The sequence below is a fragment of the Lipophrys pholis genome (genome assembly GCF_963383615.2).
Source record: "Lipophrys pholis genome assembly, chromosome: 15".
NCBI lineage: Eukaryota > Metazoa > Chordata > Actinopteri > Blenniiformes > Blenniidae > Lipophrys > Lipophrys pholis.
Window position 1 is genome coordinate 18,819,296 of NC_137642.1, and position 72,089 is coordinate 18,891,384.

At 40.0% G+C, this 72,089-nt stretch overlaps 1 protein-coding gene across 1 annotated transcript; it reads right to left on the bottom strand.

Annotated features, from left to right (window-relative positions):
- Nucleotides 1-1,169: 1,169 nt before the first annotated feature.
- On the bottom strand, nucleotides 1,170-57,932 carry plpp4 (phospholipid phosphatase 4; the record flags this gene model as incomplete). Its single annotated transcript, XM_080481249.1, has 7 exons — nucleotides 57,589-57,932; nucleotides 21,006-21,114; nucleotides 15,184-15,274; nucleotides 11,719-11,782; nucleotides 11,488-11,612; nucleotides 2,936-3,106; nucleotides 1,170-1,378 (listed from the first exon to the last, which is right to left on the bottom strand). Exons 1-7 carry the CDS (start codon nucleotides 57,675-57,677, stop codon nucleotides 1,170-1,172), a joined length of 858 nt encoding a protein of 285 aa, XP_080337375.1. The 5' UTR covers nucleotides 57,678-57,932.
- Between the last annotated feature and the right edge of the window lie 14,157 nt (nucleotides 57,933-72,089).

A 72,089-nucleotide genomic window follows, 5' to 3' on the forward strand; every position in this document is an offset into this window, starting at 1 on the left:
AAATAATGGAAGTTAAATGGATGAATAATAGATCGAAATCACCGTCCTCTGTTACAATCTGTTGCTTGCTGAATTCTAGATTGTCTATTTGTAGGGCTACAGTTTCGCTGAAAGGCTATTTGCAATGCTTGAGCAGTCCGTGGGGCACTGCCTATAGTCCTAATGTCCTCATAAGTAGTAGTGGCTGACTTTGCTTAATAAGGATTAATGCAGGATCAGATTGGAGTTTGTGCCTGTCGGGACACACTTGTGCCATGCTATCTTCACCTGCATGTTATTTATTATGTAAGTGATGGTCTGTGTCCCGTCGCAACCTCTGGGTAGCCCAGGTAAAATGCAGGGCTTGTGAGGAATAGCGCTGGGTGCAGACAGTGAGGAGGATGGAGGCGAGAGTGGAGATCTGAGAAGAATGAGGAGAGGTGGAGCAATCAGAGGAGAGTAGCAAATGGAAAAGGTTCAGTAAAAGAAAAAGTACAAATGTTTTGATGTTGATCAGTGTTTACCCAAGAAGGTGTCCTATATTCTTCATTGCATTGCCATGGACAACAGAGAAATAAGGGTGTTCTGAATCTAGAGTATTTCCTCCTGAAAACACAACAAATATCGAAAGCTTTATTTGTTGTATGTATCGGATGTAACACATACCATACTCCTAAATGTATTTTGATGTCATGGTTTCATTGCTGTCACATTTCCTTGGATTTCTTTAGATCTCTGCATCTGTCGGTCCAAATCCTTCAAACAGCTGAACAAATGGACACAGCCCATTATAAAACAATCTGCCAGCCATGTTTCTCGTTAACAAAAGTTCCAGTAAACCTGCAAGTATTTGTGTTTTCCTTCACAGCTTTCCAGGACATTTCTGCAGGGTTTCCAGCATGTGTTTCAATCTTTCCTCTCAGTGGTGATGTCCCATATTCATAGGTTCCTTCTTTAACACCGCATCTAAAAATAGGCTTCGATGGCTGCTGAACAGCGAACTGGATCAAAATGAATATGAACACAAATAGGTGTAGGTGTCACCGAGACGGGGTCTGACGGTATGGAGGTGGGTGAAGTGCTTTGCCGTCCACTGGAATGTATAGAAGAGCCCGTCAATCACTGGGAATGGGAGGCGGGCTCGGCGGCTTGGTGATGGTGTTGGGGGAAGTCTCGGTGGTGGCCACTAGTCATACTGGCCCTTCAGTTAAGCCCTCCAGGGGAAGGGTGGTGGCATTGTCGGTCGGCTGCGGGTCGTCCAGAGGCTGCACGGGCATGTGGGTGGCAGCAGCCAGACTGGCATAAGGCAGGTGGCAGTCTGTGTGCAGAAAGGGTGGGTAGTGCTGGCGGTAGCAGATGTATGCAAACAGCAACCCAATCACTCCCCCAACGAAGGCGTCTGCAAAGTCACAAAAAACACATATATTTAAAAGTATGCACATTCAGCTAATTTTACCCACTGTGGAGGAAGATGAATAGCACCTGTTCTTAGAATGGACTCAGTCAGCTGCCTGTGTTATGTTTAAACGAGCATTAGTCTTGGCAGGATAGTTTAGAGGTTGATGAAGGTAACATGAAAGACGAAGCAATGAATCTGTTGTACTGAGAGTACAGGGCTCACTAGCCTCTGGACAGCCCGCTTCTGTCATTTTGTCATATGCTTGTAATATACCTGCCCCCTTTAAGATACAATAGATCACATAATATCACCCTGTCATGGTGAATATTAAGCTTATATTTCTGAGTATAGATCAAAATGACACCAGCAGCTGGTGGCTGGAAGCAGCTGAAGTGGAGGTTTCCATTATATCAAAATCATATTTTTCCATAGGTCTCCCTTTATTTTCTCTTCATGGCTGAGATGAAAAATAATCTGACATCGATTCCCACAATTCATGAGATATACAATGAATGAGCTTGCTCTGTGAATGTCTCATCGACTCCTGTCGGCTGAATTTAATAGACTGTGACTTGATGCAATATATTAGTGCAGTGGCCTCATTGAGATGGTGATTGGAAGCCCAGGCCTTTTCCCCTACCAGAAGCTGGGGCACACCTCCAAAGAACAAAAAGGGGATGGTGACAATATTAACGTCTATCAAGCATAGCACAGCTGCCATGCTAATGGCAGCTACCAGCTTGTGTTTACACTGAGAGGAAATTGAGCCCCCTCAAGTTTGGTGGGTCGCACCATTGCTGCTTATTTTCAGTCTGCTGAGGAGAGGGAACAAAGAAGATTCAGAGAGTGATCATCGTGGTAATAATTGCTGCATGTGTTGCCCTTTTGATGAAAATAAATCCTGGTTGCTAAAAGAGTTGTCTGATACTTAGGAACATATGGCTTCATAAAACTAATTAACACCATATGACTGAGCTGTCATCGCATTCTCACATATTCTTTCCCACTCCCCACCCACATATTTTTTCCCTTCCCTCCATCTCTCCAAGTCTGCCTCCAATTCCCTCGGAGATGATAAAAATAGCTGACACTTGTAATTATACGCTTAAATTTTATTTTTTTTCAAATCCCATACTGCTGAAAGAAATGCTACTTCACGGACATCTGACTGAGTTCTTGGTCGATCAAACGCTGTTATTATGTAATAACAGAAAAGAAAGCAGCCTTTCAAGCCTGTTGGATAAATAAGCAAGCTGTTTGCCCAACAGGTGTTGGAGCTCTCCTTTAACATGTCACTCATACTGATTTGGTTAAAACAGTTTTGTGTTATTGTGCAGCTATTCATTCACAGTCCCTTTAGAGTTTTTTAGTGTCATAATTGCACAAGTAGCCAGAGCCAAGTTTGATTGAAATATACAGGCGAACATCAAGTTCTTTGCCAGCTGACACAAGCACGTATAATGATAAACCAGGTCAAGATGGGACTCTTTTTGTTTGATAATAGGTTTTGATTATTGCAATTAATCCACATTCAGAAATGTGAAGAGTTCGGCAGACCTTGCCAGTGGTGCTTGTAGTCGCAGGTGCGGGACAACGCAATCATCATGGCACTGTAAAGAGGCAGCACCATGGCACAAAGGCGCCAGCTACGTCCTCGACCTTGATCCGTGAAACACTGCAGTTTTCCCGCCAGGTAGAAAGATGTGAAACCAAGCCCGGAGAAGGCAACTATTGCAAATAAAGAACAGAGAAGAGAAGCATGGACATAAACTACTGCATTCACTTCATAGACTGTGGCCTCTGCTGTGAATTGTTCAAGTAAACCAGCGAAAGTCATCATCTTTGGAAATAGACGTACAGTTAATATACATAGTGATAAATTAGCACACGTGAAGAATTTTCAAGTCTCTACACCAATGCATACAAGAGAAAACATAGACATGAAATTGGCATTTTGTAGTTACTATGATGTGCATAAACTATAAATACACATTTAAAAACCATTACATTCAAATGCATGGTGGTGTAGTGGTTAGAGTGGTTTGATGATTTGCTATGGATGGATGGATGATGGATGGATGGATGGATGGATGGATGGATGGATGGATGGATGGATGGATGGATGGTAACATGCCATGTTAGAGTAAAGGATGACATAATGTTTTTAAACCCCTAACACATCATTGTTGAAGTGTGTGTTGTCATAATACAAAGATCCATAGCGCTCTCTAAGACGACTATTACACTGTGTGATTAATGTCCCTATAACTAACCAATCTAGTAAACGCAGAACAACTGACATGTTGGAATAAAAACAAATGGCACTTCATGTAAATATGTCTATCAGTAGATCCTAAACAGATAGGGTCCATTTCAAAAGAAATCCCATTCTGGAGAGGTGGTTTAGTATTAAAGGAAAATGAGGTGATAACACAGACAAATATATATTTATTGCAAAGAAATCGACACACTGATGTCATCACTTTATTTGGTTTAATGTAAGCAGAAGAATCCGGCCTCTTAATCAGGAAGAATTCAATGAAATTGACAAAAAAAAACATAGACATATAAAGTCAGCTCATGTTTGTTGCAAAGAGAAGCCACTATACTATCATGTTTTTAACTCTGTTATCTTCAAAAAACATTCTTTTCCAAGAGATCTGATGTATATTCACAGCCTGCCAGTCTTTTTCTGATGGGTAAACCAGAAGTCCCCATAATGCAGATAATTCATTTTGAATATGAGAACATGTTTTAGAATATAAGTTACTCATATACAGTTGTGCTCATGATTACACTTTTCAAAGAAACTACGGCATGTCGATGTCCCCTAACGCATGTGAAGACGCAACAGCAAGTGTGCGCAATGAACATACATATGTATGTGTGTGCATGTTTGTGTAGGTGTGACAACAAATGTATTGGAGAAACCTTAATAAGGAAAGCTGATGGGACTTTTGCAGCTTGTCCACTACCACCCACTTGCAAATAAACTCACAGAGCGAAGAAACTGCAGTCTGTAAGGCGAAAACCTTGCTGCTAAATCACTGCTGCGGGTGCCCGAGAGCAGGCCAAAGCAGGGAGACAACTACATTCAAAAAAGCTATACTGAGCACAACCCACACACGGAGGGATTTAACAATGTGTATAGTCTATTATTGCAAATAGAAGAGCGTGACATCAGTGTGCATCCCACAACACATAATTAGATTCCGAATGAGTCATTTACTATGTAAAAGCTGCCCCCCCCAACCGATGCAATGATCAGTTCAAAAATAAAACTCACTCCCTGCACAAGAAATGTTATGTGCAGGTGGCTTTCCTAGAGGTATGATGAAATACCCCAACAGATATCCACTCCACCAGCACTTTTCCCCAAAGCCTAAGCTGATCACAGTCAGAAGAGAAGAAGCAACTTTGGTCGAATTGGATGACTTAAAGGATTTGCCATCGAGCGATATGAGGCTATGCAAAAACAAGGCTATTATTTCAGCTACAGCAGGCCGAACAGCTTCCATCAGTACCTATCAGCTGCCCATTTGTCACTCAACCCACAAACTGGACCACTCAGGATGTGAGGACATGTGTGCTGCCTGTAGAGAGGAAGGGTGGTGGGAAAAGGAGGCAGACACAGAAGGTCCAGCTGTCTCAGTGTTTGTCCTGCTGTTTAACTCAAATGTGAGTTAAAATATTACAATTGCCCCCCTTGGTGCCATTATGAAAAATGTATTAAATTCTTGGTTTAGGCTGACACTTAATGTTTTTATCCTCATAAGCTTACATCCTAGAGCTCAGGAAGCACTCTTATTCTACTGCATTTGTACTTTGAATTCTTAATTAAATCCTGTTGATTTGTTCACAGAAGTAAAAGCTTTCACAATACATTGTAATACTCTGCCAGCGAGCCAACAAGTTGGGCTGATGTAGGTCAAATGTGTGCAACAAGGGGGCATTGCCTTGAGAAGTGAGCTGTTTCCAAATTGCATGGATCCTGTCAAGGCGAGAGACATGTGCTTCCAGGAGGTCAGATACAAATATGTCTGATTATTTGTTGCTTTGGGTGAAAATACAGCAGGCTGCAGAGGCTCTCCAAAGAGCTGCACACAGAGCAGATCTCAAAAACACATTGTTAACCTCTGTATCTCCCACGGCCCCACTGGTGGACGCAAAATAATGCACTGCAAATTGAAGTGGACATAGTGAAGCAACAGGAGACCTGTTTTTAAACCAATTACGGTACACATAAGCAGGAAATTAGCCCGAGAGTTAACTGGTACTTAATACAAAAGAAAACTGAATTCACCAAAGGCCACAAGAATTAAGTTGCTAATATGGACGGCAGGGAAATTTGAATCCTATAAGATGTCATCTGGTACTTTGTGGTATAAATAAACCCCAACATAGTCACCATCACTTACAAATTGTACCACACAGACTATGCAGACAGCTTCACGTTCCTTTAATGCTTTTTGGCTCCTCAAGTCAGACGGGTCCTTCTGTTCTGAGGTTATGAACAAGACATCCAAGACCCTCGGCCCCAGCATCCCTCTGTGCCCATCCATCTCACTTCCAGATGACCTCTCCGCATTTTCAATCACACAGTGGCTACCACCATTCATTTTAATGGCCCTAAGCTCGGCTATGACAATTACATTACTCATTTGAAGGGACAGAGCTAAATTATCCATGAGATGAAGAACATTTCAACTTTCAACATCGTACAGTTTGAAAACAAAATCTCATGTTTTCTGGACTTATTTTCAAAGTTTCTGCAAAACCAAACTCGTTATAGCAGTCTGTGCAGTATTGTGATATTTCCATAAAACTGCTCATTTGCAGTTTCATTAATTATTGAGGTATTATAAAGAAAATTGTGCATGTTCAGCTTGTTTCGATTTTTGGATCACCTTAAATTGTTAACTAACAGCAATTTTGATCCTTATTGGTTTTGATGTTGGTTTCGATATTTAGAGTAGAAGGGCAAAAGCTCGCTTGATCTTGATTTTTCAAGTATGGATACAGATTGTTAAAACGGGACCTCACAATCCTTCTCACTTTTTTGTGGGAGAAAAGTTACCACATGGATAACTGGCTTGTAGGCAGCAAAGCGTTCGCAGCGACCTCGCTTTTTGATCCTTCGATGTCGACTCTTCACTATGACGCAGAATTCACCAAGCGTTGGATTGTTTACCCACTGATAGGGAACATGAGCTGGGATTAGACCATCATAAGACAGGTTAGTGTTGCCTTACTGATGATGTGCTGTTGCAATAGTAATCCCGCTGTAAATATAAAAACCAACACCAACATGTTTATTACTCTGTGAGGACAGCAGCAGCAGCAGTAGCAGCAGGGATCCAGTAAACTCTTATTGCCCATTATCATTATTCATCCACACTGACAGGAGCTGGAACTTATCCAGACACGCTGTGTGAGAGAGGGAGGGAAAAACCCAAGAAAGATCACCAACTCCTCAGAGAGTGAACGCATTTATTCATCCACAATCGCAATTTTACTGTAAACAGTTTGAAAGGACGCTGCCGACAAAAACCGGCTGCCTCGGTTCAACACTCAATCATTTCATTTTTGAAACGTTTCTAGCTTCATCAGACTGCGCAATTGTTTTCAGTTTTCATTTAATATCAGACTTCTTGATGTCTTTCACATTATATTATTAACAGCTCTTGGGACCTACAGCCAATAAAAAGCATACTTTTATTGTGTCTTCGCATATGGTCTGAAACTGTCATAACTGTACAAGCTTAGAAGCGTATTACGGTACTTTAATTCATCCCCATTACATTAACAATCAAGTCACTTATAAAAACACGTTTCAATAAAAAAAAATTGTGATAATGAAAAAGAGTGAAAAGGTGTCCCCTTGACTTTAGGATTTACCCACTGTTGTGCCCCTAAGGGGCACCCAACATTAAAAAAAAAAAAGGTTGTCTATTTACACTTGTGTGTATGTTTTTGATAGTCTGGATGAGTTTTGACACTGTTGACTTGAAAGAGGATGAAGACAGTAAATGGGAACAACATTCACTGAGCTGTTTTACATTTATCTGATTGAAAGCACAGATATGAAGGGATTAAACCCTGCCAACTAATTAAGCCAGACAAAGCTTGAATTGAATTTCAAAGGAATAAAGAAAACGGTTTACTGAACTGAAGCAGGAAGAACTTGAATTTTTTATTCCTCCACTACACACAAACAGTGTGTTTGCAGACACCGTGAGTCAACATCTTGAGGATTACACTAATAGAAATGCTTTGGCAGCATGCATAATACATGAGCAGGGACTGCAAGTGTCTGTCAAGTGCATGCATAGCTACGCACAAGAAAAGCACGCACACGTTTCCACATGCAAAATTACTCCAATTAACTGAGGCGACGCGAAACACAATGAATATGAGGTGTAGCTAATAATCGCTGAAGAATTGACTTGTGAAGAGGGAGCAATTCCCAAAAAGGCCAGGGGACAGAGAAAGGAGGCCATAAGACAGGAAAACATTGCGGTAATGAATTTGCTTCATGCATTTCAAAAGCCTTTAAAACTAATTCCCCTGAGACAAAACAAAGATGCCTAATGAGAGTATTGAGTGCAGCAGGATTCATCGAACAAACACAGGTTGTTCAGAGGGTTCGGAGAAGAACATTCATTTCTGATAATTCCATTTAAAAAAAACCAAAAAAAACAATGGAGCTGGCGGTTTACTGAAACAGGATTGATTCTTTAAAAAAAACATGAACTCGGAAGTCCCTAGTAAGAAAATTCAACATAAATATGCAATTAATTCCAAACATAGAATGAAAACATAGAATGAAATCCCTCACAGGATGAAAGTCTGTCAGAGGAAGCAAGAAGAACTTTACTAAATCCAGCAAGCCGCTAATTTCACAGCATGAGCGGCTTTGAAGGAGCAATTGAAAGAGAAGTTCCTTTGATTCTTTATTAGTGTCTGAGAATTTGGCGAACATGAAACTATTCATATTCTAAATCTACGTTCACTCTGAAAACCCAATTCTCGCCTGGCACTTGATGTGTTCATCTCAAGATGTTCGAGTAAGTGGCTGCGACGGGTCGGGGGAGATATCAAGAATACTATTAAAAAGGCATTATTCTCACCACAAGACCAGTTTTGAGAGCAATCATCTTGTCTTCGTTAAACCACCATGGTTTTTTGGTACAAACACTTATGCTCCCCTCTGGCTTAAACCTTAGCGAGCCTCTGGATTTCCATCAACAACTTTCAGCGAGTCCGTTTTTAATTTGTCCAACACAAAATAAATTCTACTTATACTGAACTCTAATCGAATCAACTCATGATTCAAATCATTCTAATCTAATTTGCATTTGCTGGTGATTACAAAATCGTAACACAATGAAATATTTAATCAACGGGGTGGAGACAGTTGACTTTTGAACTTGTGCATCTGCTGTGTGATTGATGAAAAACAGTTACTGCTTCTCTTTGATGCTGTTGATGTTGGGACCAACGCTGCTGTTGGCAGAATGTTCTGATATTGGCAGTTGTGTGTCGATCAAGGTCACTTGGTGATGGGAGAAAATAGACATTGTTGTTGTGAAAAACTTTCAGTCTTTCAGTCTTTCTGTGAAACAATTTTTCTGCAAGAATCCATCTAAACTCATTAACAAACTGTTAACACTCGACATCAGGCATCCCTAATATTGCTGTGTGTCATTTCCTAATACTCTCTGGAATTGATTTTAATCCGTTTCTGTTTCCCCCGCATATGATGAAACTGCATTTTAGCAACTTGTTTACTAATGTCAAGACGATACTAAGAAAGAAACCTGATGCGCACGCATACATTTAAAGAAGCGGAAAGATGCAAAGTTTGACTCGCTCTGTCTCAAAGGATTAATTTACCCATTGAACAGAAAGTGGACAGTAAAATGCCAGTTGTTGTTTTTTTAATGTATATTAATTGATCATATCTGATGGCTTTAATATGCACCAGGGGAGGTGGAGGTAGTGAGATGCATCTGAATAAGATGCAGACAATTACAGTGGATGCTTCAGGGTTTGCTTATTTGCTTTACCGCTGCGTATATTGGTGCAAAGGCTTCCGGGGGAGTTTGTATTTATCTGTTTGTTTTCCTTTTTCTGGGACCTGTCTCCTCCAATTTCTGTTTTTCCTCTCGCTTTGCTGCAAGGTGTTGAAAACAAAACTAATCACAGAGCATGTGAGCAGCCTTAAAAACTCTGGATGTGGCTATAATAGTCTGTGTGCTTTAAAAAAAAATAAAAAAGCCATCAAACAGTGATGTCTGGAATGTATTTCTATCTGCATTTATGTCTTTTTCCTGGCTGATTTTGATGGCTCAATTTGGGTTATATCTTACCATGCAGCATCTCGCAAAGGTCTTTAACCTGCCCAAATGTGGGCTGGTAAACACAGTTTGCCAGAAGTATTGCTGTATCACGTCCAGATGCCACTTTAAATAAGGCTACATCACTCTGCAGACCATGCTCCTCTGTCCCTTGCCACATTTGTCTGGATAAAAGCTTTGTAACTTATGCGTGGTCCAACAAGCACTGTCTGGCGGAACGGGACAAAGACAGGAAATTGGATTTCTTCTGCTTCTCAGAACGTGCTGGCACATGGGTGCTCCCTGCGTCCCGCTCGCACTGTTCTCTCAATCACTTTCTTGCTCGCAGTGCAACATAAGGCTATTAGAGCTGTCGCAGAGAAGAGTGTAATCCATACACAGTTCTGCAGTCAATTACAGGCCGATGTGCCTCTTTTGCACTTCTAATACGACTCCACCAGCACTTCAAAGCATTTCTTCCTTTCCTGAAGCAGGTGTGTTTGAATCTGTACATCTTAAACTTTAATTTTATATCAGACCAGACTGTGAAATTACAATCATGATAAGTATTGGTAAGAATTTTTGCTGTCAAAGCTCATCTATCTAAGCATCTTAGCACGTTACTGTTATTTGGAGTTTGTTGCAGTCAGTCGAAACGGGACGGCAGGTTTTCAAAGAATGTAAATTAACTTTTATCTTTCCCTGCTGTCTTTTTTTTCATCGTTCATTTAAGGCATAAAAGAAACCACACAATTAAAACAGTAAGATCCATCAGTTATTTCTTTCAAATGCGTTCTTCCCCCTTTTTAACATATGTCAGGTAAAAGCTTCAGTTCATCACACGTTGCTGCACTACAGGAGAATTCTACTTGATTACCTTGCATATGTGTACCCTTGGTGCTAAAGGGCTACAAAAGTAAAAAATAAATAAATAAAAAAAAAGGGAATAAAAATTGAAAATTCAAATATCAGCGATGTCCCAGCTTACTGGAAGTTTCTTTTCTTTTTTTTTTTTTAAGGCCAACTCTGCATAATATAAAGCAGGATTTGATTTCACTGTAATACTGGTGTGAATTGCACTGAAACGTATTGACGCACAACCAACAACGGGAAAAGAAACAAAACAATTCAAAATATCATCTGCTCATTTTATGTGCAATGCTGCCAAGGCAGTTATGAGACGTTCCTGAACATATATCTTCCTAAATGCTGCCTTTACATGCCTGATGCACAATTTTCTGCTGAGGGTTTGTGCAACAGCTGTGTGGCCCTGAGCAAATACTCCATGTTTTACAGCTAAACATTCATCAGCAGGACAACAGGAAAACATGTGAATTATTTAGCACAGTGCTGAAGTGAAAACAGCTTGGAAAGCAATATGGTCGAAAAGATGTGCCGGGTCCCAACTTGGCCCACGCGGCTGAACGCAGCAGGAAGTCAGACAAAACTGAAACGGCGGGTACAAATTTTTACTCTCACTCCAGCACCACGTCAGCACGAACGAATCTGCCTGAGGAGCGGGGGAACACTTGTGATAACTCATCGCTACATGTGCATGTAATCACCTTTGAAGAGAGACAGAAAGAAGAAACACCTTCGACACAGAGGATCAGCACGAAAAAATGCTTTCTCCTTATTGAAATGTTGCTCAGAGCATCGAGATCAGACTGACTGAGCAGTTGAAATGCAGTTTTAATGAGGTGATGTATGAGTGTAGATATCTTTTGACATTGTTTTATAAGTTAAGGCAGCGATGCTGGTAATACTCACAGGAAGAATGGCTGCTGGGGAAGCTCTTGCGTCCCTCTGAGACGAGCTCTGGCTCACCGGTGCAAAGCATCTTCACATTCACTTGTCCGTCTGGGAAACAACGCTGAAAGTAGTCTGGTCTTGGTCTGGAATTTTCAAAAAAAAAAAAAAAGAAAATGCAAATGCAAATGGTGAATTATGTAAATCAGTGCAAAACAATGTGTGTGAAATGCTCCTGTTCATTCAGCATACCTGCCAACAATCAACTTGATTGTATTTGTGAAGACTCCATTCAGGGCCAGAGCCAGGGAAACAGCTGGACAAGGAGAGACACATGCATGAAGCATCTTACAGCAGCTCATTGTTGAAGCTGCTGAAATGGACAATATTAAATGTTAATTAAAGCAGTAGTTCTGGTAAAATGTACAAGTCAGGTTCATGAGTGTTTCCCTTCTGGCTGGGCAGGTGGTCGGATTGTGTGGATTTATGTGTGAAACAGGCTCTCATCATTCCCAAGCAGCTTTTACACATAGTCAGAGCTTCACTTCAGCACCTCGGTGAAGTACTTTTCAAGCACAGTGATCCTTTGAACAAGTTGACTTTCTACCACACTCACGTTGGATCATTCTGAAACGAACACTCGTAGTTTTTAACCGTTCACCATCTCAGTTTGTCAATTATTACTGGTAAACCACGAGAAACATCCAAGTTATTGAGCCTTATGGTGAGTAGTGCAGCGGTATTCCTTTCATCATCGTGTTGGTGAATATACATATTGACAACAATTCAAAATCAAAAGTGGGCATTTCCCACTGTTTACAGATTCTTGCTTCATGAGTGAATTTCTAGGTTTTATTAAACATTCTCGTGACACTTGTTTTTAACCGCAACATTATTCTCAAGATGGAGTTATGCAAGTTCAATATTACTCATCGGAGTCAAAGAAAGAGGTGCAGATAATAGTGGTGATTAACTTTTAGATATTCCGACTGAAGTATTGAAAAAAAAGATTGCTTCAACTGCCATGAAGCAATTAGAGCTTTTTTCCTCAAAGTTGGTGAGAGGAAACACGAGTTAGTTGACAGGCAAGTCTCACTTTATAACGGTATGCTCATTTAATTAGCTATAAAGAAACCCACAGGGGCTCGCCATTAGCCAGAGTTCCTGCCCTCACAGGTTAATCTCAGTAGTCCGCAGTGGAATTAAATCCACCCCACGTTGCCAGAGCTCAGACGTGAAATCTTCCTGAGCTGCTGAGAGAAGCGCAGTGTCAAAGTTATTTAACAGCTTGTTAATTGGAGCTGTTTCAGTGCATGAGAGAGGAAAAGCACCAAAAACCAGACATGCTCTGTTTGACCGGCTTAAAATTGGGACGTTGTAAATTGCAGTGTGTTTCCTCCTGTCGGATCTCAGAGCTCAGCACTCAGGATGTAAAAGTAGTGCCCCGCACCCACACGCAGGCAAGCTTTACGATGTTTGCCGTGGTCGTTAAAGTACTAATACATCATTTTTTCTTCCCTTTTTCTTTTTTTTGCTGCGTGCTGACAACAGCTCTGAACCAGTTTTTACAGTTTGTATTTTAGCTCCAAACGATCAAGCATCTGCTCAAACACCAAAAGTAGAAACTGTGGGCTCTTCAAGCACCTTTGAGGGGCTTCGTACTCTTGTGGGACACACGGAGGTCGTAGGTAACTATTTGCTCATCATACTGATTTTTCAAGTATCTGTACTTTACTTCCGTCTTACCTGTGCTCTGTTTATTTTTACTCTCTAAATCTGAACATTTTCACTCCTACCTCTATGGTGATGAGTCCGATTTACAGTGAAAACGATCCTTCTTGATAGAAACAACTTGTGGTCTCAGGTGGTAGTCACCTCCATGTATCTCAGCCACCTCTTAATATAAGTAGCATAACCAGTCAAACAATTCACTCTGAACTTGGAGAGATGAACCACTTGAAGCCCACGTGACGTTCTTCCGCTTTATTCTCATAATGTGACCTGCACCAGTCTTTCTGCAAAATGAAAGTGTGCTATATTTAGGTTGCTATTCTTTGTCTGGCTCTGATCTACACTTTTTCCACACCTACTTATAAAAGCATTTGCTGTAATGATCAGACTTTGAGCACAATAGTAGAAAATTAGAGGTGTATTGAAATAAGGTGACTGTCTTTATACTGTTAACGTAGCTTTCTAATGTGGCTTCTCTGTGGTGGCCAATGTGAGATGTTATTTGAATCGTCTGAATAGTAGAAGACGTGTCCTTATAGCGCTCAATAAATTAACCTGAATGATGTGTTTCTTGTATTATTGATAGTTCAGTGTGTGTGTGTGTGTGTGTGTGTGTGTGTGTGTGTGTGTGTGTGTGTGTGTGTGTCAAAAGGATAGAATAATTGACACCTCAGGACCAATATTCCACAAACTCCACTTGTATCTCACTGGAAAATGACTCTGTTTACATGTGGGAAAACAACTGTGCCTCTGCATGACGCGCAATTGCATATTCAGATGTCGAATACTGTTGAGCATGCTTTGTAACCAAAATTAAAGAATAATCACTACAGAATCATCTTGGTGCCATTCTCAGAGTGCAGTCTTTTGGAAAATATAATCAAACTTGCAAAATGGCTTCATTATATCCTGAGTGATAGATAATCACGTAATTAAGCTGCAGGAGTTTTGGGAAGTTTTTTTTTTAAAAAGATAACAGTGTTTTCTTTTTTTTTTTTTTACTCCAAAGACACATAAGGGAAATAATGTGACGCAATAATACGCATTATTGTAGCAAATAATGACGACTCAATGGTGGTACAAGATTGTTCCATAATCATATTTAATAAGTGTTTACATATTTGATTTCACTCTGGCTCTGTAAATGAGTGAACACAAACGAAAAACTGCTTTTCTGTGATTACAGCTCGAGACAGGAAGTAAATATCTGCAGGTAGTTAAAAATAAACTGCTTTTTTAACTGCGCACTGATCTGAACAGTTGCTTTGTGATATTTCCTTCTCATTCGGTCGAGAGGTAACATCAGTTCAAAGCCATCCTCAAAACTACGATCATGTAGGAATTTGTCAGAAGAATAGGCTTGCTTTTTTTACTCTTTGTTCTTCCGAGAGATGCTGTGAGGAGCTTCTCTGCAGGCGGTAATGGGCCTGTTAAGTTTCACGCACCACTGTAATCTCTGCACCGATGCACCGAGCCAGCCTCTCTCTCCTCCCTGATTCATCTCCTTGTGTCTCTTTAATTGGATTTCTGTTAAACTTCCTTAATGCTGTCTGATGTGCCAGAGCCTGCGCAGGCCCCGTGACCCGAGGGAGAGATGCCAAAGAGGGAATAAAATATACATCAGTGTGATAAGAAATACCCAGATGCCGTCTGAGAAAGGCACAAATAGCATTAACATCTCGAATACTGGTGGCAGATTAACATGTGAGGTCTCACATTGAGTGCAACAACGGGTCGCAGAGTTAAAACATCTTCGTCGTTAAGTGCGGTAAAGTACTTTGGTCCCAACCTTCAGGGCAGGAAAGGGAAAAAATGAAAGATATTAAAATTTTTGGTAAAAAAAATTTTTTAAATCCCGTTTCTTCATATTAGTGAAAAGAAATTCAGGCAGGGACGTTTGTGCAGAAAATGTCATATATATTCTGTCATTCTGAGGCGACTATCATCAATACGTTTATGACATTTCAAAGAAATGGCTTCACGTACCTAAACAGGCTTCTTTGATCTCTGTCTTGTCCGTCCTCTGAATTATCTTCACCACAAATATCACTGCCAGCGGGGTAAGGAAGGAGATTGCCTAGAAGGAAATGGAGAGAATTACAAATGTATAGTCATTACTGTGACATTAAAGACGTACTGCACCGTTCCACTGGGTCCCTTCTGCAGGTTGATTGTAAAAAAGATGTGCGCCTGAGGAAATGACCCGAACCGATCCATCACTCAGAGTTAATTTTAACAAGGTAAACGAAGAGGCCAAACGAGCTTTTTTATTGTAAAGTGGGACGTCCTGCCTACGCTGGGAGGATTTTTATCCCCGAGCTTGATGTGAGAAATGGGCCTCCTTCGTACCTGGGTAATTATTTATGCCCCATAATGTATGAGTCACTTTTCAGCCATTCCTACTGCCTTAAGGAAAAGTTAAAAAACAAAAGGAGAGATTAAGATTCCTTTATTATATCACAGTGTACAATTCCCCAGAGAGCCCTTCATTAGTTCAGCTTCATGCGTATCTGGATATCTCTACCAATTAAACACAAATTTTATAATTCGCCATCCCCTTCAAGCATGTTAAACTTTTAAATCCTTTCAAAATCAGACTGGTAAGTGCACTAATAGGCACTCTCTAAATTTAAGATCAAATCAGCTATAATTGTTTTAATTTTTTATAACGAAACATGGGTATAGTAGGAATTACAGAAGTCCCAGGGAAACATGTTGAGTAAAACCCTGAAGAACTGAAACTGAACAATTAAATTATTGATTGGATTGTGTTATATGATGTTGATGATATATTGTGATTGCGTATGCAGATGAAAACATACTACCCGAGCCTCCAAACCCTCGAGGATTTGGATTTGAAAGTAGAAGCTATTGAAAGTAACCTTGAGAACTTCCACTATTAGCTCACGTTTTAATTAGTCTGTATTCCATCGTTCATAGATAATAGAATATATTTATATTTTATAAAAAGATTAGGTTGGAAAAGCTGATTTTGCATCACAAATAATATTACATTTCCACTATATCACTAAAGCCACATCTATTGCTTCTTCATGCAATTTCCTGTGTTGCCAAAAACTTACACAGTTTGCTGAAATGGGCTCAAACAAAAGTCCAAAACAAAAGTATGGAATAATCTATAATCTATATTTTCTCATAGTCTCCAACATGTCAAAGTAACATTAACTTTAAACTCAACATGAGGCCACCAGTAGTTGGGCAAGCTTGTTTATGTTCATGCAGGTTTCTATTAACCCACAACATTTGCATCAACCTTCTTATGTGGTCATTAGTTTTATTCTCCTTCCTTGGTTTGCTATTAATGTTGCTGTGTGTGTGTTTTACTATTCATATCCAACATCCTCTCATCACAAAATTGAGTTGCTTTAAATTTTTTATGTTGTGAAAAAGTACTGCTTGCTGTAAAATGCTTTATAAATCTTGTCCTCTGATGTCTTACCCTTCAAGCAAAAGGTGTTTCTCTTATATCCTGAATGAATCACTCATCAGTAAAGACAATAAAGTTTTAAAAAGTCACAAAGTGGAACATGAGGCAATAAATCGACCGGATCTATTTTCCGTGCCCGATAAAAGAAGCAGGATTTAGGACTTGGGAACAGTTTGATTCTGCTGAGCGTAAGATTGAAAAGATCAACTTTAAGTCAGGGATAAGTACTGTAACTGAGTACTTCTACAATGTGGATGTGTTCGTATTGTGGCAGCTACTTTAATGAAAAGAACCGAGGGTCTAGTTTCAATGAACATATATACATTTGATGTTTCTAAATTTGAAAGACACTCCATAATACAGTAATTCAATGTCATTTTCATTTCAGTCACCTACTTTAGCTGTAATTGATGAGGACTTACATTTGTTTTTTTATTGTTCAATCAAACATTGTAAGTTTTGTAAAGTAGTGAAATGATGTTGGGAGAAACATCGACAGAACTCAATGAAGTTAGAGCCCGTAACCATGACAACATTTCAATTGAAAATGTATCATTTTCACGTTTTTGTTTCAAAAAAGGTTTTGTATTTACGTGGCTTTAAGTGAACAATATAATACAGTAAAGTTTTCTAGTGAGAGAACTTTAAAAAAAAAAACAACTGCTCAATATGTCCTTTGAAGCCTTACGTTTTACTTTGAGACTATTATTATATTTAAGAGCCTGCTGTCCATATTTTCTAATTTTGCTTGCGTGAAGAAGCTGAGCCAGCACTGCTTTTATTGCTTTTTTACGCAAGTGTACTTCTTTTTAAGTGAGGAAAGTGTTTACTGCAGCCACTTCCGCCTGTGTGTCGGTGTCCTCTCACGGTCTTCACTTTCTCTCGGAGGTTGTACCACAATAAAAAACAGATCTATCCCCTGTTGGGGTGGCATTTTCACATCTTCCCAGATTTTATGGCGTACAACTGAGAGCAGAGCAGTATCACAACCAGTCTAACTTTGTTGTCCCATATTGACAATGTTCTCTACCAAAGTTGGCATCATCAAGGAGAAGAACCAGATGCTAATAAGAAAAGGAACATTTGAGAAGATTTGTATAGTCAATGAATGAATGAAATTGTTTAAATAGATATACATTTTTGTGGGTTACTGCATAGAAAACAAGCCATGTGCACATCTTTGGATATGAAAACCTGCTAATGCAATCAGAGAATGGCTGGAAACTGCCAGTGACATATGGAAGATGGAAAAACATTCCCTTCTCAATTAACTTTAAAATGGACAAGTTTATCAAGATATGGTCAATGTGGGTTTGCTATATGAGGAAGAGGCAAACAGGGTTTGGAACCGAACCAGATTAGAATGCTCCAAGATAATCCCTCCGCAAAGGTGCTGGAATTTGACATTGATTTTTAGTTTATTTTATATTATTATTTTCTTTTTCTTCTCTGTATTCATACATCCCGCTCTACTGTTAAAAAAGAAAAGAAAATAAAGAAAAGAAAACCTGCTTATGCAATGTGCATGCGCTGTTGATGTGGTGTTGAACAACAACAGTTCTCAGCTCAAGTTTCAAGTGGAATTTCGCTTTAATTGTTTTACTGGTTATGTAATTAACTTTGCAGACGGAAGAACCGTATTAACTTTATTTCACATTCATTTAACTGTGCTGACTCAAAGAGTACGAGATCATTGTGCCACACAATAGAAACCTTTTCTCCACTTCCTTCAATGAGTGACCCTTAATGCTGCACTCAAGCAAATTCAGAATGTATTTAATCAAGGTTGCAATGAGTCACAGTAGCTTTTCTTTTTTTTTTTTTTAATGCAAGATGGATTCTCTATATCTTCGGAGCGACCGAGCAATGACACTAAAGAGGTCTGACTGTTGAGTCTCAACAATGGGTCAGGCTACATTATCTCTAGCTTTTTAAATTAGCAGGACGTCAGCCAAGCACAACAATGTTAATGCAAACTGTCAAGCTTATTAGGAATAATGTGTAGTAAATGATTTGCCTTGTGTGTAGATGGATGTGTGTCTGCATGTATTTATATAAGTCTGTTTATACACTTTTCCCTGCCTTCGCAACGTGATGGACTCCCAACCCTTCAGTTGGCATGGATGGATGTATAGATAGATGGATGGATGGATGGATGGATGGATGGATGGATGGATGGACAGATATTTACAGTAAGGGCTGCTCATGCAGTTGAAAGGCGCTATATAAGTGAAGTCCATTTACCATTTATCAATGAATGTAAGTCTGTGTGAATGTAAGACAACGCCGCAGCGTCTCCACAAGACAGTGTGTATCAATGAATGTGTATGAGTGAACTTCATTTAATGTTCAAAGGCTTTTTATCTGAGTGTGCAGAATTGTGACCATCATTAAAGGGTGATACAGTAAGCTTTAACATGCATCATTTAGCATTAATATTAGATTTATTCCAACCCAAAAAATAAAATATAAAATACACATGCTAAATATAACAGCAGCTGCAATGACTGTCAGAGAGAGCTCAGCAGCTTCCTCGTAGTTGGTTTTCCACATGATGACATGATTGATGTGTGTGGAAAGGCACAGTATGGACTAGTCGTTGCAGTGCTGACAGCTCACATACAGCTGAACCCAATAAAACCCAAACAGGCATGTGAGACGATCATTTGGATACTTTGGATCAAACAATCAGTACACAAACATCTGATGCTGCGCTAAATCAAACACACAGAAACACACAGACATGCACACACATAAGCACAAGCTATAATTCACACATATAACCACCTGTGTTCGTTGTAACCACTCGTATTTAAGCTTTTACTTTGTGTCAGACTTGACACAAAAAAAGGTAATTGCTGCGACAAAAACAGTGCAACGGCATGCAACACCTGCAAATCCTCCGAGAGCAGAGGAAAAACTGGATGACACACAGCAAAATGACTCAGTGTCAAAGCTGTGGATGATTCTTTATCCATTCTGGAGGTGATGAGAAAAAAGACAATTTTCTGTGAATTTCTGCAGTTCTGCTTTAGACGTTAAAGAAAAGCGTACAACTCCAGGATCACATTTAATTACTACATTGCTGAGCCATCCTAAAAATCTGAAGGATACTGAGCGTATTTTTTTTATTTTATTGTTGAATTGGCGTATGAGCTTCGTTTTTACAAACTAAGAAAGCTCCATTTTGGATGGGGATTGAAACCTTTCTCCACTAAACTATTTATTATCCCCTTTCCCTTAATCAGATGTTTTGAACTTTAAATAATACAGAGCAGTTTGTGAAACAATTGTACACGGGCAAGTTATTAGTCTACTGCATTTGCACAGTGTTTAGCTATTTGCTAACTTCTTGATGAAGAATGACTGTGGAACTTTCTTGTGTCACACGTTCATTCAAATGGGACTCCATTAAAGGAAAAAAAATAATAACTTCTTGATTAAATTCATGAGCTGCCGACAAGTTTGCATTTGACTACTAGGTGTATTTCACTCATTTCACCACAGTGGTTGTAATTAGAGGCAATCAGCTACGCTGTTGAAAGTTGGTCACCTGTTAAAATGTACTTCTTTTTTTTTACTGAGTGCTACACCAACCTAATGCAGTTGAAAAACATAGCAAATTGAATATTTTCCAAATGGCTAATGTAAGTGTAGACAAGAATACAGTGCATTTTGCATACATACACATTATTGGTGTGGTCAGTGATGGTCAAAAAAATCACCTGAGAGGTGGGATTTAAGAAAGGGGTCTCTCCCAGACATCCCAACCTATTAAAATAAGGCAGCTTTTGGAAATAGACACATAAAATAAAATGCAGTTGGTTGATGCCAAGTTCTCCATCTTATCCAACTTTCTGGATGTCCATGATTGCTCTCAAGGTTCTCCCAGTGGTGTGCGAGTACCTTCCATGGCAAATATTGTAATTGATGTGAGTCTCTGTATATGTACGTGAAAAGATTATTAAGTCTGCTCATCAAAATATATTTCATCAAGGCTTCCAATTCTGTTTATGCTTGCTCATGTGGATTTGTTGGGTTTCTCTCTGTAAAAACCACCTAGAAATGACTGTGTTGTATTTCGTGCTGTAGAAATAATGTTGAATTGAATCGAATCAAATCAGATGGAATCGAATCGAATCGAATCATAAGGTTTGTTTGTTCTGTGTTTACAAAATGAAGCCCAGGAAAATCATTGTCTGTCCATGCTGCATCAGAATGAAATTTATCTTATGTCTGAACCACCATCACGTAGATGACAAAGTCTTAAGTTCATGATGAATCTCAGGTCAGCCGAAATAAAACTGCTCCAATATGTAGCGGTAATGAAATCTCTGCAAGTAGAAATGGGCATACTTACGAACATAACCCTCTTGGGGATGTGGTCTGACTCAACGAGAGGATTCTTGTACAGCCAAAGCTCTTCAGGTTGAATAACTCTCTCAAAGGGCTCCAGAAACTCTGTGAATCTGCATCAAAAACAAACACACACTCATCAGCTCCAACTTTTTAAAGCGAGTGCAGTACAAAAGATTTCACTTAGAATTCCAATTGGCTAAGAAGCTCCAACAGAGGCCATGTAAAGGGGAGGTCTTCACCCAAAATTACCTCTGCTGCCGTCTCACACACTGAGTGGGAACAAATTAGCATGCTTCTGCTTCCTCCGGCCCCCCCTGACCACCCAGTGCTCTGTCAGGCACGACCTTGTTCTCTATCATTCCAACAAGGTCTTTTTGTTGCTGCGCTCTGAAACAATTCAATATTCCACCTGCTTCTGCAGCTTAACTTCATGAAACGTCACAATAATGATGGAAGCAGCACAGGCTGTGATGAATGTCAGCACAGACTCCAGCCCCTGGCCTTGTACTCCTTTGTGGACCATCAGCGTCGCAGAGAGCAGCCTTGAATGCTGTTGGCTGCTGCAGCTCAAGCACGTTAAGCGACGATATCTAATACCGCAATGGATTGAAATCAAGTAAAGAGGACAAAGGTTAATAAAGATGACAATTTTAATCATGCTAAAATAGATTTACACGTTCAACGGAATACCCATTAAATCTAAACAAACTCACAAATCTAATCAACTCCAATGGGGTTACGCAACAGGTCAAACCTCATTAAAACAACATTTGCTGGTATTTAATTTTATCTGCATCTCTGGTCATCTCCTTCACGCTTGTTTATGAATTGAAATGAATTATGTTTTGGAGTATCATGAGGCAGCAACATTTTCTTCAAGTGACAAATGAAAAAAAAAAAAAAAAGTTATTAAAGTACAGAGTAGCTAAATGGCACTGCAAATTCTACTTCATGTGTTGTTGCGATTGAGGCTTGAGAGTCTCGTCTATTAAACTGTTACGGTGAAGGACTCCGTAATCCAAAATAACAAATATACTCTGAATTGCTGTAGACAGCTGAGTTTGCCTCTACAGTTAATTCACAGCAATTGGTGCCTTAGCTGCATGGGGTTGTTTGGGATCTCCTCCTCTTTACTTTCTGTATCCCCGCCATACTACACAATTCAACAAAATGACAAATACACTTATCATCTCATTATGTCTGTGCCCTTTATGTATTTCTTAAGTCAGAGGTGTCAAACTGCCGTCCTGGATGGTATCTCTTCTGTACCTCGTCAACATCTTTTCTCTGATTGTAATAAGTGGTTTACTGTCAGGACTTCTGTGCAGCCTAATGATGACACATTTGTTAGATTCAGGAATGGTGGAGCAGGGATACACTTAAAAGATGGAGGAAAGTGGAACTCAAGGAATCAGGATTTCACAACTCTGATTTCCTGGAACAGGTCAGTGTGTTAACTCTGATTTGTGATTGGAGTGTTGGCTCTAGCGGAGCTGCTGATTGCATTAAAGAACTTGCATTCTGAAAAACTGTAACTAGTTTTAAAAGCCAAAATGACAATAAACCTTTTGTAACTGGCCACACTCCCACACACTTGATGATGTTTAGGATGTTTCTTTCTCAATCTGTACTATTGATACTGAGACTCTGGCTGATCCACCTGAAGTTTCAGTTTTCTAATGTAGTTTTTTTTACGATGTGAACAAAAGTATTAAAACAAGGGACGTTTGCACAAGGATCCAGCTGATTTTACACAATGACATTTAGAACTTTGGACCACATAATAGAGTATGTTCCATAGTATGTTAAATATGTTCCATAATGCAACATAAAACATATTAGATTCTAAGAATTTGCCACATAGAAGACACCAACAACCTAAAACATGTATAAACAAGTGATAATGGTGGCAGGAAACCCTCTCTAATGTGCACCAGTTAGGATGAATTGCTCTTCTAAAGTCAGTTTGTAACAAGATCCAGAAAAAAGGACCCAAATTGCATCATATTGATAGTCACCATCAAATAGTAGTCTCCTCAAACAATTAAATGAAACCAAGCTTTAAATGAATATAACAAGAACAAACAAATCCAGGCAAAACGTAGACATGGAACAGGCCACACGAACTAAGGACAGCGAGTAGTTTATACACACAGAAGCTATTTGAGCTTGACAAGACCTATCAGATAACGATCAGCCTGAGAAATCAAAGGAAGATAGAAAATGAACATTATAAACCAAGAGGAGAGAAAGTGTGCATGAACACTGACATAAACCATGAATCAGGACATAAAGACACAAACTAGAAAAACACTTAAGGGATTCATACTCAGCAAGAAGACAGGAATTTAGTCTTCTTAAGGGAGCAAGAAGAGGAAAAATGACATTTCTAATTTGGACAATTCACACTTGCTGTGAAATCCAAGTGCAGACTTCCTGTGACGAGCTGAAAAGAGTGCACAGGTTTGCGTTGATCACGTGAAGTTCAAATCTCTGACCAGTCACTTAATGACAATAGCACACGAGAAAAAAACCTCCTGCTCAGATGATGTGTTTCTGTTATTGCAAATCATGCAATCATTGGTAGAGAGTCACGTTTTTGTACTTCCTTAATGCTTCTGCCAGCCGCGTCTCAAAACTATCGATTTCCAACCAGATAGCTTTTTCAGGTTAATATCGTCCTTTTCAAGAATATGACTGATCATACAATAGTGATAAAGTAAAGGGCATAAGGTGCAGTAAGAATAACCCAAGTCCAGACTTTCCCACTCAAAGTCATTAAGAAAGGCTTTCTCACGGCCCTGGGAGTGAAAACAATTTTCTCTGTTATTGGTGAGTATGTATAGACCCTTAAAAATAATATGAAAAAGTGGGTACTTAAAACATTGCCTAAATCCCAAGGCAGCTGCCCCAATTTAGTAGAAGTATTCTCGGCTGTGGTCGATCAGCTTTCAGATAAACAGATTCTTTCTAGGAAGAATCAGTAACTGGGTAATACTCCTCAGCTACACACCCTTCAGCTACACATTTATCTGCTCCAGAAGCCCAACTGGCCAGCGGCAGAAATCTGAGGATATCCCGGACCTCCTACAACTCCTCAGTGTGAATTCAACTGTTGAAACTTGAGCGAGGCCACTAACTGAACTGATATCTTTAAACCCTCTCCAGCAAGGACTGCTTCCACAATACCCCTGACAACCCCCCCCCCCCCCCCCCCTCCTTTTTTTTTTTATAGGCTGCAGGGAAATCAATTACAGAATTTTTAATCTCCCTAACAGACATACGACAGATTGCACACCCGGTGGAATGTCTATTTGTTGGCCTGCTGATAACTATGTGTCATGATGTTTTCGCAAAGGCAGAGCTCTAATCAGCGCCGGCTCATTTTACACCTTGCTGAGCCCGCATGCATGATTCACTACAGCCACATTGCATTCACGGTATGTGGCGTACTATAAATTATACTGTGCTAATGGCAGACAATATGCTTCATGAATTACTCCATTCTCACAGCTTGTCCTCTCCTCGGCTCTCTTGAGACTGGCAGTGTTATTACAGTCTCCGGGGTTTTACAGGCGGATTCAGAGCGCAGAAAGAAAGTCTGAGTCGAGACGCACCTCGACCTCAATACTGACACAGACACACACAGATGAACAAACTGAATCTCTGGTATAGAACGTGCGCTCACAATAAACTCTGGGGTCATTAAATGCGCCAATGATCTACCTGTCACTCCACAAGGCTTAGCTCGCATCCAACCCTTAATGTCTTAATGAGTTTGAGTCCCACAATCCCCCGAAGGTATGAATTTCATCTCCGTAATCTTCGGTGGGTCATGTCAGAATGCACAGGCTGCCCAAAGTTACTGCAGTGTGTAATTACGTCTCTGTATCGTCAATTTAATTAGTAGTGACATAGTTTGCTTGGCTAACAACCATGAGAAGAAAAACAATGCAAATTTTTATTTCTTTATTGAGATACAATCAATCTGATCTGACGTGTGATTACATTGCACTGTAGTATTCAAATTTCACATTTGTTTGCCGCATCTGTGTCTTTGTTTGCCAAGAAAGATCACTTCAATAAGCTGAAAATAAGATGCCTCTCGGATACGCAATATTCCTTCTTCTTTTCAGAGAACTTGTATCACATCTCCTCCAACAAATCAATGCCACCCTCAAAGGATTGCTTTAGGATTTTCCCTCTGCTCTAAGACTCAGATTGAATTTTCTTTTGCCTCATCTTCTCTGCTCCAATGATAAACTTTATTAGAAGATAACCCTCAATATGGTTGAGGGGCCTTTTAAGAGCTCTAAGCTCCAAACGCCATAGACAGTTGGACTTCATCAAGGCTAAATCCTGGTTTCCACAGATGGAGATGCTGGTCCCTTTATAGGAATTAATTTCAATTTAATTACATTTCATAAAGCGGAGGTGAACGTGAGAGGACATGTGTCATCTACAGTCAAGTGTTGGTGTGTGTAAATAAAACAAATGTGACCTGCTGCGACATTAATATCAAAATTTTGAGCGGTTCTGACACACACAGTATGCAAACCAATGTATCCTACTAGGAGATAAGGGGGGAGGTTCTGTATTAGAGAGGAGAGAAAAGAATGTCAGGCTAACTAGCCAGAGGAGTTTTTAAGATGGGTAGGTGATTTATAGCATATGTTAGTGATTTGTTTCCTGTTAAAGGCTTGGCTTTATTCTGCTGACTGGAGGAAAGTTTGAAATGCAAATAAGCATGTCAACTGAAGATACGAAGCCTCTGAGTCAAGGTGAAGATAAGGAAAGAAGGAGCTAGTGAGAATGAAATGTACAGAAGACTGGTAAATAACAGTTTTTCTACAAAAAAAACCAAAAAACGGTGTCATCAGTGTCCCAATGAGGCCCACTTGGCACAATCTCAGGCCGGAACAGGCAGTTCTCCTGTTGCCCATAAATACAAGGCTCACAAAATGCCCTGAACTCAGCACCGCCTGCTGGCTGCCTGGGGACTACCTTATCCTGGTTTATCTGCTCCTGTTAGTTATGTGTGGAAACATTATTCAGCAAAGTCATGAAGTCTTCCATAAGGGTTGCGCCGCCTTGGATTAACTGTCAACAGAGCAGGTGTGAAGATAACCACTGCTTCATTTCCAAATATGAAAAAATTGAAATCTCAATTTAATGTTGAATGCTCTGCGGGGGCCATTCATGCTTAATTGACATGGACTTTGCCACATATATTTACATTATTTTTTACAGTTAACCTTTAGTTTTAGCTTAAGGTTTTTAATTTTGCTCTTTTTCAATTCAGGAACTTTTAAGAGACTTTGTCTCATCCTTATTTTTTCTTTGTTAAGAGCCATGCAGCTACGCCAATTTATCATCCCCAATTCTGCAAGATGCATATCCTGAGTCAGACAAGCACAGTCTCAGCAAAAGGAATAAAACAGAGTTATTTCTCCAGATCTCTCTCTCTCTCTCTCTCTTTCGCTCCCTTAACAATTCGAGCAGCTAATTATTTGAAAGTTCTTGATTTACGATGCACTGCGGGCAAAATCGGTGGCTTCTTCAGCCTGGGGAATCAAGTCTGATGCAGTGCCGGTGTGACAACAAGTTAAAGAAATGTCAGGATATTCCTTCTTAATTAGACATGTTGTGAAGAGATTAGGCAAATTGAAAAGTGGTACAACTTACTTGGATTACCTACAGGCAAGCTTGCGCTTTCTACAAACTGAACGGGATACTTGAGTTGAATGTTTATGGGTGTCCCTGCAGTGGTCTATCACAGGTATATCCAAACAGGACCAGAGCATTTTAATCAATATTGATCGGATTATATCTGTGAGCAGGAGCTGGCTAAGCTGAGGCCAAATGCCCAGAGCTCTTATTAAACTTCAGTTCCACAGCATTTATCTGCGGGTGCAGGAGGAATCAGAGCAGCTGTTACACTTTATCACGCAGCAGACAAAAGGTGTGACCTTTACCTCTCAAGAGGGGGTGCAGAAAATATCAGAGAGCTTTACAATGTCCATGAGACACAGGCTCATACTTTCAGTGTCTTGAATTTAACTCCCAACCAAGTCTCATCATTTCCTCACTAGAATCCAATTACCTCACTTTCCTGAACTTTGCACTAAACACAGAGTGAGATATCTGTTGTATTTCAAGGTACTGTGCTCCCTCACCTACAACAATTTTACCCTAGATTGTTATCAGCTGTTTGTCATTGTCTTCCGACTCCGGCTGGTCGCTTATAAGTCTGGCATCTATTATTCCTCTATTGTTCCTTGTCGCTGTAATCTGTTTCCCCTCACTGGTTTTGGTTTATCGTTCCAATTGGTTTGGACTTCTGTTATAATTTCGAAGAAGCATTTTGTGTGGATTTTGATCATGTGCAATCAAAGTTATAGGTTCTAATTTTCTGTCTACAACTTTGTAATTTTTTATGTCACATTCCTGCATTCAGGAGAATGCAAGTTGTTTGTTTGCCCACAATTTGATTGCATTTTCTTTTTCAGAGGTGAATAGTAGCCAAGTGTGTGTGTGTGTGTGTGTGTGTGTGTGTGTGTGTGTGTGTGTGTGTGTGTGTGTGTGTGTGTGTGTGTGTGTGTGTGTGTGTGTGTGTGTGTGTGTGTGTGTGTGGTAACGGGATAAATGCAGGAGCCACTGAGGGGGGCGCTGACCATCTGCCAGATTTGGGACAGAATTTGAAATGACTTTTCCAGCCCGAGGTATACATCATTACTGGCATTCTCTCAGCCAAGTAGCACCCACACGACACCCGCTACTTATTACTGCAGTCATTTAATCATACAGCAGGGAGCTATTGAAAAGTGACTTATGAGATTTACAAGCTATTAGGATCAGAGGTTGTGTTGGGCCCTGTGGGAAATTCCCATCCTTCTCTGTTTAGTGCATCGTCTGGTTCATTTAACGCGGGTAAATTTCCATTCCTCCTTCTGCACACCATCAAATGCTGCAGAATTAGACTGTTCAATAAGCCTTAAATGGTCAGTGGTGAATGCAGAGCGCTTGGACCTCTGAAAATACGAAGGGAGAGAGTTGCTAAGAGAAATATAAAGTGCAACATAAAAGGAAAGACCAGAAGAGCTGTCTCTCTGATTTCTGGCCGAGTTCTGTCCCAGTGGTGGCTCGCTCACAGACTGTTCAGGGACGACTAAATCTGGAGTGACTGCATCTTTAGATTGTCTGCAGAAGGGTTTTTGGCTGCACAGATCACTTTCAAATCAAAAGGCTAGCAATGCATGCGTTTTAGAAAAACCTGTCAAACTGACATTTTAATATTGTGTTTTGCTCTTTTATACCAGAGGCTTTCAGTTTAATGGGTTTCATCAAATCGAATTGAAGTTGTTGCATCATAAAGGTCTCATATTTTTCAAGGGTCTTGCTCAGGACCTGCAGTGTTAGGCTTTCAAACATGCAAACTTCAAAACTGAAGTGCGCTTCTTCAACCTCTCGGTCACCCCAAGCCAATGTCAGAGCAGCCAGAAGCAGCGGCTCCCTCCAGCACAGGGAGCTCCAACTGAGGACACACTGGAGTGAAAATAAAACTACTAAAATAGAAGAATATTTTTATAAAAGTTTAGAACTAGAAAATGAATAAAAGAAAAATATCTACAAATTCAAATGAATCAAATACTATTCAAAAGACTAGCAGAGAAACTACCTGTGTGGAATAGTATTGAAAGGTTGCGTCATCATGGAGTTTTGTGATTTTTGTTTCTGAGGACCCGAGGACCTCAGGGTCCACAAGGATCCATATGACCAAGTCTGACAAATAAGAAGGGGCAAGATCACTATAATGAAGGTGCATAACGTTATAACAATAAGAAGAACATTAAAGCATTGACAAAGACCTTCATATCAATGTTGAAGCACGTAGGGAACCATAGCAGCAATTTTAAAACACGTTCAACGTCCTCGTCACACGGGCAGCTGCAATAATAGGTGTGAGATGTCAGCATGCAGCAGTTCGTGAGCCTCAACAGTTTAAGAGCAGACACAGGAGAGTCTGGTGGGAGCTTTGGAGGTCCAACAACAGCTGATGGCCTCCCAGCTGGAGGAGAAAGACCGCCTGCTCAAAGAACCTCTTGCTGCAAAAGGCTTACGGGAGAAGACATACGGCCAGCTGAACGCTCTCAGTGAGAAAATGCTTCCCGACAGCAAAAAGAATGAGGAGGTGCACTGGAACATGTGTGAGAAAAACGTAGCTGGAAAGGAAGAAGCTTTGCTCAAGAAACACCAGCAGCAAGTTGCCCAGCTGAGTGCAGAGCTGAACACAGTGAAAGAGGCTCCGCAGACCAAATAAACTCAGACCGAACAAGAACTGATGGTCTCCCAGCTGGAGGAGAAAGAGCGCCAGCTGAAAGAAGCTCTGGCAGCAAAAGACTTGCGGGAGAGGAGATACGGCCAGCTGAAAGCTCTGAGTGTTAAGATGAGGGCCGACAGCAATAAACACTGAGAGGAGTGCTGGAATATGAGGGAGAAAGAGGTGGCTGCGAAGGAGGAAGTTCCTGTCAAGAAACACCATCAGCAAGTCGCTCAGCTGACCGCTGAGAAGGAGGCTCTTTGCACGAGCCTTGAATCAACCCAGAGCACCGAGACCAAGTCTCTGGCAGAGTGGGAGCACCGCTGGAGGCTTCGGAAGGAGAGCATTTGTTTGTCATAAGTCAGGAACTCTTGTCACGTCCACTGCTTTTTTGTTTGTTTGCTTTTTTTGGTTTAAAATGGTCAGTTAGATACTGGTTTGTCTGTGGTTATTAATAGATATCCTGATGTAAATGGATTGTCTTCATGAGGGGTTTCACAATTGCTGTTTTAAAGGCTGAAAGAAAGTGTCACGTTTCGCAGTGTATACTGCTGTGTTTGTTTTTGTGTGTGTGTGTGGGCGTGTGTGCGTAGGTGGAGCGGACGGCGTAGGAGGCTCACCTGAAAGGGATGATTGAGGCCACTATATAGGAACCGGGTTTCCAGGCTCTCATCGCCAGATCATCTCGTTTACCCCCGCGGTACTTTGACTCGGCCCCTCGAGCCTTTTTTTGTAAAACCAATTGTTTATCGTGTACTACGGTACTGGGAGTAATCTGTGTGACTACCCTCCTGTGCAGTCCCGGTGTGCGCCACGCTGTCCAGCTCGGGAGATCGCTGTCCGGTGACGTCAACCTCCGCCCTCACGCCACTCTCCGAGGATTGTCCGCCCGCTGGAGAGATCGCCTAAATAAACTCTTTTCTAATAACTCAACTTCCTCGTCCTATCGGCGCCTGAATCCTCCTTACACCTTACATGACAGAAAGCTTCCTATCAATCTTATTAGGCATACAATTTCAATTGCAAAGCATCTATAACATATTTTTTTAAATCTGAAAAGCAAAAGGTTGGGGCCCTGGCATCAATCAGAATAAGATTGTCTGGTGCTTCCAAGCAAACCTTCAAGATTATTTAAAACAGATCACTGGTCTGAGAAAATGTTTGATTTATCAAAATCAAATTTGCTCCCAAAGTGGACTACAAACTCCTCCCATAAAAAGTCAGTAAAAGATTTTCTGTGTTCATTAAAATCAGGTTTGATTAAATTATCAAGGACTTGAAGATTATTTTTATGATGGGAAATTATGGTGGTTAAATAATTATGCACCCTTTTATTTTATTATTTCATATCTTCTTGTAATATTTGATTGAGACTGAAGAAGAAGGATAAAATGACAGCTCGTAAAATCACTGAAGGACTTTTGCAGCGTCGATAAACTTTACAGACATTTAGGAGTCAGAGAGTGCCTCACACTGAGACGTGAGTGGGTAGTGGTCCGATGCAGCCACTTAAGAAATGATGAGACTTGGTTGGGAGCTAAATTCAATAAATCAACAAGCGAGGATACACTGGTGAAAAGGCCATGAGGATGAAATCCAAAGTGTGTACCTCGTTATGAGTTTGCTGCGTGACATGATGAACAAAATGCATACAGATGAATCAATTGTTTCAATGAATGATCGTTTATGTGTAAGTTAAAATTATTGGATGAAGCACAGTTTATCGTTAAAATTTTGCAGATGAAGGAGATTATAATAAACACAATCAACAGGCTTCTGAAAACAAAGGCATGGAACTCACTAGAAAATTAAAGCGTCAGTGAGAACTACCAGTCCAGCCCTATTTTTGTTAAAGATAAACAGTCAAAAATCAGGTCATTAAAGATAAAAAAAAATAAAAATTCTTTGACAAAAAGTGAAAATCTAAAAGAACCATTTTAAAGGTTGTCTGTAAAATCATTTTCCGGACACAAATATTACAGATTTCAAATATCTGGCCTGTTGTACGCAGAAGTGGTGATGGAGCTGAAGGACTGTGGGGAAGGAACCTTGCGGAAGAGTGGAGTCATAGTCAATCACCGGATGTTGTGGTTTCAACCACATGCTGGATGATGGAGGCGGATGGTGGCTTCCCACCCTGCGAGGCTATACTCCTTTGTGTTCTGGGTGTGGATAGACTGGAGTCGGGTGTTTAGAACCTGCTGAAGTGCCATGCTCCTACAGATGAAAATGACCACAGCTGGCCAGCAAATAATAATAATAATTTAAAAAAAAAAAGGGACAAGGACCCTTCCTTGGTAGCTAAACCAGGATCAGTTCTGCACAGATGGTGACACAAGTGAGGAGAGCCCCCAGCATGCCAGTTTACCACATCTTTGAGCTGTCTGAGCTGAATGAGCCGAGGCAGATTTTTTTTTGGACTGCACAGTTACCAGGAAGCCAGACAACGTCAGGAGTTGGGCCATAAAGCCGGCCCACAGTGACTCTTTTTATTTTTAAGTTCATCTGAGAGTAGATCTCCTCCTCCAGGTCTGCAATCGTTTTCTGTTCCATCTGTAGGAGGACATTACCCTCACCAGGGTGAATTGTTGTTCAATTGTTTGTTTGTGTGAGGTGCTCACTTCTGCTTTCATCTCACATGTTCCGGACAATCCACGTTAAAATACTCGTGATCTGAAATGAGATAGCTATCAGCTGTGTAGAATTGTGTAGGAAGACAAAACATGTTCAGGATATAGAGGCAGTGCACAGAGATATAACAATAGTGACACCCTGCATCCACTGTACCTGTGACGCCTCAGCATGAATTTCAGCTTTCTTGTGTAATATTTTCACTGCTGTGAAAACACAAAAACTATCCTGCCTTGTTGTCTTCTAATATAATGATAAAGTCCAGATCTCGGAGCATCTTCCTCCAACTAACGAACTAACTTGATTGCTAAACTTATTTTATTGGATTGATTCCGTTTGTACCTCACAGTACAAAATGCCTGATGAGTATATCAGTACAGCCCAAGCAAAGAGAGACAACTAAAAGGTGCACAAAAGCTGCGATTGTTAAACGTCATTTGTTCATTTCTGAAGTCAATAAAATAAACACAAAGACATAGTGACAATGTTTCCTGTTTGTATTGTGATAAATATGCTAATGCTCCTGACAACCTGGAAAAATGCGGTCAAACCCTTATTCTCCTTCTATTCAAAACAAGCTGAATGAATTTTTCATTACTGTACGCATCTTTTCAGGAGATATCAACTCTTCCAGTGCGTCTGAAAAATATGCCATGGCAATGTTTTAACCAATTAAAAATAAATTTGCAATGACTAACGATGAGCGTGACAGGGGGCTGTATCTCCATTTGCCAGAGTTCTACAACTTACAGACTCAACACTGCTGAGATCAAAAAGCTACAGGTTTTGCTTAAGTTACCATTTCTCTCTCCATGCAGGGGAAAAGAATCCTGTGTTTGCCGTTTCAGCAAAATCAAATCTAACTCCTCCAGCACGGAAGGATTAAAATAAAGATGGCTGGGTATGTGTGATTTAATAAAGCGCTGCTGCAGCAATTGGATTAGGGGTAGGTCACAGTGGAGACGGAGGGAAGCTGACTGACAAACTGTGGAAATATTTCTTGATTTAATTATGCATCTTAATTTCATTTATTATTAGACCCATAGAGCTTAGTGCGGCTTTGCTGTCATGACAAATAAAGTTCCTCTATGTGTATCAAAGACCGGACAGGAGGAACAGCAGGAAAAACTGAACATTTCAGGAATAGAAGTTTTAATCATGCTTGCAGGGATCTGGCAGATTCACCCGGGATTGAGGACATAAGGCTGCACATTTGAGATGAAAAGACACCGGACAGCAGGGGAGCAAGTTTGAACAGAAGGTTTTACGCTCGAAGGTGAGGTTGTGCAATTGGGTATGGCAATAGCTTTAAAAGCTGAAGTTTGGAAACAGAATTTAGGCTTGTGGTGTAAGGATGAGGCATAGCTGTGGCTCCAAGGAGCACCTGATCACTTCACATTTCAGCGTGATAATTGTCACAGAATAAGTGAAAAATGGAAACAGATAATTCAATTATGTTGTGAACCAGTAAACAAAGTAAAGTACCGGCTTTAGTACCAGCTGATGGGAGGGTTACCTCCATAATATTAATTTGCTCATCTGGATTTTCCGCATCTTAAATTAGTCATCCGGCATAATCACAGTCACTCAGAACAATGAAGGGGATGTGTTCAAAATGGAGTTGTATAATTTCCAAGGGGCTTCATGAGCTCGGCTGCACAGCTCACTGTTATGAATATAACAAACACTCTCTTTCTGAATGTTGTGTTTGTGGTCGCTGTTCGGGCTTCGGTCGAGCGTGCTGGGAATGCACAGTATCGGTCATGTCACAAGCGAGGCAGAGACAGGGGAGCCGGATGGATGCTGAGTGACATTTGGCCCCAACCCCTGGCTTCCCAGGAGACCTCCCTTCTCAAGTTGACTAAAGGGAAGAAGGCGAAAAAAGAAAAATACCAGTATTTTCCTTGTCATAGAAAGCCATAGCAGGGCACGATGTGGAAAATTCAAGGAATATTTTTGTATTCTAATTACCCATTGACACTGGATTAAAGCACAAAGGCGTATTCAAAAGTGACACGATAATAGGAAGCAGAACAAGGGCTGCCTCAGTTGGACAACAGGTGTCTATCAGGATAAAACCCCGGAGACACTTAAAGAAAGGTCAGAGGGCTGAATTTGAGCCACGTTCCCTGTAATGCGACTGTCTGATTGTGGCTGGATGTGGAAAAAGGGACCAGCAGCGATGGTGGAATCAAGGTAATACGGTGGTGGAGTGTTGGTGATGCTGTGGGTGTTGGGAGGGTAAAGTGAGACACGTTGTTTAGCTTACAGCAGGAAAGAAAAGAGTGAACTGAAAGGTTTTCCAGGAGGCTTTGCAAATGCACCATACATCTGAAGCTGGTATTCATTGAGCCTGCTGAGTAAATACAAGGAATTCACTGCTTCACTGGTGCTTGCTCATTTCCAGTTTCCTCTCCCTCGTTTGCACTAGAAAGTCTTCCCCTTAATGCACCCACATGCTACTGAAGTAGAATACTGTGATTCACCTTAGCAACTTTCTTTCTTCCAGTTTTCTTTGCTTTATTTACCTCCCACGTGACTTCACTAAGACACTAGAGATGTAAACAGCCGATGGCATCCTAACAAATACAGCTGTAACAAAAGGCTTAGATCGGATATTTCGTGCATGACATGATGACATAAACACTCTCAAATTAAATAAGGACTTGTAGATGGTTAGCATAACTGAGCTGTAAACAAAGGGAAACAGTTCACCTTCACTCTCTAAAGAAAACACTCGTATTAACACCTCGAAGCAGCAACACTGATTCCCTGATCAACATGTAAAATTGTTCCGTGATTTACTGAAAATAACCCGTTTATGTTTAAGAGTTGAGTTGTTGCTTCATCCAAACCAACAACATGTCAATTAGATTGGATCCCTACTAGATCTTTTCCCCTCTGGTTAACACATCATTATGACATCAGTTTATCTTTAGAAGTAGGCTATGTACCACACACTTTCATGGTTGATCTCATTGAACCTCTTCTTAGAAGAACCACCTGTCAGTATTTATAACATCCAATAAACGTTGTTGCAAGTAAGCGATGTTAACATTACACACAAATGATTTATTTCAATTTTCAGGATTGTGAGGATTTTCAGCTTATTATGATGTCACCAGGTCATTAAAGTGAAGTTCTCCTAACAATGTTAGGAGGATAGTAAATTAACTTTCTAAAACACTAAAGTGATATCACAAGTATGCTTTAAAAACTAATTTTAGGTAGACTGTAATAACTTGATAGGAGAGTGTTAAAGGCTCGGCTCTATTTTATTTTTCGACATGCTTTATAGTTTCTGTGAGCTGTGTGTGTGTGTGTGTGTGTGTGTGTGTGTGTGTGTGTGTGTGTGTGTGTGTGTGTGTGTGTGTGTGTGTGTGTGTGTGTGTGTGTGTGTGTGTGTGTGTGTGAGTAACTTCACATCGAGACAGATTGTGAGGACGTCGCCCCAAGGAGAAGTTTGTAACATCAGGTGTGTGCGGTGAACGTTGACTTAGTGACCACACCAGATGGATGACAAACTGCTGGACTCTTGTTAACGAGCCATTCAAAGGCTTCATTGCTGCATTTCAGATGCTTTCGGTAACAGCAAGGCTAATGAGCTATGCGACTAGTATGCAGAACTGGAGCATGTGAGTAACAACAGCTGGAGTAAACATGTATTCCCACAGCGTCATTCCCTCTAAGTCCAGTAAGAGAACCTTCACAGTGGGAATAAACTGTAGAAACTAAGATGTCCTGGAAACAGCAGTGTGGAGAGTTCTTTGTCACTGTCCAGTGATGGGATCTCTTCCTTGCAGTCGTGCCACCATCCATCCATCCATCCATCCATCCATCTTTATCGTGTTGAAGGTCATAGGTTGAACATGCAAACTCCACACAGAAAAGACCCGGCCAGTAATTGAACCCACGACATTTTTGCTGTGTGGCGGGAGAGCTAAGCACCATGTGGCGCAGCTCGGCACCAATTGAATTAAAATATAATAAAAGATGGGCAGAAAGTGAAACATAAGTGCACAAAAATTGCTAAAGCTTGTGGACTGTCAGCACATTTTGTTGAAATGCAAAATCCTCCCATTATTGAGCTATTAGGCCAGAGAGCTCAAAGCTCTGAGAGTACAGGGGGCCGAGATAGTTATAGGCAGTATAAATAATAAACACACACACTGGGAAGCCCCAAAATGATCTGGAGACACTCGGCTACAAGTACTTAACAACTTTTTGCAAATTAAACACCATCCAAAGCAAAACAAAAATCCTCTCTCGCTCTCGCTATATATATATATATATATATATATATATATATATATATATATATATATATATATATATATATATATATATATATATATATATATGTTGCTTGTGCAAACTGCCTGAGCGATGACTGAGTGGTCAAAAAAACAGTCAATAGTTATGTGTATGTCAGGATAGAATAAATAACTTCAGTGAAACAAAAACAGCTTCCAATGTAGAGCTTAAGAAATGTAAAATGGCAAAAAAATATATTATTCATGTTTTTTTTTTATGGTTCAGATACTCATTAGATCACCCTTTACTAATTTGTAGATAAATTGGTCTAAAATGCCACAGTCAAAATGTGGTTTTCTTTTTCAGACAGATATAAAAACACAGTGGCAAATTTCAATCTCACTTTTCTTTTTTTCTTTTAGAATTCACAGTGATTTAGAGTTCACAATTTTTTTTTAAGGAGTCATGAATGATAGTGGGTGGGCAGTCTTGGTCAAAATGATAAAAAAAAACTTTTATCCCAGTCCATAGCTGTTCATAAAAAAGTCTCAATGATTTAAAAAAACAAAAGAAATGCACTTCCTGTCTTTTAACAAAAATGTCTCTGTTTCCTAAACCTTGTATCGCTCTGCTCCACTACACTTATTAGAATGAATGGGTCAATATCATGCTTCATAAAAGCTTGATAATCAGGGAATGTTTTGAATATTACAGCAAACAGTTGCATGAAAAAAACCCATTATTTAGATCTAAAACATACAGTACAGAGTGGAATGTACTTACACGTGCTCTCTTGCACCAGCGTGAGAGAAAATGGAGAACTTTGCTCTGCACATAAGGACAAATACAGCCCAACATAAATCTTTAGGAATGTCATTCTCAGTTTTCAGAAAAGATGGACCGAAATCCAACAAAATCTCGAAATAACTTTGATAACGAGTTAATTCTCATTCTGAGTAAATTGGAATTGCAAATGGAAGAGTCCTAAGATGCCTATTCTGTTCCCAAAAGAATCACTCTTTATGTTGCATTGACACACTTTGTTGTATTAGCTTGTATATTACGTTCAGGTTATTAAATAACTATAACTAAATAAACATATTAAACATGCAACCGTGGTCAACCAGCTGCTTAAGTAGAGCAGCTGGTTGACCTATCTATGGAACATGCTTTCTAATCTATCATGTTCAACAAGCCTAACTCCCCAATGAGAAGAAATCAATCTAAGACCAATTGTTTTGTCCGCTTTGAGATAAACAAGAAACACCACAATGTGTTCACTTTTAACCCGCTGCACCCTGATCACACCTAAAACATAACTGGGTTGATCTAAAAACAGCAAGTGGGAAACTACCCTAAATCTTAGTCTGTCTGTCTTGCCTATTTTTTCATGTCTGGTCGCTCAGTCTGCTGTCGTTCCAGATGTGGTGTCATACTGCCTCTGTGTGCCTCTGCTTGATCCTTGTTCCCGATTGTCTCCAGTTGTGCCTCATCAATCTCCTTCCTCCCTGTATACACTGGCTGTTTGCTGCCCCTGTGTTGCTTGTCTGTCGTATGGTATCCTCATCTCGCGTGTCACATTACTTGTCCCTGTGTTTACAGCATTTCAGCCATATAAGAGCCTGATCTATTACCAGTTTGCACATATGAAAATAGACTCAAATTTGATTATCCTTTTAGTGGGTCTTCCTTCAGGAATATGGAACACCAGGCATGTCTGAAATTGTGCAATCTTACCTATATGGGTGGAATTTATGATTTCATGTACGACGCGCAATTAAGATTTCTATGACAATTGAATTGTTTCTAATTGGCGAACGGCTCTCATGACTTCCAATCATCTCCCACATTGCGTTTTTCATTTTTTTTATCACCAAGATTTCCTGGATCCACACATCTAACTGCATGATGTCACATTTCATTTTGAGGTTATGGTGGCGCGGGTTTCCATCCAATCACTCCATGGTCCAAGCAAACAAGCATGGATGCGATTCGGTTCCCGCAGAACTTTGTCATGTACAACGGGAGCATGATAAAGCCTCAGTTCATTACTCTTGTTTGCACATGATGTTACTCATGCTGTTATTTTTAGTAAGTCAAACACAAAATGCATGAAAACTGAGAGACGAGTCCCGTCTGGTTTGATTATGCCACGTTTGCACAAAACCTGAAAACTTTTGTTGAGTTTTCAGTCTCCGATTACACAACAATGGTACTCAGAGCCACTGAAAACGCAACTTTTCTGAAATGCTGCTACTAGGCATGTTCACCACAGTCATATTAAATAGTTCTTGTCACCCATAACAGCCATCAAACTTCATTATCTGTCCATACAAACATCCATATACTCGCCATTGTAAATGTTTATAACGTGTGTGTGTGTGTGTGTGTGTGTGTGTGTGTGTGTGTATGCTAATTACATTATGTTCAGTGTTTCCGTGTAAACAGACATGTTTCCTAAACAGGGCCTTAGTTTACTCTCTGTTTTACATTTCTGCCTTTCCCTTTTGTATCCTTGTCTTCTTACCAATCTGTCTTTTGCTCAAGGAAATTTAAAATAAACCTTCATCATTTAGTTTTACATCATGTGGGACGATTCAGTGATTCACTTTTTGGTTTGTGAAGTGGAGTCACTGGCACATGCCCTTGATGAGCCAGTGTATCAGGACCATCAAAACGAGAACATTTTGCCTCAGTGTTGTCCACTTTACTGTAATTGTTAGGGGCACACATGTTGGCATCAGAGCTATGATTTTAGTCACATTAAAGAAAAATGTAGATCTACAACAGGAAGAACAGCCAGGCTGATACCGTGTGTTATATAAATGATAAGACTTTTTGGAGGTGGAACAATCCTCAGACTCTTTTCTGTTAAACTGATGCCTTATTTATAAGCCAGTTCACTTTCCTTTTGGTTGTGACTGTTTCTTTCTTTTTTTTTATTTTGTATCTTAAGCTGATTATTTTCAACAAATAAACATCAGTGTGGTGAGATGAAGGAAATTACTTGTTTCAGTTCTTAGATTGGGATCAAGCAAAGGTGGAAGAAAAGCTGCTTTTCCAAAGAATTGTTAAACAAACAAAAAACAAAAGAATGTCAAGTTGACGTTAAATTGAGCCCTGGGAGAAATAGGCTGGACAAATAATTGAATTTTTTTTTCCTCTGGGCTGTTTGGTGGGACGATTACTTTTTTTTTCTTTTGTGCTTGTACACATCAAAAATGGGCAATGTGACAAGTGAGTGTGGAACCTTCAAGTTCTGTTAGATCCTTGTTTGATCCTTAGTTGCTTTGCCGGACTGTGTATTCATTTCTAATCGTAAGAAAAAATGTAGTAATTCTTGGTGTATATCGAGTAATTTTCAGGATGCAATAAGGAGTGAATAATTGTTGGCCTTTCTTCCGGTAGCTTCCATTTAGTGGCTATTCACCAGAGCGATGCGAGCGTGACATCAGATCATTTACCTTTAATGAAAAGGAAGACATCTTCACAAAATGCTGAACAGCACACCGATAATTGGACCAAGAAAATGCCATTTCACCTCCATTTTTAATTAAAAATGCAGAATGTTTTGACTGCCTCTCATTCTATGTAAGCTATTTGTCAAGATATTGGTATCTTTTTCTTTTCAACTGCTGCAGGAGCAACGATAAGAGAGAGCAGCTGGCAGCAATACATGATGCTTATCATTAATCTTGAAGGAAGATAAGGCTGGCAGTATTGGATTACTCCTTTAATAACTTTTGTAAACGTGAACCAAACATAACACCAAATGGAATTTTGCTACTACTGTACATATTATACAAATTCATTTCAGCAAGTCACCCCTGTGCCCTGTAATTATCTCATGGCCTTTCGTCAGACTGTAGCCACTGAAGCATGAAACACGCAAGGAATTTAGCATTTTATCAAGTCACCTTAAAATGTTTTGATCCAGGAAGTTTCTCCTCTAATCTGGTCTCCATTAAATGGCCTTTGAAGCTGATGACTATCAAAATATAAAACGAGCCTGATAACACAGGTATAATTAATTCAGCAGACAGAATAGATGGCCTTTGTGGTTACATCACACAGGGAGAAATCTATATTCAGCTCGGCACAATCATGCAGTGTTTGGAAAATCAGTGGAGTTTACATTGATCAACCAAAACATTGTGACCACTGAGAATAACACTCTATGTGGAAGCATTTGAACATTTGTATTCCTGAAAGTTGGACAGAAACAATTATCCAAAACCAGACTCGGTAAAAGGCTCATGGGTGTCCAAGGTTCATAGATGGGCATGAACTCGAAACCACCTGGTCTGTAGTTTAAACTGCTGCAGTGATCAAAACTAAAGAAAGAGATCAGAATATCAAATATCAGGCTAATAAAGGGGAAAGCTCCCAAGCATTATGTAGGTGGTCAAAATATCACGGCTGATGAGTATAAATACTTCTCTAGATGTGATTGTAAATGTTATTAGGTCTAAGCCCCATGATACAATGTCAAAAAGCTTCCATATGATTATGTATTTGATATTATTTCAGAGTAGAGGGAGCATATTCCACATGGTCACATGTTCAGTAGCAGATCATGCTGTATTTGGGTTAAACACCCCCTCGAGTTTAATCTGTGGTGCAGATGAGACACTCTGAGCTACACATGTGTTTCTATTGGTTATGAACTTAGTGGGCAAGTGCAAGAAGAGTCATGAAAAATATGACACTCCTTTAATAAAGGGAAAATGAGAGGATTCAATGTGAAAGATATCTTCTTCTTTTTTTGACATTTGTTTGAACCAGATGTATTGATAAGTGAACTGCCAGCCCGTATTTTTAATGTGAAAACTTTGAAAATTGATACCAATGTGAAACAATATTCAAGTGGTATTTGATGGCAGTGTATGTATATGTTTCCAACAGCTCAGTCAACATCGAGCAAAGCAACTAACAGCGAATGTAAATAAGAAGGACTCTAAAGTGCAGATACATGACACTGCTTGATAAGATGAGCAAAGCAGGGAATTTAGAGGTAGAATACATTCATACACCGATTCCTCATTGATTGAGAAACTGATGGCTGGTCGAAACAGAATAAAAACCCCAAGGAAAGATTGCTTTTCTTTGGGTCTGTAAGGCTTGTGGGTAATCATGCAAGGGACAAGTGGGGTGGGGGGGTGGGGGCATCTGAAAGAATTAAACACAGACCCCCGGATCATTCGCACACATTGGACACAGATATGCACGTGGGACAAAGAAGCCAACATTTATCACCGCTGTCATGCTTGGTTTTTAATCCTAGCAAATATCAAAGCTGATAGCAAAGAAAGATCTCTGCTTCATGCCCGTTCAAAGGAAGGATAAACAGAAACTCTCCTCACACCACCCACTGAGAGTCGGTCATTAGCACCATCAGAAGTCGGCTCTTTCTAACAGACACACACGTGCGCACATACATGCGGCAGTGATCTGATGTATATTGAATTTATGATATACATACTGATCTGTAGGACTTGTGAAGACTCTGTTTGTACTTTCTTTGCTCGCTTAAGGCTAGTTTAGTTTTATTGTGCGGGCTTGAACAATTTATGCGTTTTATTGGTGTTGTTGTCATCTGTTTATGACTTTCATTTTTACTCTGATGAGTTTTATCTGCATTTGCATATTAGTTTACTCGAAAACACATTTCTGTCATAATTATTTTTTTCTGTATTTTTGTTTGGCTCATGTCGGCTTATAAACCTTGGGGAGTGTGTTTATGTCACATGCTGGGAAATGGCGACTTCTTCTTTCATATTTCCACAATTTGCATGTGTGAATAAACAAAACCTGGGCATGTGTGTGTGGCTCGCACAAATTCTTTTCTTTCTGGCTGATTAGCCTCTTATGGAGGACAACTACTGCTGGTATGTTTGTCTTTAGCGTGAGACCAAACCGCCTAAATCTCCCCAGATCTTTACTTGCCATGTCAGTTTCAGATGGTGTGAACCACAAACAAACATTCAGAGCTCATCAGCTCTGGAAACCGAATGTTTCCTGTCATGACTGCAAATAATCTGCAGCGAATAGCGTGAAATCACCTGCTTCCTCAGAGGAATGCTTTTAACAAGCTTTACGTGTCGTTTCTTTTACAGTATAGCTTAAATGCCCGACACCCCCGTGAGCTCTCTTGTATTCTGCATGATTAGACCTCTGTGTGTTGCTACCGGAGGTCAATCTGCACTGTGCACTAATAAGGGGGATAAAGGCAACAAAAGCTAACAAGGGAATGAGGGCGATGTCAGTCAAGCACAGCCTGTACATGCGCACGCACGCACACACGCATACACACATACACACATAAATGGTTAAGGAGCACATTGACGAACTATTAGTATGGATGTTTTGACGTTTTCGTGCCACAATAACAAGTACATGTGAAAGAGAAGAAGATGAAAGGTACAACAAAATTGAACAATTCCCTTTTGCGGAGCAGAAGCTGGTTCTCCTTTACAGGAGGTACGTGTGGATACAGACTTTTATTCTTCGTTTATTTGGATGAAAATTCAATTCATGGCTCAGACTGAGGTCATATTGAAAAACATCAAACAAGAATGAGATTTATGAGCATATATGAAAGGTTAATAACCATTTCAGCAAAAGTGGACCAAATCTATTTTTTGGCCAATGCCTGACCCATATCTGAAATTTTTATGGAAACGTGAACAACACAAACCTGACTCTGGACCTGATTTGAAGAATCAGAAAGTTAAAGTTGAGCAATTCTCTTCCGTGATTTCCCAATGCTGAGTTTTGAACTTTCAAAAAGACAGTCCCGGTAAAACCATTACGAAGGGTTAGATTCATAGTTACATAAACTAAATTTTAGCTGGTAGTTTTGTTATCCCCGCAAAAAGAAACAACAACATAACAGTGTCACATCCTGCCTGGTTTAAGAGCTGCAACACAGCGTAATTTCCTTGTTGTTCTTTTTTTTCTAATCAATTGATTAGTATAGTATTGTCACTGTGCAGTGATTACAAGCGGAATGCAAAAACTTTCATTCAGTCTGAGATGCTGACAGACTTTCCTGTTTCCAGTTGTGCTTCCCATGAAGTGTAAACAATGCCAGCAAAGGCAGTTCTTTGTTTGACATTTCAGCCTCAGCCATGATTACAATGGATCCATTAATCACTTCATGATATTTATGTTTTAATGTGAAGTCTCTTAAAACAGCTTATCGATGCTAATTTCCAGAAGTATGTAAGCGTATTAGGGCCACTGAAGAAAAAAAACTTTTTTTTTTTTTCTTCAATGGCCCTAATATTCTTCCGTACTGTACAGAAGAATAAGTCATGATTGAAAGAATTTCCTTTTTGATATTCGTTATTTTTGTGGCGATGCAATCATAATACAATTGTTCCATCCATTACTGTGAGGTTCTTATGATCTCATGCTTTAGGAGCCGTGGCTCTGTGCATGCTGGTTTACTCATGTGGCTCATTAAATGGACTGGAGGACTCGTTAATATGATTAGTTCCACCTGTGTGTTCCCTGCATTAAAAGTCAGTGCCATAAGCGTAGAAGAAGAAAACAAGTCCTCCGTGCTCACAGTATTCACCTTCCATAGCGCCAAGAAACATCAGCGCTGCTTTAATGCGTCTGCTTAAATGACTTGAACCGTGGAGGTCACAAAGCTCCACTTAGACTTAAGGGGTGTCAAGGACAGTTCAGTTATTCTGTCTGTCACCTCAGCACAGCTAACCAGGCTAATCAATGTAAGTGTCTGTGTGAGTGTGCGTTTGTGCCTTGTTATATATCGCTCTCTGAGATTCCCCAAAATTGAAACTACCCTACACTTGTGGGGCCTAAAATGTGTTTGAAAATTAAAATGTGTTTTATGGGACGAAGACATTGGCGTCAGAAAATGGCAACTTTTTTTTTCTTTCTTTCTAATAAAGAAAACGCTGTTCCCAAATCAGATTATTCAGTAAGCGGTGAGAATATGACACGACACACGGCAGATGACAGCGACAAAAGAAGGAGAGATCGGTAATACAACAGGGAAAGCTTGCTATCTATTGGCTAGTGTAACAGTTACAAACATGTTGAATAAATCCTGTTTTCTGTGGAGTTTCAGGCTTTGACCAAACAATAGCCTGTATTAAATAGGATGCGAGCATATTTCTTTTATTTTTACATGGTTCAGCCTGGAGTGACTTAAGTCACATTTAAAGTTTCCTCAAAAATGCCTTATCATCTGAATGTATTTGAAGTAGGTCTGGATTGAAAATGTGACCATGTACCACAAAAATATATCTCTATATAACCAAAGAAGTTATCAGAAGTTGCTCAACATGCTTTTTAATGGCAAAACTAATGCATCTTCAGTTGGATCAAAATGAGTTATACTTATACTAGAAATAATGTCTCTTTTCACGTCTTGTGAGGAAAAATTAATTGGAATAAAGTTGTTTTCTGTTTTGTCTATTATCCAGTTATAAAAAAAATCCCACGTATTGTATTTATTTATTTTTTTCATTGTAAGAATGTACACAGCAGCCTCACAAATACACCAGTTTAACAGAAGTTCATTAGACACACACACATAAATGCAGGTTTTACATATTTCACTCTGCCTCCAATTTGGCATTTATTCAGGAAGTTTAGCTTCATTATGTGGGCAGATTAGAGCCTCTGTTTGTGAGCAAAGTGGAGCCACCTACAAGGCAGTCCGTGATTATATCACACACAACAAAGTACCGTAGGGAAAAGGGCCAGTTATTGTGAACACATGCCAAATAGTGTCTGAAAAACCGTCCGATTTCGAGAATTGATTAAGAAGGAGACCCTTTTTTTCTATAAGTAAAAGGAAAATTTGGAGATTTACAGATTAATGTATGAACTTTTTGCTGGTCCAGCTCAATTAAAATCATCATTCTGTGGCCCCCTGAACTTTGAATGTGACACCCCTGAGTTACGAGGAACAATGTGGTTTGATCTAGCCTAACAACATGCCGCTGGTATGAAAGGTACTCTGCAGCTCCAGGATTCAGGTCACCAGCAATGAAATCCTTAGATATTATGAATTTACAGACTGAAAGTTTCAGTTCCATTTGGCCAAGTTGTGTGTGATGCTGGCTGTAAACCTCCTCATCTGATCAATATTCATCAGTTCCTTAAACATGAACCTTCATAACTGTGACGACGACACAGATGCTCTCTTAACTGTACGCAATATTAATCAGACTGAACTGAATTCCGACTGCAGGCCTAATCAGAGTTGTTAGTGAAGTCAGATCTGTGGAGACAGACAGACTGGGCGCATCCTATTTACGGGTGATCACATCAAATTTGTGGTTGCAGCTTCCACCGGGCTATCTGCAATTCAGAGAGGTCTGAAAGTTCTTTCAATCCCAGATTCAGGAGAATTTGAGTGCCGCATCTCGACCCTCCAAACAATTGTGCTGTCAAGCTGCAGTGCAGAACTCTTCCATCACACCAAATATCATAAACACAATAAATCAATCACTGCAGCTTTGTGCGTTCCTTGCTCACGTCAGCATTTCCATCTGCCTGGATCTGTTGTTATTGCTGCTGTTGCATTGGAATTGACAAAAAAAAAAAAGACACAGAAACCACTGATCTAACTGGGAGATGGAGAAATCTTGTCGATTTTAACTCTTGTTTTGGTTATTCTATATTTTTTCTTTCTTGCTGCTCCTCCATCTGGAGGCAAACTGGATGTGGTGAAGAAGAGATTTGGTCTGAATTGGAAGTAAAGAACTATTGTTTTGAATTTCACTTTTTCACATTTCACAGTCGATCCACCTGCATTTGTTCGCCTCCCACAAGTTTTACAGCTCGTGTTGGCTGTGAGTCTCCGTCTGTAGGATCATTCAAATATAGATTTTTATTTGTGTCTCCACTCTTCATGCATCATAAATAAGAAAAGACAATGACGTATAGGGGATTTTATTATATTTTCCAAAGTGGGAAAGCCTTTCTCTAGAATGAGAAAAATACTATGGAATACTGTCAAACTTATAACCTTTTACTGGTAATGTGGAAAATTTGAGAACATTTCGAGACACAAACTTGCTATTACCTTTAACCTTCTGCTATAATCTTTGAGCATTATTGTGCTCTCATTTATGGACATATACAAGGAACTGCACCCCAAATGTCAGTAGATGAATAGAAACTGACTTCATCACTGACTTTACAGTAACTTTTTCTTGTATCACTTAACTTATTTGCTTGATGACAATGTCCTTTGTAATTCATCTGCTGATTATGGTATTCCTGATCGTGCAATTTTCTAACTTTCAAGATTTAATAATGAACATTTTGTTAAAACACTGGCTGTATAAGCTACATTTGTCGAAAAGAAGTTGCTGAGACACATCTGTACCTGTTTCCTCAATTCAACCGTGCCATGTATTATTTTGGATCCTTTTCCCGTTGCAGCACTAAACAATGAGCCATCATTCTGCAGCATGCTGTCTAGCAGAAACCACACAAGAGTCATTAAGGATAGAGTGGTCTGACAGAAAACCTGTGGGCCTGGGGGAGTTACACACACACACACACACACACACACACACACACACACACACACACACACACACACACACACACACACACACACACACACACACACACACACACACATACACACACACACACACACACACACACAGACGTGATGAAGGTTGTTTTCTTTTTCAAAAGAAGGAGGTTTGTGTTTTATACGTTTTAAGATTTGGAGCGGGACGTGTCCAAATGTGTGTGGTGGGGAGGCTCTTTCATCTCCTCAGCTCCCTTCATCTGTCTTTGCAAAGATAAGAGCAAGATGGTTAAGATGACAGTAATGGAGCAGATCTGAGAAAATGCCCGATAAAGGGGCAATAAAAGGAATGAGGGACAAAGAGACGGATAAAAGGAGGAGGACTATATTCTCTGACTGCAGCTGTCCCCTTCACCGTGTGTCTGAGCACCCGCCGCCGGTTTGAATTCTCATATGCTTATCTTACAAGAGGCCTTGAGGTCCTAGACAATGTTTTCTTACAAAAGGAGCCTTATGGAAGTATGTGCCACTCATATACAATGACCTTATTTGTGTGTATTTTGACCTTGACTGTGCTCAGATCGGGAATGTACACATGTTAGTTACAAAAGCTTTGGCTTCATACTTTCTACTATGTGTTTCTTACAACAATGGAGCTGATGACATTAAGACGCGTCCTAACAGTTCTATACTGGTACCGGATTCTATACTGGTACAGGATTTGACATGCATACTTCTAATAACAATGACTCGTAGATCGTCTGTGATATCTCTTTGTGGACGTATCGCAGTCATATAGTGCTCAGAAGTACTCTCACGGCTCAAAGACAAACTACAAAGAAACTTCACTGTTCAGCCGCTGGAAGACACTAAAGGACCAAACAAAGCCAAATGTGTTTCCACAGTGTGTTACATAGGAGGCAAAGCAACAGAGTTTAATCAAGTACATTTAGTTATTAACTATCTGTATATTTTAACTCTGAGCTCACCAGTGACTGTTTTTATCTGGCAAGAGAGATAAAATCATTCATTTCTTGTTTCTTGAAAGCATATTCTGTAACTTTACGAAGATGATGAAACACATTATTATTTTGAAAAATTACACAATTTTCGCATTACACCAGTACCTAGTATTGTAGAATGGTGTCTTGAGGAATAAAGTTGACCAGAATTTGAGCTGCTCTTTTTGTCAACCAAAAAAATTACTTGTAAGTATTGAAGTTGATGGAGAATGTGGACGTGGTCCAGTCTCTATGGAAATCTGACCCCCCCCCCCCCCCTTTCTTTTTTTTAATAGTAGTGTAACTTGTTGTGTGCTTCATCTTTATTGGTTGTAAGTACCACTAGGTGTTAACAGTAGACACATTGTGCTGTGGTGAGAGGAAAGAAGTATCACTCACTCTTACTGAACAATCTAAGACCAACGTACCACCACCAAAAGAGATATCGCCACGGTGGTTCATTATTCATTCAGGGAGAGCAGATGACAGGGTGTACCTTAAGAGCTTCTCCTTATGAGAAACATCATTGCCTGAAGTTGAATTCCAACATGTAGAGTGGCTCTGGAATGTGGATGACTGAATTATAAATGGAAGCACAGTCAGTGTAGAGCAACGTCTTGACGAGAATGCACAAAAAAGCAGGAGGGGTTTCTTTTTTAATGTCAAAAAGTGAATACAGGTCTACGCCTTTGGCTGTAATCACAGCGCTGAGTCTGTGTGAATAGGACTTTGTAAAGCTTCTCAATCTGGACTTTGCAATTTTACTTCATTCATCTTTGCAAAGCTACTCAAGCTCTGTCAGGTTGTTTGGAATTCTGGTGTCAGAATGATCATGGCGGCAATCGTAAAAGCAATGAATGGGAAGACATGGAAGGGGATGAATGCTGTTATTTTTCAGATAAATGGAATTTGAGAGGAGCACCTCTTCATTTGAATGCAGTTTTAATCAAATACACTGTGATTTTTGAGTTGCCTCTGCTGCAAACCATTAGGTTTATTATATTTACTTTGTAATGAGAGTGATGCGGGGGGTTTAGGGGATTTGAGGCGAAGACTGCAAATCTCCCAAATACGATGAATCATTAATTCCCATATGATAATAACTACACCATTAGACTCCGAAAAAAAATGTTCTCCGAGAAGTCTTTGTGATACACAGAGAGAGTAGGTGATGGGGAAAACTGCTAAAATATTTTGTTTTTCTATTTGTTATGTATCAGAGTCACTTGGGGTGGGAAAAAATAAGCAAGGCTTGATTATTTAATTTTGACCCAAATCTCCATTCAAACAAACAAGCATGACAACAACGGTCTTATTTTCCTCTTTTTTACCCTTATTCTTTCTGCTCCTCTCCCATTATTTTCATGGTTACAGTGAATTTTCATCATCTTATGCGGCGAGTGGACCCACAGGCCAATTTTCGCCAAAGCTTGACGCGCCCCTTTAAGAGAGAGCATGGTGAAAAGGGCGCACAGTGTAACTGAGTGATCTGATGCCCATGGAGGGATAAAGAGATAGGGCTGGATAGATGACAGCAGGGACAGCGAGACATAATGAGCTGATCAAACGATTGTGGAGACTAGAAATGCCAGAGGAGCTTAGATGGGGACAGGCTGAGCGGTGAGGGAATCCCTGGCCTTGGCATGACAGTCAGCTGCCTTCACTCTCACTGGACTCAGTGGCTATTTCTGCCTCTGCACCTGCCGATCTGCTGATCAACACACTTCCACCCCTGCCTGTGAACCTCTAATCTATACGTGAACATCCTCCGGTTAGGATATTTATGTTTCTCCATGTTTCCTCTTCGTCTGTCTTTCAGTAATTGTATCTTCTTTTTCCACAAAGTGCTCAGATTCTGAATTTAACAAGGTCACCGATTCAAACTGTCATCCAACTCAAGTCCTTTGAAATATTTTGTATCCGGGCTTGTTTCCTTTGTGTGTTCTCATGTGCACACCAATGTTTCTGTTGGATTATCTTCCTTTTGTTTGGTGTAATTGGGAGTCCCTGAATAGAGCACCACTTTATAAGCACCACTTCTTCATGAACTCAGTGATTAATCAGGTCGCTTGCAGCCAATGTAATCAAGAACAACAATGGGTGCTCCAGAGACCAAAGAAATCAACAAATGGACATCGCTGGAGATCACGCTTTTTCTCTCACTCACACCCATCTGCCTCCGGTCAATCTCTGTCAATAGCACCCAGCCTAGGAAGATTTCATTGGCCCTGCAGCCACAGAGACCTGTCCAACATGCCATATCAATTTTTCCATTCTTCTCCAAGATAATGAGGGTTGCAGATTTAGTGACCTGTGATTCAGCAGCTTACATTTTAGCCTGCACAGGAGACTAATGTAGCTTGAAAGACATCATAAAATAGGAGATTTTTTTTTTTTGTGTGTGTGTGTGTGGCATTGTTGAAAAGTGATTTGTGGACAGGGAAGCACAAAAAGGCACACAAATAAACTGAGTGGCAAAAGCATCATATATATTGAGGAAAAGAAACAAAAACATGGGCTTCACCTGAAGGTGTTCTATTCCCATCAACAGCTACTTCTCCAATACTTCTTTCTATCTTCAGGTCAGTCAACTGAACTTTGTGGACAATATGTGATGGTAAATGTAATATATTGAGTCTGCTGGAGAGCCGTATGGAGCACTTTCCCTCTCTGGCATCACTCACTGTGTGCTGCATTGTGCAGGAGTGAGGCTTGTTTGCTTGGAAATTTCACCCATGGGAAGAGTATTTGGACGAAACCACACAGACGGGTGAAAGAAACAACGAGCTGAAGGATGCAGGGCTGAAGTGTCTAGTTTGGAGGTCAGCAGTATAAGCAGCTCTTTCAGATCAAAAGAACTAATGAAAAGCTTAGTTTATTAGAGCAGAGGCATTCACACCTGTGGCCTTTGGTGGAGAAGTCTGTGCAGCCTATATCAAAACCCTATGCCAAAAGGATTGAAAGATTTGATAGGAATTTCGTTGAGAGAAGCTTGTACCTTTATAATCACTGCATTGATTCGGAGTGACCTTTTCCTGGACCCACAGTTCCAGTCAATCAGACTAGTACTGTCTTCTTGGTATAGTTACGGTACGCGTGCACTCACCAACTTAGAATTACTCTTTTATAACCATTTCATTATTTCATGTCTGGGTTGTCTGGTTTATATTACTGAACACGTAATGACATGGAAACAATATGTGTTTCATGATCCAATGTTTCTTCTCCAAATGTCCAAACACTTGCTCAGGTTTCTTATAAGATGTTTGATTCCTCTCGTCAGCAGGGACGCTCTGTATAACTGAGAATTACAACCAGTCAAGTTGGGAGTGTTTTTCTTTTTTCTTTTGTGTGAACAGGGCACTTTTGGTGGCTGGTCGAAGTGTCCCCTCCTCTACAGCATTCTCTTTATTGCAGGAGCAGATAGAACAGATCAATTCAAAGTTAATAAAGCTATGTATTTTAAATCTAGAGCTGTAGTCTCACGTATCAATAGTGAAACTCACACTCTTCACTCTAAGACCTCACACAGCAAGTTCAGACAGGTTGGTTTGACTATCTGAGGAAAAGGTTTTCTTGTTATTGGTGGAGTCCACGGGTATTCTGAAGTTTATTTCATTGTTTTCATTGTATGTACAATACATTCCTCTGTAACAAATGGAATTATACATATATAAAGTAAAAAAATATATGCACAAACCAGGTATGAAGACTTGGGTGAAAAATATAAAGTAGATGAGATGGGATGGGATGTGACTTGGAACACTGTAGCTGGTGCCTTGAAAAACCCAAATCATCTATATATTCATTAGAGATTTTGTCATATGTCATACATTGCACTGGTTAGCAGGTCTAACTGCAGCCAAGAAGATTGTAGTACAGCAGTTGAAAATTCCACATGATATCACATTGGATGAGGAGCTTTTTTTACATGTAATCCGCAAGGATTATGAAAGCAGCATATCAATGTGGACAAATATGATATCTGACTTGAAAGACATTTTCTCAAAGGAAAAGTGATAATGTGGGTTGTTGTTGTTGTTGTTGTTGTTGTTGTTGTTGTTGTTGTTGTTGTTGTTGTTGTTGTTGTTGTTGTTGTTGTTGTTGTGTTAGGGCTACCTTTACTCATAGTTAGCTGGGATTGGCACCAAAGCCCAGTAAAAATGAACAGGATGAAACCGTAAAAAAGATGGATGGATGAATGGTTGGATGGAAAATTGTGAAGGTTTTTGTTTTTGTTTTCAGTCCACTTTTTATTGTTCTAATACAAAATATCATCATCATGTCGCTGGGTAGGGTACGGTGTGCAAAGCACTATTAGAATATGTTGTGGTCAAAATTATTACATTTAACTGACACAAAAAAATGACCAAAGTCATGAATATTGCAAAATGAAATGTATATTTGATTTCATAATTACCGTGTTGCTTAAAATTTGTGTTTCTCCAGCAATGCTCCTGCAGTTTGCGCGTGTGTACCAATCGTGCCATTAATAAATAACATTTTCTACAACCTGCCATTAATAAAGAACATGTCATTTTGACATGTGAAGATTTTTTTTAAACATAGCTATAGAGAGAAATATCCGTTTGTTTTTTTTTGTTTTTTAAACGGGGTATGTGTAAATGTGTCTTGTGTGTGTGTGCTTATGACATTGTGTGTGTGACGTTCATGTGCGTCTCCCCTCACATTTCCAATTAACTCTCCTCCTCACGTCATCATCTCAATGTGCTCCACCTGTGTCTCATCTCCTCATGTATATTAATCCCCTCTCCCAGTGTGTCTGTGCCAGATCGTCTTCATACGATCAGCGCCAGACCCACACAATGTTTAGTTATGACCTTCCTTTTCAGCTTTGTTTGCATAACTTAAGAAAAATTATTGTATATGAGCAGCTTCATTTTATTGTGTGAAAGCATCTGCATTCATTATGTTTCTCCACTTGATTGTTCAGGACTTTCATATAACTGGTCACTGATAAGTATTTGTGAAATAAACATTAAATCCTGCCCTGTTTTCCATCAATGATGACAGTGTGGTCATGTACCGTTTGTTCCCTTTAAGCAATCCAGGGTGCTATTAAGTTTCTGCTAATGCAAACAGAAGATGCTTGTTCACATTAAAAGCACTGAACTGACAAATACATGGGGTGAAAGGGGGATGTTTTTAATTCTAAAGTGATTACTGAAGCTGCAGTGAGTTTGCCCTTGCACCAACTTGTTATCAAAACTTTTTTTTTGCCAGTTGACCATTCAATCTTTAATGGAACAAGATGTGGAGGTCACCGCCAGCTGTCAGAAATAGAGCAGCAGACGAAGGTCGGCACACCTCCAGAGTTTGCCCACCAGCGTTGTGAATAATGCATCATTAAGTAACGTTTCTGTTTTTATTGTCATGGGCCAAATGTTTGTTAGGTGAGCAAATGTGCTGTCGTAATGGTTACTTTTCTAATAAACTAATCCTCCTCTGTCCTCATGACAGCAACATGAAAGATGCCCGGCTGTAAGTGACATGAACATTAGTCCCGATTCAAAGTAGCTGTGATGTATAAGCTGATTACACAAATATTGGCTGAGTTTTATAATGTATATCTGGTGCTGCATGCATATTTCTAATTTCATTTATCTATTTTGTTGAACGCTCTTGTTGAGGTTATTAGTCCATGAATCTGTTTCTTTCAAGAAAAAGTAAAATTAAAGAGCATCCTAATCATAAATGATGTAACTGTGAAATCAAAAGTATTGCAATAGCCACCTTTCTAAAGACTGGGACTCCACCACTTGTTGAAGAAGAAAGTAATAGCTGCCATCAAGTACTAATCATCAGTAACCTCTACAACACTGATGAACACCTCTGTTCTGTTTACAGCTTCTGGTGCAAACTGCTTTATCAAAAAAGCTCCTTTAGTTGCATCGTAAATAGATTTCTCAGTTTCTCAAATAGAAGTGGCTGCTCAAGGGGTATTTGATGTACTATTAAATTACAACCCCTGTAGCCATAGTAATCTCAGGTACTGGCCCCTCAACCAGAGCTGATATTATAGAACTGTTTTTCTTCATTATTACTTTAGCCACAGCAAAAACAGCCTCCCAGCAATGTTTTTTTTCTCAATTGAATGTTTTCTCATTGTCTCATCAACTGCAGAAATAATGAATCCTGATGACATTGCATCCAGTCCTCTTAAAAAAGGGTATTTTCTTGAAACACACCACAGCACAAAAGCCCTCATTCTTAACGTTCAGGATAAACAATTCGTTTCTTCTTAAATGGTCTAACGCCTTGACATTTCACTCTTCCTCAGCATCTCACAAGGCTTTCTGAGGCTTGCCAAAGCTGTGGGCTGTATCCCAAAACTGCTCCTAATTCTCCCTCTGAGAGCAGAGGATGATATCCAGTGAACCAAAAAGCCTGTTTTCAGGGGGGACAGTGGCAGCGGCAACAACAAATATCCTCCCAAAAACAAAGCCAGCATCAGAACGTGTTTGAGCTCATCGCACTCACGATCTGTTGAATCGCTTCAGTGTAAATAGATGCAATTTTAATCAGTCGTACTATATCATCACATTTTTTCTTAATTAAAAAAGTAAAAAAATTGTGCTTGGGTATAAATTGTTATTTTTAGCACAAACAGATTTTGTTTTTCTTTTATGTGTCAGCCTGTAAACCAGCTGCCCTCCTCTCTGACCAATCTCTCCACCAAGAAGCTTTTAGAGATACAGATAACAGTTCTCAATGGTTTCTTGTGCATCTATTTTCTGTCTCAAGTCTTTATCTATAAAATCTCCAGGCAATCTGTATCCCCTTAACAGCACATCCTCCATCTGTGTTCTTATTTCAGTTTTTGCCCATGCTCTTCTTCCTTCGTCACCCTGCTCTCCAATTAACCAGTTCTCTAATATTTATGGGATTTATCTGCTAACATATGTGTCCAATAATGAGCTTGGAAAATAAAAAAAGGAACTTGTAATGATGGTGAACATGAGCTGTCACTTGACCACACACTGAATAAATGCCTTCTTAGTATTTTTTCTAAACTCCTGCTGGTGGTGCTTTGGATTACGAGCAAAGTGCAATAGCTCCAATCTCATTATCCCCCTTTTTTTATGTTGAGCAGCTCGCCTGGATGAGAATAAAAGAGCGTTATCATTTTCTGAGTCAGTATTCTGCTTTTGATTTTTCTCTTTGTTAAATGTCAAAGATCCATTTCCATTTAGATTGAACCTTTTGCTTTGCACTCAAGAGACAGGCGACTCCCGGGGTTTTCAGGCCGTGATGACTGCATGACATTAGTGGTTTCATAGCACAGGGTCAACTTAACCTTACACACACACATGCTGACTGTCGCTAAGGTCACTGCACCCCCCCCCCCCCCCCCCCCCCGAGGCTGGGAGCAGACAGGCAGTTTGGCAAGCAGCGGAAAGTAAAAAGTAGCACACTTCTTTAAAGGCAAGCTGTCATTGGCAAAGTTCAAAGTGAATAATGCAGGAAAATCACGTCCCCTGGTCTTTAATTCATCTAACTGTGAGGATGACAAATCACGAACATGCAGAAAGAAAAGAAAAATTCATTCTTACACAAAACATTTTCAATCAGTTTAAAAATAATCAGGAAATATATATATATATATATATATATATATATATATATATATGTTTTATTGGATAAAAGATACTAAAAGCAAACAAAAAGATTTCATTATAAAGGGTCACAAGACACAACAAAAAGAGAAATATGATCAAATTTAATTTAACAAATACAGGCAAGACACTGTTCAGTAAACACCTGTCTTTGGATGGCGGAAGGAAGCACCAGAGGATGTGAAGAAAGTCCTCACATGTACAGGGAGATTGTACAAACTCCACACAGAAAAACCCCAACACCTCAGATATTCTTGCTGGGAGGGTTTACTGCGAATGATGGCACTGACATACAACACTTTTCTTCTGTCCAGCAAGAAAACAAATTGGACTCTTTCAATAAAATGGGATTCACCAATAGTGAACAAAAGATGATGCCTTACAGCCAAATCTCACTGTTGGTGAAAATGTATAAAGAAAGCTACTCAATCCCTCCAAAGAAGAAGCTACAGGGCCCTACACCTACGGCAAAAATATGTGATCAGCAGATACACAAGGTGAGAGGGAAAAAAACTGTCTTTCCACTCCTTCAGTGGAAAAAATGGTAGATTGTGTTTGACCCCATTTATCCAGCCTTTACCTTGGTCTTTGTTGTGAGTCAAGAACAAGGAACTGCTGCCCTTCATGGCCAGAGGGCGACGCTCTCGTCTACTGAGAGTAGAGTTTGTTCGATGGAACAATTACTTCTAGTCACAAAGACATGCATTACACAGGATTATACACCGTGACAAAATACATGATTGGAACTTATAATAAATTACATATGGGCTCTCAATCACCAGTCCAATAATGTTTTACTATCATTTCAATGATGGAGAACAAAGCTACTTACAAAACACTATACAGTCTAATCATAGACTGATGTATAGCCCAGCTGCAAGGATACAATTCTGCCACAGACGAACAATACGTAAAGCAAAATCAGGCTGACATGCATGCACGGGTGTGACAATTGGATTTTATGTCCAAGACGTAGCTATGTCACGGAGAAAGAGTAAACTTATTCTATAAAACCAAATTAAATGTGAGTTCTGCAGTGCGTTTTGCTGTAAGTACAGAACATATCAAGTTCATGACGGTTAAGTTAGAACCCCATAATATACTGTTTATTAGTCGTAGTTTGCGCTCTGTGCAGTTAAGAGAGAATACGGGGAGTATAACTCACTTCATTATAGTGATCAAGGACTTCGAAACAGGGGCATCAGCGGCAGAATACAGCAGTTAGTGTATGATGATGACGATATTGTGTGAAATTGCATTTTTTTGTTTGGCCTTGAGCAGAGATTCGCAACTACATACCGAGCCTGAAACATACCGATCTCACAGCCTTACACATGAAAACACAAACATAAAAGGCTAAACTGAACTGCTTCTTGCCTCCGCTCTGGTATGTCTCACTCTTTGACCAGATCATCCTTGCTTGAGTTTGCCCGTGTCAAACACTGTGAATGTGCAGCATCAGGCTCTTCCTGGCTTCTATTTTCAGTTTACAGTGGCAGCACACATACAGTTAGACCACTTACCCCAAGGACAGATATGAATGATAATGTACACAGGCGATGCAGGCAGTGGAGCTGCACACTCCAAGTCAGGAAAGCTTGTTTTGGACTTAATTTTCCTGGAGATGGAATTACAGCTGCAGCAAGGTGAGTCATTTCAGATGACATGACCTGGGGCTTTTTTTCCCATATTATATCAAACGCAAAATCAATAAAAGGCACAATCATGATGCAAACGGCGCTCGACAGCCTCGGGCAATACAAAACTATTAATGATTTATGTATATGTTGGTTTAGAAAAATGTGCCTCTGAGTCACGACCGTCTCAGAAAATGTCATGCCAGGAAATGCTGGAGTAAAAAAAACTCTTATTCACAAGCTAAAGTGGACAAAGGAAGAAATACATCGTCTTTTACAATTTTACAAGTATAAATTAAGCATAGAAACACTATAGATTCGTGGCATATAGTGAAAGTTGTTTTGCAACCTGTTACTAGTGTCCGTGTGGGGTCGACGGGATCTGTCCATGGTGCTGAACTGGCTCCTCCAGCAGCACCACACCGTGGCAAATCCACCTTAATACAGCACTTCGGCCGTCTAAATAAGGGGGAATACATGTGGGCAAAGCCAGTCACGAAACTACACACCGATGCCAAGGCACACACCACCAGACTGGATAGAAAACTCAGCGGCGAGAGCATTTTTACTCACACAAAAACTCCGAAGAGCAGAACTCGGATGCCAATCTCCAAAGCCAATTCTCGCATGTTTTTCCTCCGGTCCGGTGGTGACACATTCATGGCGATGAAAGAAATCCGTCAAGTGGGGAGGATTATAGGTGGTCCCGCTCAGTTCTGGAGGTTGCTCACTTTTGTAATCCACTTCAACAAAGCCGACGCTCCCTGAAGCGGCGCTCTCCTAATCACGCATGCCGCGCGTCTCCATCGGTCACCTGCAGCAGCCTGCCCCTTCTCCCTTCTCCCTTCTCCCTTCTCCCCTCGCCTGTTCCCGTCTGTTTCTAATTCCCGCTGGCGGTTCTGTACTCTGTTTGTGACAGCTGCTTTTTTCAGAGAGGCAAAGTGTCTGAGCTCCTCTCCGTCAGCTGCTCAATCTGGGTCGGAGCGCTCAGAACAGAGAGCAGATCTGGAGGAAAAACGCACAGGTGTGCGAGAGTATAGTGAGAAGAGGGAAGTGATGGGAGACGACAAAGTAAAGAGAGTCTCTCGCTCTCTCTCTCTCTCTCTCTCTCTCTCTCTCTCTCTCTCTCTCCCTCTCTCTCCATTGACCAGTTGACTGGAGGTTTCAGAAACCCACCAAATTGAACAAATTAGTGAACCGTTAAGCCCTCCCTTAAGGGTTCACTAATATTTCAGAAATGTGTGCCTAAATAAACATTTGAGCTTAGTTGTAGCTTATTTACACATTTTCAAAAGGCCTGATGGCTAAAAGGGGCTTTAAAAAATAACTTAAATAGAAAAAAAAAAATAGTTTTAACCACGGAAAATTGCTAAAACAGCTTAAAAAAATGGCTGGGATTAGTAAAAGAAAAAAAGGTTTAAAATGAGGGGGAAACATCCACAACTGCTTAAAAGAGAGCCAAAATGATTAAAAAGATAAAATGTTATAAATGTCTTAAAAATGTAAAAAGAAACAAAAAAAAAGGAAAAGAAAAAGAAAACCTCTAAAATTGAATCCAAAAACAGTAGAAGATGTTATGAAATGTTTCCCATGCTGACATAAGTGAAACGACAAGAATGCAACTTTTTTGTATCTATATCAAAACTATACATCAAACTTTTCAAGCTGTTAACCTCATTTTAAACATAAACGTGCTTTGCGGCGCGACCTAAATTTGATTTGGTGGAAAGTCACAAAAAACGACTCTTTTCGTCGTAAAGGTTGCAGAGCCCTGCACCAGACCAACAGCTGGTAGTGAAACACATCCATCAGCGCTGCCATTAGGCTCAACACCAAGCCTGACACCTGATATTGGAAGGCTGCACCACATGGTCAGTTCAGGGTAGCCTTGCTCTCTGTTGGCTCTTCTCCACAGTGTCCAATCATATCACAATGAAGAATGGTACACCTCGGGGTGTGAGCAGCAAGACAGTGATGAAGGAGCACAAGCGGCAGGATACCTGCGGGCCTGGAGAACTGGCCCACACTTCATAGACACGCATGAATATTTGATGCCCTCTGAACCAGGCTTTCATGCATTACCTGCTCGTCCAATGAGAGTATGTTTGTAGGACTGGGAGTGAGATCACTGTGAGGTAAAAATGAAAAATAAATAAATAAATAAATAAACCCTGACCCAAAAACTTCCCTGCCTTCTTTTTAGGTCACATGCTGACAAGCTGGAATCTCTGTGATGCAATTTAGAAAACCGTGCCTTCTCACGAGTTAACTCTCCGCCTTCTTTTAACTAGGAAAACACACACACACACACACACTGGAGAGATTTTGATCTCTTCCTTGGTTTCTTGCAGTGGAGTTCCAGGTGATGTGTCTGACGTCTTCTGCAGCTCTTTAATAAGAACAAAACAAAACAAGAGGAGATGTGAGACGGCGCTAGGTTGGGAGGTGAGATCTAACTTCAAAGTTTCCTGGCAGCCATCAGGCTTCTATGCGTTTAGAGAGCGTGGCATGTTTATTACAAGCTCTCAACATGGTTTTATCTAACAGCATCACGGCACTCTGGATTCAGAGGATTCACTGTCGTCAGAAAAACCTATTTAGACTTTACAAATGTCAGCAAAGGACAAAATAAACACTTAATTATAGGGCAGAGAACAGCATATTACACTGCTTTCTCTGGTTAATAGCATGCTGACTTGCTTTTTGTCATCATAAAGCAAACGCACAAACCTTTCTTGAAAATAATGGAAACTTCCTGCTATATTGAGGCTTTTCTCTTAGTTTAAACGTGATCAACATTTTTATTGTTCTCTTACCCTGACCCATCTCTTGAGCTTTTTATTCATTTGGTTTTCTGCACTATTGAGTCCGAGTCACATCCCCAAACACCCTGGGTATCCAGCAAGGGTAAATGTGCACAGAAGTCTAAAATAACTGAATAATACATTGATAAATGAAAGTTGACAGCATCATAGTAAAGTGCTCTTAATCATCTCCATCTGTACCACCCAATGTGGTGGATAATCTCTGCTACTGGGTGACTCATTATCCTACAAAGGGATTGTTTTTTCCTTCCCTGAATTCTTGGCTTGATTGGATATCACTTCTCATTACACTTTGGTTTGGAATATTTATAGGAAAACATCTCCCATTCATAGTTTATCGACAGTGGTGTCAGTGCGTGGGTGGTAGTTGTACATGCAGGATTACCTGAGGGTGTAAAGTGCGATGCTGCTGTAGAAACTTACTCACTGATAGCTGATTGTGCTTCTCCAACACTGTATTATTGACTCAACTGTCACACAGGACCAAAATACACATCTACTTGAATTAAGCCCCCCCCCCCCCCAAAAAAAAAAAATTATACGGGTAAACAGGAAATCCTAAGTTGAGGCTGAGGGCAAAGCAAATATGTACAGGAATATGCAGCACTACAAAGAAAAACACAGACAAGACATCAGGAAGACACAAGGGAAGAGCAAAAACACAGGGAGTGTTGAGCAAGACGTCAGGAAACATGAAGGAATGTAAGACATGAGGACAGGGCGAGGCACAAAACAAACCAAAACAAATAAATGGAGGGTAAAACTATGAAATATTTTAGAGCTGACTAAATTATAACAATAGAATAATATACCAGTGTCACACCATGTATAAAGACTCGGCAGATATTTTAAATTAAAGTACACATGCTACTTGAGCACAAAGTGTGTCCAGGATGGAAGGCAAGCAATATATCCCAGCTTATCATGCTCGACGATGAGAAGTACTGCTGCATTGTGATGTATTTTATTCCAAAGGTTTCCATGAATAGTGCTTGATGCTCTGAACGAGTGTATCCAGAGCTCCAGATGGCACCCTGCGTGTTACACCGAAAGATTAGCGCCCCGATCACATCTACATCCTCCTTCTTCTCCTTTATATCATCATGCTACTTCTCTTCTCTTCTTCTTGCATGAAACTAAAAGTTTGTCTGTTTGAATCTCACTGCCACTGAGCAAGGCCTTTGACCCCCAGCAGCTTCGATTGCTGCACTGCAGCAGTACACTGCTCCTACTATGTGGAGTTAAGGTTAATGTTTGTGTACCTCCTGGGTTGATGTGTCATCTCACTTCCTGTTTCCCTGCTGCTTGACCTTTGTGGTGTTTACATTCTGTTTCACACATGTGAGAGTGATAGAGGACAGTTTTTTCCAATGACTATTCCTAAATACTGGTTTATTAGGCGATTGTTTGTTATGGGGAAAAAGCTGAATGTGCTCCACGCGTTCACCAAAAATTATAATTGCGCAAGTGCCGTTGAAATTAATGTTGAAGTGAGGAGAAAGTGATTCTCAATTCTGCTGCGTGTTATACACCGAGGAGTTTCATCTTTAAGGCTCCTGGAAATGAGGGAAAACTTCACATCAGATCTACCGCCCACAACTCACAAACACGTGCTGTGTGACAAAGGCTTAAAAGCGACCATTGCTCTGAGGGATTGCAATAATCAAAAAGGCTCAGAGGGAACAAAACTGCATGGCTGCAGTTGTTTTGAAGCAGACTGATAGAAAACTGCACCAGCCAGACTGTATGCTACGTACCATTTATTCTGGCACCACCCTCTATTTAATCACAAACAATAACATCCCTGACCACCAAAGACTGAGACTATAAAAGATCGATAGACCATTTAGTGGGATTGCAGTTGCTTTCACAACTTCTTGAGTCTGAGTTTATTTCCAGTGATGTCTCATGTTGAGAAGTCCAGTCCAGCAAAATTGATATTTTGAGGTAAATGACTGCTTCAGCTTTAGACTGAGGTAACTGAAATTGTTTTCAGACTGTCAGGTTAAGAGGCAATGCACAAAGATTACTATCCTACTCATTTATTTATAATTTAGATTTTTTTTTTTCGTCAGATTTTTGGTGCATAACTTGTCCCACACTTCTGTTACTTCTGTTACCAATTAAACAAACTCTGCAAAAATCACACAAAAAAACAAACTGTGAATAATTGGCCAATTAAAAAGAATATGGGATTTTGGTAAAAAAAAAAAAAAAAAAAGAAAGAAAACACTAAATGGAAGGGATACTCAGCAGCGAGTGGCAGTTGGACTTGTTACTGCACACTGTCATAGGTATCATGTTTTAGCAATTATACAATTGGAACTTGTAGTACTGAGAAGTGGCTACTACATCTGAGAATAACTCACTACAACTGGTTGTGATCATGAATTGCTTAGGTTTTTACTTTTTTCTTGGAGTTGCAGAGCTGCTGTCTCTCTGCCCCGCTCCCTCTTGTTTTCATTAGTCTGACCGCCACAATGCTGGAGATGCATTCACAGCCCCTGCCTGTACAGAAGCTGACCTTTCCAAGAGCGTTCTGCATGTTGGTAGTTTATCTCAGATGTTCTTGTGCTGCTTCTTCTCATCATTAGTTCATAAATCATTCTCTTTCAAGAGCAGGTGTTATGCTGAGTACCACATGACTGTAAAAAAATATTATATTCCACATGCAGCAGATCACTTGCAGTTAAAAATAGAATAGGATTTTAATGATGACTTTAATAATTGATTATTTCGAACAATCCTAAATAACGTGTTTGCACCTCTATTTAAGTGCAGATTTTTTGGGAGACAGCCTGGCACTGATGCCTTGCTCAGTTTGGACAGAGTTTGATTGCCCATGAGAAGACAAAGAGGTTTAATTTAAGTTGACAGGCGACCACAGCTGACCGCAGCATGTCAGAATTTAAATGTCAGCAGTCAAACTTCAAACGGAGCTTTCGTGAAATGAAAAGCATGTCAGGGTTAGATTTCTCTTCGGATTCGAGCTTATTGATCTGCAGCAAGAGAACAAAATAAACAATAAAGATCTCAGTGTGGTTTGTAGTCTCGTCACTGAAGAGGATATTTTTCAAGGAATAGAAATAAACTCAATTTTCTTATTCTATTTTACTATTCAAACTTTATACCTCCTAAAAATATAGCACAAAAATTGAATTTATGAGCTAACTGACAAAAATATAAGATTTCAGGGGAATTCGCCAATTATACGCAAAGAGGGGAAAAGGGGAAATGTTCTTAAGATTCCGTCAGATCACAGCTCTATGCCTCATGTCAGCGTGCTTCCATTCTTACTGTGCGTCTTTAAGCAAAACGCAGCTTGACTAATCCAATCATCACCAAACTTATCAGCGCTAATGACATCGGTGAAATTAGTTATTAATGTCAGATACTGGTTCAGCCTTCAAAAAACGGCACAGACTGATGAAATATTAAACTCCAACCAGAATAGGAATATTCATGGAGCTCCTTTTGGGACCTGTGCAGTTTTATTTGATTTGCGACTCTGCCACTGAGTCGCCCATTTGTCTTATTGTAATGCAAGTTTCTTGGACAGCTAAGAGAGAGTAGGATTTACTTGTGTGTGGATACTTGCTTAAGAAGGGATAAAAAACAAAACAAAACAGTGAGCTGTACTGTTGGTGGTTTTTTTTTTACAGTGAATGTAAAAATTGGCGCTCACAGCACATATTAACCTGCATATTCACAGAACTGTATTACAAAAATGATAGTATAAGAATATTTTTTCTTACTTTTAGATGTTGGGTAAGATCTTTTAGCGATGGAAATGTAACAATTTTAGAACGTTTCCATCCATACATATTGCATAATACACTATACCATATCAAATAAGGTACTGGTCGCTTCATTGGTTCTAGTTTAGCAACCAGCTTAGCATTTGAGCCAATGAACCTTGAGGCCTGTGGGCTGATTGTCACCAATTAACCTCTAAAGCAAGTTGTTAGACTGGGTGAGCACAGATAGGGACAATCTCAAACCTAAACATAAACCAACCCAGAGTCAAACCAGGCAACATCTTGCTATAAAGCAAGAGTTTGACCTGCTTTCCTACTGATCTTCCAGCCTTGTCTCATCCCCCAGCCATCAGTAATCTGTTAACGTTGCAAAGACCTTGTTTTTCAGGATATCAAACCCTTGACCACATTAAAATGCAGGCCTATGTGTATAATGAGGTATAAAAATTGCCCAGCAGGCATTGATTAAGTGTTGTAATCCAGTCAGTCAAAAATCATGACACTGTGATCACAATGAATGAAGCTGTTAATGTAATCAACTAATGACTCTTGTGATTGTTTTCTACAGCTGTGTGTCTGCATGTGTGCACCCACCTCCCTCCACAGCATGAAGCAAAACTTTGACATCCCCAAAGATTAATTTGAGAGCCTACTTTCCTCTCACCATCTCTCCCCTACCATTTGTGCCAGACTTCAATACATCAATGTTCTCCTGGATAGTTGTGCTCTGACCACATCTGTAATAAAAGCAGCTGCATAAAACAGGCTTCTGCTTCAGTCTGCAGCATTTCAGCTTCTAAAGATGGCCTCTTCCACATTCAGAAGTATAATATCCGGGGAAGCCTAATTTCTCTGCAGTGAGCGTTCTACCAAAAAAGAATGAATGCACAGACAGATTCCCACATTCATACATTCATATAGAAATTAACACAGGTTCTCGGAGCTCTCTGGTTTCCTCCCACAGTCCAAAAACATGCATTTGAGGTAAAATAGTGACCCTAAACTGCCTGTAGGTGGACATGTGCTTGGCTGTCTTTCTATTTGACCTGCGACTGACCGACAGCCTGTTCAGGGTGTAACCTGCCTTTGCACCAGGATAAATTGGGATATAAAATGAGTTAATGAATGTAAAAAACAAAACAAAAAACATGCTCTACGATTTTGTTTTTGATGCAAACACAATTCTTGATGCACGTTCATACTTTGAATGTGTGTTCCTTGTAAATCTTTTCACAACTGCGTGAGACTTCAGAGGTATTTATTTCACGATGAGATATATACCAGTGTATTTGTTCAACCTTAGCTTTTCCATAGCTAATGAGAAGTATCCATCATTTCAATGAATATCACATAAGATCACATCAGCTCACATCTGTGCAAATCTGAGAACATTTTGATCACTGGACATCCTTCTTTTCTTTCAGCCCTGAGAAAGACACTCATTCTTTTTTTTTCTCTGTTCTTGCAAGGTAGGAATAAACTTTATGTGTCATTCAATAATTTTTTTACACGGTAGCATCAAGTAGCAGGTGTTCTTTGTGTCGTTAGCCTCTGGGTTGAGTCACGCTGCTGGAAGCCCGTTATTTCTTTATTGGGTTTAGCTTTTAGATCCTATGGAGCCAGCAGGTAAACACAACACCTGCGGAGTGGCGGAGAAATCCCATAAATTTCAGGTTATGTTTGGTCATTTCAATTCATGTCTGTTCATGTCGTTTTAGACTTTTCGTAGTAACCGTTGGTTTTTAGCAGATACATAGTCTTGCATCGAAAATGTAAGTTATTACCTCTGCCAAGCAGTTTATGAAATAATCTGTGTTTATCTGTCTGTTGACAAGATATCTCAAAAACTAATGAGCGGCTCTTCATAAAAATTGGCATGCAGGTGAAATTTGATAGAAGGAAGAACCCATTAAAGTTTGGTGGTGATCCAGATCAAGATAATTGTTAAAATAAAACAATTTCCATTTTGCAATACAGTGTCTTATCTTTTCAAATTATGAAATTAAATCACGTGATCACCAAACTCAATAAATGAATATAGGCAACTGATCTGAATGTGGAATATGTGTCATTTCCATGCATCCATGTCTTGTTTGTGTGAATCCTCATGTCAGTTTCAATGCGATCCGGAAGAAGTCAGATGTAAAACCAATGCCAAGTGTAAATGAGGTCAGAGATAAACGCAAGTGACTGTTGACCTGTGGGACAAAGCCCCAAAGTAATTGATTTGTCTGGACACAAGACCCAAACATACGACTCAGAAAAGGTAGAAGTAGAGATATACAATCTATTCAAATCTTGGGGAAAACTGGGTTTTGTACAAGGGGAATCTCCAACAGAGTAGAAGTACAAACAGGAATAATCCAGTATGAGGTAGGTAACAAATGTGGGTCAAAACAAGATCAAAACAAACTAGGACAAGATAATTACCAGGCAAGGTAAAGTGCTGGAACAAACACTCTGTGGCTTGTGAGAGAAAATTTGCATTTGACAAGAATGATGACAACACAAATATACCCTGTTTGAGAAGGGAGTGAAGAGACTCGTCTGATGACATTCATGGAGTAATCAAGAGAGGTAGGCCAGAGTAGGACAAGATGACACACCTAAAATTAGTCACTGAGAAGCAGAGCCATCATAACATGAAACATGAGCTCAGAAAAAGCATTGCATGGCAATGCATGATGGGAAACAAAGGTGATAAAAAACGGACAAAAAAAAATAAACACCAAATCATGGGATCAACGAGATCCATTGTTTTCTCCCATTTTGACCCAGACACTAATTTGAAGGTTTTAGTTTCAGATTCATGTTTCTTAATCCTGTTTGTCTCTAGATTTAATTTTCGATGTTGTAGCTGGTTTCGCCTTTGTTCTAACTCCTGTTTTGTTTTAGGTTATCGTGGCCTGCCATTCAGCTTTCCCGCTTCCCTAATTGTGCCTGTGGATGCTGAAATAATCACATTGACTTACGATTCTGACTATTTAGGGTTGCTTACTGATTTTTATACATCTGATTTCACACATGATTTCCTGGTTTAATAATAATCCATTTTATCAGCACCCCGGGATCGGGGGCTATGTCCCCCGTACTCGACGAACGTATGCGGCGGAGAGCGACAGGCTGCACTGTCTCTTCAGTCTAATACTGATAACGGCACTGTGTTTGAATCAAAGCCTGTTCTGAAGCATCGTTTCACCGCTTCATTGAACTGCCTGCAATGCATTTTGTAAAAACAGTCACATGCGCTGGAATGTGAATGGACCAGAGGAGACAGATGCTTCCACTTTGTTTAAAATAAATAAAAAATCTCGACTTTGAGTTTCTACTTTTTCTTTACGTGTTTTTTTTTCTTTTTAACCTCCCCAAAACATCTCAACTTTTATTTTTTTTACTTTTTTTATAGGGCATGAGGTTGGGTTGTTTTTTTTAACTTCCAAATTAATTTTTTTCTTCAGTGGCCCTAATACTCTTCCATAACCTGTGTGATTAGACACACCCTGGTATGTACTTATTCTGTGCTTCAAGTCTCTTTTATTCCCAGTTCATCTTGTATTTCCGGCCTTTCTTGGCTCTTATTTATACTTCACACTTTGTTTTTCCTAACCTAACCTGCTTTATAACCTTGACTCTTTGATGACCCAATTTCACTGTTGACTGCCCTTTAGATTAATCCCATGCATCCACCTTTTGTCCACCCAACTCTGAATACACTACCTGAATCCTTCCCAATCATGAATTGTAGTTTTGTGTCTTTTATTCTAATATGTCACTGACAATGAAGATTTCACCGATTGGATCAATCACATACATGACTGCCGTGTGTGTGTGTGTGTGTGTGTGTGTGTGTGTGTGTGTGTGTGTGTGTGTGTGTGTGTGTGTGTGTGTGTGTGTGTGTGTAGTGCAGGAAGGTGCAAAATCATAAAGCCGGCAGCGGCAGCCCAGGCGTGTTGGCTGCACCCCGGAGTCGCGGATTGAAGGAGCCACACACCACCAACAACCACCGAAGCCACAGTGGAAGCCAGCTTTTGTAGGCGAGCCCCCGGAAGGCGAGCTGGGCCCTCCTGCTGTTGGCTCCACAAACACAAAGCCTGCATTAGTAAGGCCACCACAATACCAACAGGGGGGCCGTCACACCCCCAAAGAGCAGTTAACATACCACTTTTGTAACATCCTGAGATAAGAAGAGGTGTGACTGTGAGCTCCTCTATTTTTCCCTGCAGAGAATCAGCTCAGAAATCTCAATTCCATTTCACAGATAAGTCCAGAGTTTCTTCAAACACATATTTTATTATTGATCTGTCTGTTAAACATCTAAAGTCCAAAAAATCTTTAAGATTTCAACATTCGCTCGATATACAAGTGTCTCACAAAAGGCATTGATTCACCTCTGAGATGTACTTTGCAGAACGATGGTGACATTGATTGTACTTGAATGGTAATCACACAGCCTATTTTTCCATACATTTACCAGATATATAAAACACTCATTCATAACCATGTAAAAATGTCTCATGTACCACAAAAGTACCCATACATATAAAATAAATATTTGGCCTGCTATTCCAGTTAGTTAGGACATGTTGGGTTTTTTTACCCCCCAAAAAATGCAACAAAGTGAAAACTGTTTAAAGAATTCTGTGTTCATCAGCTAATTGGAAGAAGCTGCTTTACTTATGCTTCACCCTCACTGGCTAATTTAAAAACTTCTTGGCTGAGTAGTCATGTCCAATCACATTCCTGCAGGTGTGCAGAAGAGATTGCTGGAACCTCACTGATACCGGCTTCCTCCATTACTCCAGGCTCTGCTTTATCTGCAGTCTTGCTGATTCAACACGTGAACTACAATGTAAGACTTCAATAGATAACAGTGTACTGATTTGACTCAGCTACAATTCAAGTCCCAGGTGGTTCTTAGGTTCAGGTGGCCCAGCAGGCCTTTCATGGCAACATGTTTTCTTTGAAGAAGAGCTGATAGTTTCTCAATTCCTAAACTAACTTGTATGTTTCTCCATTAACTAGTGCCATCTAACCTATTTGAAGCCTCCATAAATCCAGTGTCTATGAACACAGTTATTATTTTGGTGTCTAATGTTATTAGAATGTTCAGTTTTTAAATAAGACAAGACCTGAGATGTGCCTGAGCTCGCTGCTTTGACAAGGTTAACTTTGTGCACCGTGTTGTTCAGTGTCACATTCAATTGTGTTTTTGAGGAAATTAAAACTGTTCCGAGAGCATGTTTTTCCAAGTACTGTATCTGCTGTAGGAAATTGGAACCTTCTTGCATCATACAGAGCAGAAGAAGAAACTACAGCCTCTATGAAAAATACATAAGCTGAGGATTCGTTGTCCATATCAACAAAACCCATGCTGCATTATTCTTCGATAATGTTTTCGTAGTGCTTTAATGTAGTTTGAACATGAAAGGTTTTCAGCTGGGACACTCCGATTTCTCAGTTGGGAGCCAGCCTACCATGCAGTCCAATGTACATCTGCAGCTTCCTTCTTTCCTTCAGGGAAACATTCAGATTCTTCCAACATGGAAGTAGCATATTTCAAACTTTCCAAAGACTCATGAGCACACAGATAAATCTGTGACACTAATAGAAAACTTGAGCATTGTAATCCGCTCACGTATTTAATCTACTGTTGTTGTTTTTCAGAAAACAAAAGGTGTTTAAAATATTTGCATCCTCGTGCAGGTGAACATCAGAGAATAAGCTCTGAACCCTCTTCACAGGGGCACCATGGTGGAGAACAGGTCATGGTGTGGGTGATTTGGGTCCCACATAACATTTTGATCATGTAGCAATCTGCAGCCAGCTCTTGGACAGGAAGTCCAATAATTTTATCCACCATCCTCACCACTCTCTGGAGAGTCTGGTGCTGCATATCTGTCATCTGTGCAGGGGGACAGCATCAAAGGGCTCCTTCCCCACCAGAGATGAGATGTGGAGTGGTGGAGACAGCTGACGACAAACCAACTGGACCCCAGGGGTGTTTTCCAAGAAGGTTGGGAGCCAGCAGGCGTACAGTTGACGGTTTGGGAACACTGTCTTTTCCTTGGAGGTTCCTTCAAATGACGGCTGCATGGTGGCCCGGCTCCTCCAGGAGTCTGAGGCTCTTTCAGTCTTCGACACAGGAGCAGCGGTTTGGGAAGCAGTCCTCCCAAACATGCATATATGCATGTATACATTGAAAAAAGTCCAGAGCGCTGCAGTGATCTGCTGAGTACATGTTGATCACAGTTCTATTTTAGAGGACTTTAGTCCTTCATCAGTATAAATGTCCTTATTACAAAACAAATGTAGATAATTTTCAGGAAGATGCCACCTGCTCCCTCTCCTGTAATCTTAAAGGTTGTAGAGGTGGTGCGAAATTAAAAATGCCTTGGCATCACCATCGACAACAAGCAGTCCTTTGAGCACCTTGTAGAGGCACTTTGTAAAAAAAAAAAGCCAACCGAAAACAGGAATTTTAACGTAGATCAACCTTTTATGAGATTATTGTTGTTTTATTGAATCCTTTGTCACTCTGTCCTTTGTCTGTTGGTACGGGTCACTCACACAAAACAGGAAAAAGAAAAGGAAAAAACAGACTGAAGAGTGTAGTTAAAAGCACAATACCCACTCAACCTTGTTTTCAACAAGAGGGAAACCTTGAAAAAAGCTCAAGAAATCTTTATCAAACGCAGCCATTCTCTGTTTTTAGTGTTGTACTTGCTTGTCGGTTCATTCTACCTACATGCAGATCCAGCTGGGACAACAGCTCTATTATTCCTACTGTCATTGGTCTGCTTAAAAACTGTAGAGAGGTGTCAATGTGTGTATTCTACAAATTATGTTTTCTTTTCTTTTCTATGTGTTTTACTGCTGGCTGAACAACAAATTGCCCCTCGAGGATGATAAAGTTCACCTTGACCCTGACGTGGTTGACACAGGAGAATTCAGACGGACCAACACAGTCACAAGAACAGAGTACAGTAAGCCACAAGCCAGCGTGATTCTGTAGAACTGGACAGGACAAAAACTCCTGGATGGTCCTGCGCTGTCCCTGGGTCCCAGACTGAGCTGCCGCAAACCAGAGAGAAGAGGACTGTTGCGGGTGTTTTTCAGCGGGTATCCCACATGATCCTTCCCGGTTCAGTTCACAGCAATCATGCGACTTTGTGAGTTACTCTTATTGATCATTGAGATATGAAACTGTCTCGAGTGGTGCTGGACCACAGCAAACAAAGTAAATACATTTTAGTATTGGATCACCCCGGATAAGTGCTGGAATATCAACTTTTTTTTTTAAAAGGCCAGGATCGCAGATCCGCTCTGTTTGTGGCGTGCTTAAGGGCTTAAAAACATTGTGAGGCAGAGCTGATGAGACACACCAGACAACAATCAGGGGGTAATCTGGCAAAGAGAGGGCGCACAGACAAGGACATGAGGTCAGAGCAAAAGGACACTCAAGTCCACTCAGACAGGAAGTGCACAACAGACAGTAGGAAACATGAGGGAATCGAAGACACAGAGACGAGATAATGCAGAAAAAAAAAATAATTCCTAAAATAACTATAGTGATAAGTTTATCAAAGCAAGTCATTCTGTTCTCGTTCAACTGTTTTTCCCAGACATCTTGCTCAGGATTTTATTAACTGTATGTATGTTGATAGGGGTTTCATGTTTTCTAGCTTTTTGTCCCACCATATGTTAATATTTATTACAGTCTAGTTTTATGTCTTATCGAAAGTTATTTTTTAATAACACTGTTATATGATTTTTGACCAAAAGAGCCAGGCGAAAGACCAAAAAAAACAACCTAAAAGATTAGAGAAATAAAAGAATATCATAAGAATTAACATAAAATTAGACCTGCTCAAAAAAGGAGTGATTGTAGTTTGTGCCGGTGGGCATTTGTCCCTGAATTGTCTATCATGTTGATGATTGTCAGCTAAATGAAATTAAGATGAGAGCTGGCTGGTGTGGAGAATGGAAATGTGATTATCTAATTACCTGAACATCCATCCTAAATCCTCTCTCAGTTCTTCTATATTGTACATCTCTTCAAAAAGGTCAGCGATGACACTGTTGTTACCTTCAGCCTGTTGCCGGAGCCTAATTGCTCCTTTAGCTTCTGAGAGTGCATGTGCATGCTATAAGGCCTGACATTTCTGCAAAGTTGCCACCATCTGCATGTAATTCTGTCTTATCGGCCAGCTAATGAAACAAGAATGGGCTTCAGCGGAATGATAATGGCATCTAATACAGGTGGTGATAACAACAAATAGCGATTCGCTCAGTTTCACAATGTGTTGTGATTTTGAGTGCACTGCCCTGTTTTTATGTCTTCTCTTCATCATACTCCCTATATTCTGTCTATTTTCTGATTCCGCTATTTACTTTGTGATAAAGCCAAAAATCCAATAAGCCACATTTAAATGATAAATATACAAATGAGTGCATTGTGATGGAAGAAACAAAGAGTTATTCAAAAAAGAAC